At 39.7% G+C, this 71848-nt stretch overlaps 7 protein-coding genes across 8 annotated transcripts; 2 read left to right on the forward strand and 5 right to left on the reverse strand.

Annotated features, from left to right (window-relative positions):
* Positions 1 to 18488: 18488 nt before the first annotated feature.
* LOC147492127 (small ribosomal subunit protein uS9) lies at positions 18489 to 19168 on the reverse strand. The gene has a single exon (XM_086566065.1). It carries the CDS (start codon positions 19118 to 19120, stop codon positions 18671 to 18673), a length of 450 nt encoding a protein of 149 aa, XP_086422191.1. The 5' UTR covers positions 19121 to 19168; the 3' UTR covers positions 18489 to 18670.
* Positions 19169 to 21320: 2152 nt separating this feature from the next.
* LOC147492128 (uncharacterized) lies at positions 21321 to 22343 on the reverse strand. Its single transcript, XM_086568913.1, has 2 exons — positions 21543 to 22343; positions 21321 to 21455 (listed from the first exon to the last, which is right to left on the reverse strand). The coding sequence occupies exons 1-2, from the start codon at positions 22326 to 22328 to the stop codon at positions 21321 to 21323; spliced, it is 921 nt and encodes a 306-aa protein (XP_086425039.1). The 5' UTR covers positions 22329 to 22343.
* Positions 22344 to 28955: 6612 nt separating this feature from the next.
* LOC147492129 (uncharacterized) lies at positions 28956 to 29621 on the forward strand. The gene has a single exon (XM_086567413.1). The coding sequence runs from the start codon at positions 28956 to 28958 to the stop codon at positions 29619 to 29621; it is 666 nt and encodes a 221-aa protein (XP_086423539.1).
* A 4354-nt stretch (positions 29622 to 33975) lies between these two features.
* Positions 33976 to 34482, forward strand: LOC147492130 (uncharacterized). The gene has a single exon (XM_086567414.1). The coding sequence runs from the start codon at positions 33976 to 33978 to the stop codon at positions 34480 to 34482; it is 507 nt and encodes a 168-aa protein (XP_086423540.1).
* Positions 34483 to 52528: 18046 nt separating this feature from the next.
* LOC147492131 (uncharacterized) lies at positions 52529 to 53523 on the reverse strand. The gene is made up of 2 exons (XM_086567415.1): positions 52994 to 53523; positions 52529 to 52889 (listed from the first exon to the last, which is right to left on the reverse strand). The coding sequence occupies exons 1-2, from the start codon at positions 53521 to 53523 to the stop codon at positions 52529 to 52531; spliced, it is 891 nt and encodes a 296-aa protein (XP_086423541.1).
* Positions 53524 to 53676: 153 nt separating this feature from the next.
* On the reverse strand, positions 53677 to 54662 carry LOC147492132 (uncharacterized). The gene is made up of 2 exons (XM_086567416.1): positions 54567 to 54662; positions 53677 to 54486 (listed from the first exon to the last, which is right to left on the reverse strand). Exons 1-2 carry the CDS (start codon positions 54660 to 54662, stop codon positions 53677 to 53679), a joined length of 906 nt encoding a protein of 301 aa, XP_086423542.1.
* A 190-nt stretch (positions 54663 to 54852) lies between these two features.
* LOC147492133 (uncharacterized) lies at positions 54853 to 63970 on the reverse strand. 2 transcript variants are annotated; one of them, XM_086568797.1, is made up of 6 exons: positions 61233 to 63970; positions 61011 to 61139; positions 60734 to 60916; positions 60596 to 60633; positions 60349 to 60476; positions 54853 to 55096 (listed from the first exon to the last, which is right to left on the reverse strand). In XM_086568797.1, exons 1-6 carry the CDS (start codon positions 63594 to 63596, stop codon positions 55035 to 55037), a joined length of 2904 nt encoding a protein of 967 aa, XP_086424923.1. In that variant the 5' UTR covers positions 63597 to 63970; the 3' UTR covers positions 54853 to 55034. The 2 variants fall into 2 exon arrangements, with proteins under 2 accessions (XP_086424923.1, XP_086424922.1); XM_086568796.1 differs by lacking the exon at positions 54853 to 55096 and adding an exon at positions 59179 to 59523 and having other exon boundaries at positions 61233 to 63873.
* Between the last annotated feature and the right edge of the window lie 7878 nt (positions 63971 to 71848).

Genomic DNA, 71848 nt, shown 5'->3' on the forward strand with positions numbered 1-71848 from the left:
CTAAAGTTATCTAAATAATGCAAATAGCTATCCTACAGAGTACGTGAAAAACTCACTAAATCCTAAAAGCATAGCATGACATTTTTTTTTATTAGTTGATGGTAAATCTGTTAGACAATTTTTGGTAAATGTTCCAAAAAAATAATTATTTAAATTTTATTTTGTATAGATGTGGCAAATGGTATAATTGTGAGGCTAGAAAGCCAATATGAGAACAATATTGTACTTGGAGCAGCTTATACATGTCGAACTAAGCAATTTATTGTGTTCTTTATATAAGTGTAAGAGTTGTAACATGTTGTGAGCATTATTACCCATAACATATAGTGAGAAAAACCACTGACCAGTACATGATTAGCAAATATATATTGAGATTAACAACCCAAATATGTAGTCTATGAAGTACCAATAAGCTTGAACCAGTACCAATATATATATTTTTAAGGAGGCATGCAACACTTGCCTTTCATTTAAAAAAAGGAACGATAGATACAAAGCTAGAAGAGTCTTGGGGAGGGTATTCTCCATGGATGAAGCTGTTTAATAGATGTTCCCGTTTTGTCTCTTCCTCTCAAGTGCGTTCTTTCTATTCTTTTTTTCAAGTTGGTTCTCATTTTTGACATCATGCAAATGTGTGGTACTAAACTAAAAAGACAAAAGGCACAAGAAAGCCTGTTGAACAAACATGCCCACATATGCATGATCAAAGCCCTGGCCCCTGTTACAGGTCAATCATATATATTTAGTTCACAAAATTCATGTTTTAAGGCTTTCAACTTTGACTTTGGTCTTCTTATCTTGGTTAGTTTAACACGTCTTAAATTAGGTATTTTTTATAGGACTATTTAATGAGTTCATTCTTTTTCTTTATTCTAATGCATATAATGACATATGATCTTTTTTGATTAATATCGGTTTGAGATCATTCTACAAGTGTTGCTAACAAGCAATTAGATGCTTCAATTCATTGTGGACGCTCGATCTCATTCCCTAAGTTCATGTTCATACTCATTGATCTTATGTTTGTATCCTTTCAAATTGAATGTTGTGTATCATATAGCATTCAATTAATAGGTTTACATCACTTTTCTATCCTTTGTTGTTTTTTACATTATATTTGAGTTATATATATTACCCAAAAAAAACCAAGTTATTTATATAGTGCCTTTGAGATGGTTTTTTTCCTTTGGGTAAACAAATTATTCAACATTTCAACATAAAAGGGAAGACTGTAGTTCAACTATTCAAAGCCTTAAAGGTATCAAGGTAATGGGCCTGAGCTTGCAATGCACGTACTATCTCAAGTTAATTCATATTATACATTGAAGATATGGTCGAATGAATTGTGGGATTATAAGATGAGATTTCCATCGATGAGCATGGTTAGAGAAGTTCACTATAGGTTGGGCAATGGAGCTATATACGTATATTGACAAAGGCCACACTAATAAAGCAAGTTTTCTTTTTCTTTTTCATTTTTCATTTATTTTATGAAAGATGACTAAATTTTTAATGGCGAAAGCACATTTATCAAATTTGTTTAGAAAGTTGCGTGTAAAATCAAACATTTATTGTAGCGAAAAAAAAGAGTAAAATTAGACATTTATGTACATTATGCATGTAGTCAAAATTAATTGCATTAGGCATTTGTGTTGTGTTTTTTTGATAATGTTCAAATTAATACATGAAGATCAATGGGAATAAGTCATTTGACAAGTCTTCCCGCCCTCTTAATGCCTGAAGATCAGTGGGAATAAATATTCTTCCCTCTTCATCAATGCAGTATCACTTCTGCACAATTTATACTTAAGCACAATGACAAATAAATTTAGTTTTTGTTTTGACCCCCACTTACGTGGTGAACGTCCATTAGTAGGGGTCTCCATTTTTATTCGTTTAATCGATAGGGCTAAAACCCAATTTGCAATATCATGGATCAATGTACAAGTTCATTAACTCATGTGTCTAAGGCTGAACCCTAGCCACATGGCTTGCCATTTACATACATTAATTTATGTCCAGATTCGTTTCTTATCAAGGAGATAATTATCAGTTGAGAGTTATATTCAATTACAATTACTTAAGCTACAAGAAGTCTCTACTCTACACATATAAATACCAAACTATTTTTCATAAAGAATTACGTTCTTGAGACTTGATCCCATCGATAATTTGGGTACGTAGGCAACCAAAAGGTACAGTCTCATCATTCACTCAATCACCATCACATTTCTCACTACTTTTCTACGTTATTCATCTCTTTCATCACTACTTAGTGTTTTGATCATATTTGGTCGAAACATAATTCGCACCGTCTACGATTCTTATTCACAACTCTCGATCACGTTCTACAACAGTTCAAGATACACTTACTGACGAACATTCCAAACATGATATTCAATGTAAACTTGGCGACAACGGAAAAAAAAAAAAAAAAAATAAAAAAATAAAAATAAAATCCCTCTTACTCCTCTTCAGTGCCAGACTCCACGCAACACTACTACTGTTCCACACTTCCACCAATGCGAGAAATTGTTCAGCACAATGATATTGCCTCTACAAATTTTCCACAATCTGATATTGATAATATTAGTCCAATGTCTCAAAAATGAAACATTTCTTCGATAGTTCAAGTGTGTACGGAAACAAAATAATTACTACAAGCATCGTCTGCAATAAATCATTCCTCTTGAAGATGATGTTAAATCTATCGCACCACAACATAACACACACCAATCACATTGTAGCATGTGGGATCATTTACGTGGTGAGAATGAAATTCCTGTTGTTCACAATGTACGGTCATCCATGAGTTCTTGAAAATGGTGTTGTATCTATCACACTACAATGTAATACACGCCAACAACATAGTTGCATGTGGGATCATTTACGTGGTGGTGATTAGATTCTTGTTGATCGCAATGGTTACCCATGACTTCAAGATGATACATACGGACTTCGCAATGGTTACTTTTCACAAATCTCAGCGAAACATATCCAATTCATATTTGTCCATTGTTGTTTCATAGTGCCGATAGTCGTCTCATATTCTTTATTAGCAAGACTCTTATATCAGCTGAATCGAGGCATTCTTGCATTGAAAAAATTGCATTGGCCTTATTTCATGCTGCCAGACGTCTTAAACTTATTTCCAGGAAGGAATAGTCGAAGTTTATACTCAATATCCGTTGCGCAAGTTTTTTCGTAATGTCTACAAATCGAGTCGCAGAATGGAAAAGTTACCTTAGCGCTTACAACATTATTTTTTACACTCATACAGTTAAAAAGAGACAAACTTTGGTTTCGCTAATGACTGATTTTCTTATTGATGATATTTCTATGTCGAACACATTACTCGATGAGGAAAACGTCGATACCTAATTGTCATTATCTCCTGAGGGTGATGATGACTGGCAATACATATTGGATATATCAACTGATTGTTGGATTTACACTGAAGGTTCGCATAATAAGTCTGGCTCCGATCTTGATTTTGTCATCTTGAAGCTAAATGAAGACATAATTGAGAGGTCTCTACATTTGGGTTTTCATGCTTCAAATAATGTGGTCGAGTACGAAACTGTCATTTGTGGTATACACACAACTCTTCAACTGGGGCCGACTAAATTACGATTGATTATTCTAAGTTAGTCGCTACCCACTTTGAATGATCTTATGCGGCTCGCGATGATAGAATGGACGTTAATTTAGACTTAATTCAACGAATTGAATGAACTTTTACATCTATCAGTATTGTGCAGTATCCGCGTTATGATGTAAGGCATCCTGATTTTGTCACTTACTTATCTGTGGAAATGATAATGTCTCGGTATCTACCTTGGCTACCGACGACGATCATGCAACTAACAATGCTCCAGAATTCCTGATGACCAAAAACACTATCACAAAAGCACAAGTCTCAATCATATTCTTCGTTGTTTGGGAAGAATGAACGATTTACTAGGCCTTGAAGAAATTCATTCAGGACTATGTGAGCACCACTCCCGGGGGTGAAGTCTCGCTCACAGAACAATAACCTAATGGTATTAGTCTGCAACAAGATATTAAGCATTTATCCGAGAAGTGTGTGCCTTGTCAAAAACATGATATATGATATGGGTAAAACTTCCCGCGATGAAGCGTCATCCACTCTATAAACCTTGGTTATTTGTGAAATGTGGCATTGACATTGTTGGTTTATTTTCGACAGACCCTGGCAGTGTTCGTTTCTTGCTCGTCACAACAAATTATTTTACTAAGTGAGCGGAAGCCCTGATCCATGCTTTAGACGTTAAAATTTTTTTATGGCGTGACATTATTTGTTGTTTTGGTATTCCATCATCGTTGACTTCTTACAATGGCAAATAATACATTGTCGAAGAAATTTAACAATTTTGTTTTTGACTTTACGATTAATCACAATTTCTCATCACCATACCATCCTTTATTCAATAGACAAGCTGAAAGACAAAACGGACAATACTTCGTTAGTTCCAATAGTATAATTATGTTTCCATCACAACCTTATTATATATACGACAAAATCTGACAAAGTTACGACGTTTAGCTTCATCAGTCTAAGTTTGAACACTTTTACGCTTCCTTAGTCCGTTACTATCACTACGACAAAATCTGACGAAATTACCACGTTTAGCTTCGTCAGTCTAAGTTTGAACGCTTTTATGCTCGCTTAGTCCGTTACTATATCTACGACAAAATCTAACGAAGTTACCACGTTTAGCTTCGTCATTCTAAGTTTGAACGCTTTTATGCTTGCTTAGTCCGTTACTATATATATGACAAAATCTGACGAAGTTACCACGTTTAGCTTCGTTAGTCTAAGTTTGAACGCTTTTACGCTCGCTTAATTCGTTATTATCGCTATGACAAAATCTGATGAAGTTACTACGTTTAGTTTCGTCAGTCTAAATTTGAACGTTTTTACACTCGCTTAGTCCGTTACTATCGCTACGACACAATCTGACAGAGTTACTACGTTTAGCTTCATCAGTTTAAGTTTGAACGCTTGTACGCTCACTTAGTTCATTACTATCGCTACGACACAATCTGATGAAGTTACCACGTCTAATTTCGTTAGTCTAAGTTTGAACACTTTTACGCTCGCTTAGTTCATTATTATCGCTACGACAAATTCTGACGAAGTTACAATGTTTAGTTTCGTCAGTCTGAGTTTGAACGTTTTTACGCTCACTTAGTCTAATTTTGCCAAGTTCAATTTGCTTTGGGGGCGTTTCATTCTATTTCGTTTCATCTATATAACTCAACAACATTGTCAATTGTCCACAGGTATGTTATCTGACATCACAATGATATTCAATTATCAACACATACTTTATTTTTATTTTCATCAAAAGAATTTTTAGTTCTATGATATTACATTTACATAATCACATAATAATTGGTTTGGGAAAATCCAATGGTTCTTTACCAGTTTTTTGCTTATACAACTCGTACAAATCTTTGTAATTTATTTTTCACGTTCTAGTTCATCTCCCATTTCTGTTAAAGTCTCTGTCAATTGTCTTACGGTCGCTCAATTAAATCTTCATTTTCTTCTTCAAAATCTGCATTCGCTTCGTTTAGCGCTTTCAGTTAAATATCTTTCGAATTTATTATTTTCTATGTATTGAGCTGATCTTTTATGAGCGAAACTTTCCGACAACTTCATTATTTTTTCTAAGGCATTTTATTGATCTTTCAAAGAGAAATTTTCCGAGCGAAGATTTTCGCCTACTTAATTATTTTTGTCTAAGGCATTATGCCGATCTTTCTTCGAGAAATTTTCCAAGTGAAAATTTTTGACAGCTTCATTATTTTTTCTAAGCCATTATACCGATCTTTCTAAGAGAAATTTCTGAGCGAAAATTTTCGACAGTTTCGTTATTTTTTCTAAGGCATTATGCCGATCTTTCTTCGAGAAATTTTTCTAGCGAAAATTTTTGACCGCTTCACTATTTTTTCTAAGACATGATGCCGATCTTTCTATGAGAAATTTTCTGAGTGAAACTTTCCGTCATCTTCATTATTTTTTCTACGTCATTAGGCTAATATTTTTGAGTGACACTTTTCATTGGTTTTTCTAAGTGAAAGTTTTCATTGGCTTCTTTTTTCTTCTTAGGCGCATTACGTCAAATTTCAAATTTCTATGCGAAAATTTTCTCCAGGGTCTTTCCGTTCGAAACTTTTTTCGCAGACTTTTCGTCGATATCTTTTGCTCATCATACCGCCATTTCAAGCTGAGACAAAAATACACTTCATACTTTCCTTTAGCATAAAAAATATTAGCTTCCCCAAGTTTTGTATTGACTTCAGAGCTAAGCTTGTTTTTAGACCCCTTGCATTTGCCTCTTTTCTTAGGCTTCCTTGACTTTTTTCGTCTTATTCAGCAGCCCAAATTCATACCTTCCATAATTTCATCAATGCTTTTAAGAACAGATTCGTCCAGTCTAGACTTTGCTCAAATCTTCATCAGAATCGATTAATCATTGCATCAAATCCTCCGTCTTCTTGCCAGCAATTCTTCCTTTGGGAGCAGCTGATAACTGCACTACCACTTCAACCCCAATTTCATCTAGCACCTCATTGGTCAAATCATCAATTTCCTCTTCAGCTTCGTCATCGTCTACAACATCATGGGTCAAGCAGATTTCCTTCGAGAACAAACAAACAATGAAAATTTTCTTCAAACCCACAAACAAACAAACAAACAATGAGAATTTTCTTCAAATCCACAAACAAGTTGGAAAGTATGTTCCTTTAAACAAGGTATGCTCGAGAATTCCCTCAACTTCCCCGAGTGCTTGGATGATGTCAGTTATCCCAAGAATCCTCAAGATCCTCAATAGTTAAGCTTCTGTTCTGGGATTGTGCCTCCTGCCTCTTCAATGCATATTCTGCCCAGACACGTTGAGATTATAGAAATTCACAATGAGAAACCAAATCCTCCGCATGTTTGGCTTTTGGTTTTGGTATAACTTCTATTTTTCAGTTTTAGCTTTTGTCGAAGCAGTGTTTTTCGGTTTTAACTTCTGTGTAAGGTGGGAGACTCACTGGTTTATTTCGATATATCATATCAGGAGAAAGTCATGTTCGTAGGTGACTTTTATCTACTTCCAATTTCTCTCTCTTCAAGTCCTACTTGAATCACGTCCATGTGCAAGTCCAATTTATATTGGACACGAGCTCTATCTCTTATCCAATCCGGATTTAAATTTAGAGTCCTAATTTTTCTATGGTATTTGATCCCATCACATGCAATAATTTATTTGTTGCATGCATGTACTTCTCACTTCCTGCCTTTGTCTTTATCTCCTTGCCTCCTTGGTTCTGAAACTCATGCTTTATTCTCCTCCCTTTGTCTTTATCTCCTTGCCTTATGTCTTTATCTCCTTGCCTTTTTGGTTCCAGAAATTCACAATTTGTGTTTCAACAGTAGTTTTGACTGGGACATGGAGACTTATCACTTGGCATTTATCTAGTTAAGTACATATATTTCGGTACACTTTTTTTATTCTTTATGAAATACTAATTATGTCCAATTAAGAATTATCCAAGTCCACTACTTACTCCAATTCATTCTGAAGTTCTTTTCCTCCTATTATTACTAAACTACCCTTATATTTAATTTTAACTGTCTAATCCTAATATAAATCTTCCACTGGTATGAGTCGTCAAAATCAATTTTATTATTATTACGTAATTATTTCGGTACAGTTTTTGCCATCAATTTCTTTTGCAATTTTTTCTGTGCCATCCATTTCAATTCTCACTTCAGCCATCATTCATTTAACTACATTGCATCCCGTGTAAGTTAGTTTGACATTATTTTATTCACAATAATGCACGAATTTTTTTCACACGACACTTTGTTCTACATTCCGCTAACTCTTTTCTTATTTTATTTTTTTTTCTTGATTTTTCTTCTCTTTTTTGCCATATGAACTTTGTTCGCATGCCAAAAAGGGGGCGGTGTTTCAACCCCACCTATGTGGCAAACGTCCATTAGTAGGGGTATCCATTTTTATTCGTTTAATCAACAGGGACTAAAACCCAATTTGCAATATTATGGATCAATGTATAAACCAATTAACTCATGTGTCTAAGGCTGAACCCTAGCCACATGACTTGCCATTTACGTATATTAATTTATGTCCATATTCGTTTCTTATCAAAGAGATAATTATCAGTTGAGAGTTATATTCAATTACAATTACTTAAGCTACAAGAAGTCTCTACTCTACACATATAAATATCAAACTATTTTTCATAAAGAACTACGCTCTTGAGACTTGATCCCATCGATAATTTGGGTACATAGGCAACCGAAAGGTACAGTCTCATCATTCACTCAATCTTCATCACTTTTCTACGTTATTTATCTCTTTCTTCACCACTTAGTGTTTTGATCATATTTGGTAGAAACAGTTTCATTCTATCATATTAGGCAAAGAAATGGTCGACGGTTTTTTTGTCAAAGTGTTTCAACCTATCTTCACCAGCACATCTTCTTTGATGAGTGTAGGTTGATTTCAATGTGAAAAGCAAGTCACCTAAGTTGTCAATGGGCGAGTATAGTCGTCCAGTAATGTTGCCTATAAAGAACTAAATGATCTCAGGCATTACATCAACACTTCAATAAATAATTCCAGTATTATCCATTAGCTTAATGGTAATGATAGAATTGCACCAACGGTAAACATGGTATACATTAGCTTATGCAATTTCAGTTTGAAGCTTGGTTAAGGTATATTTGATTTTCCTTTCAAAAACAAAATTGTTTATAATTAAGGTATATATGTTTTCCTTTTGACTGAATTTGCCTAATTAGATCATGGATTTCGACTCACATTTTCTCCATCACTGGTGTTCAACGTCCAAAGTACATATCAAAGAATCATGGATTTATGGTATTTCTATTGTTGCTCCTAGAAGCATGCTCATATATAAGGAATCATGTAACTTGCATATTCTCTATTAAGTGGTTTCTCAATGCCAAGGCATGAACGTCAATATCAAAACACATTGAAATAGTACCACAATTGAACTTATTAGAAGATCAATGTTTTCAAAGTGGCATCCACGCTATGAAAAAGGTTGAGAATTCCCCATTAAACTATTAATCTCTATGAAAATTTATTTTATCCGAGTGATCATTGGTTTCTCAATACCATGACATGAACATCAATATCAAAAGAGCAAAAAGCACATTGAAACTAATTAGGAGCACCACAAATATAATTTAATAGTATTATTTTTAAGTGACATGTGTTTGCTAAAGTAATTAATTAGACATGATATCAATAATAGCATGAGTGAACGAGTCTACGTACACTCCGCTTCTGGATGAACAAATTGTTCTTAATACATATACTTGGCCAGGATGATTTTCTAAGGCATATTCAGTTAAGGGTATCACAATGGCACTAACAAATTCAATTTAAATGTCAAAGAAAAAAAAAGGGTAATTCTGTTGTAAAAGTTAAATTTACATGTATTCATTTAATTATGACTCGAGTGGCGTAGCCACGGGTTAAATTCTAGTTTCTTAATAAAATTGAAATTTGGGGAGGCCATAGTAAATTAAAAATAAAAGAGGGAGAATTAAACAAATGTGGGGAGGTGTTTCTAATTATATAGCCTTCCTTTTTTTTAGGAGCCAATAATATTGTTCGGATTGAAAAATAGAGCGATATGGTGAGGAGAGAGAATATGCACGAGCTTTTATATATATATATATATATATATATAGACAAAAAGCCTTGTGGATCCGTTCAACCCATATTAGGCCCATACTGTTATTATTATTGCATTCATGGGTCTAACTGACAGCCTCAATTTAGCCGAAGTCATCCACCAAACAAAAAGGCAATGCCAAAATTTAGTACTCAGCTCATTTGAGATTGATCTCAACCTTTTATGAGCGTCCTTAAAGATTGGTTCCTTACAAAGCTAAGTGATGTTTTGCTCCAACGATATTCCCTCCAAGGGCACCAAGCCAATCAAGAAGCAACACCTCACAATCATCTAACAAAAGAGTATTTCCAATCAAGAAGCAACACCTCATATAACCGTCACTGAAGCATAATCTTTTCCAAGCCATACACCACTACCACATAAAAAGACTACATTGCCCTTCCATGGTTGGTTTTCTCCTAGCATACATATAGCTTTTAACAACTGTGAGGGCAATTATGTATTTTGTAATGTTAAGGGTATGGATGTCATTTGATAAGGATTGGTGGTAGCCGTCGGATAGAGTTCACAAGATCATGACATATGTCCTAGATGATTTGAATTCCAATTTTGTCTTTGCCAAAATCACAGAGTATTTATATAATTATACCTAGAAAAGGGCAATATAGTCTTTTCATTTATCTTGACAAAAACCATCACAGTCAAACTTAGTTGATTTGGATATGTTGTGGTCTTGGGGGGGAGGGGGGTAAACCTCTACATGAAAGAACTAGGGGGGTGGGGGGTGTAAAGCTAATTGGCCTAAGTTTTGAGGGGGTAAGCCTCTAGATGAGATAACTTGGGGGTTAAAACTTAAAAACTGTTAAAAAGCGCAATGAAGTCTTTTTACATGTATTGACCAAAAAGATAATAGTCAAGCATGGTTGACTTGGATGTGGTGTGGTCTTGGGGGGTAAACCTCTAGATGAAAGAACTTACGGGGGGGAGCTAAAAAACTGTTAAAAAGGCAAAAGGCAATGAAGTCTTTTTACATATATTGACCAAAAGGATAACAGTCAAATATGGTTGACTTAGATGTTGGGGGTTAAAGCTAATTGGCCTAAGTTCTGGGGGTAAAGCTAAAAAAATGTTAAAAGGGCAATGAAGTCTTTTTACATGTATTGACCAAAAAGATAACAGCCAAATATGGTTGACTTGGAAAGGGGGGGGGGTAAACCTCTAGATGAAAGAACTGCGGGGGTAAAGCTAGAAAATTGTAAAGTTTTTTTGTTTGCACTTTTATTTGTTAGTCTCTCTCTTTGGATCTCACCTATTTTTATAAATTGTTTATTGTTGTTTTTATTTAGTGAGTTCATAAAGTACCATGTCAAATAACACAACACCACCTGCGTGTATGTCAATGCCAATCGACACTCATGGAAGAGCAAATATATATGTTTTTGTAGCATACAACTCAATGTCAAACAACCAGTGGAAGCCACAAATAAATCAGCAGGGATGGAAGATGCTCAACAGGATTGGCATCAGTAGGATCTTTATCATTAAACTCATTGTGTGTTATTCCTATGTGTTGTGACAGACACACATCAAAAACAAGTATTCAATAACAAGATCAACCATAAAGGTGTGACCTTTAATCAAGACAAGTGTTCTAACAATACTCAAGCACAAACCCAATATCTCTTTCAACTAGCAAGGCTTATACAAGCAAAGAGATGGAATAAAAAACACACACCACAAGACAAGGATTTAAGGTTGTTCATCAATATGCCTACAACCACACGACGAGATCGATGATTTCACTAGATGAACAAAAAGATTACAAGAGGAGCTCTCAATCACTCTCAAAGAATGAATCACACAATCACTCACTTAACAAGTGCTCTCACTTTTATTTTATTTTTTTTCTTGAAGTTGTTGTAATTTTAGTTGTATCTGCAAAAACCACCATGCCACCCTTTAAGTTTAACCGGGAGTGACTCACACTCGAGAAAGAGTGGGTCACTCCTTGAAAGTTCCTATTTTTTCAACACTATGCGTAAGTGCCATACTGTACAAATGGAGGAGAAAAAGTGGGTTCCTAAGCCTATGCTTGATCCTAAACATATGGAAGAAACAAAGTGTGTTGCAGAGAATAAGTTTTGTTCAAGTCGCAATGAACACCAAGAATGTATCTCAATACAGTGCCCATCCTAGACTCCTCTTAGAAACAAGCGGATTACATTCCCAAGCACATTCCTCATACATGACACATTGAGATTACAGAGCAGGTGCATCTATTGGGAACCCAGGCAATGGTGGAGCAGGGGTAATATTTAGAGACTCAAATGCAGCACTTTTAGGGGTTCTTGGTGTTGAGGTTAATACCGATACCAATCGATCCCCACTACACAGATAACTTGTAATATTAATTCAACTACTTCTCCAGACAAATTCTAAATATCAACTACAACCTAGCTAACATGTTCAACTCTCTAAACAACTATTAACAACAGATAATAATGTAAAGAAGTAAAAGCATACCACAACACAAAGATACATCGTGGTTCGGCCAATGGTGTCTACTTCCACAATAACTAATCATTTATAAAGTGGGAAGGAAGATTACAATCGCTCCTTTCAGTCTCTCACCTTACTAGATCACTCCTCTCTCTTTACATGCTTTTCTCTCTATAAAGGTTATCTCTCAATTTTGATAGCTCTCAAAATTGGGTTTCTTTTCTCTATGTTAGGTTTTCCAAAACCTTACTTCTGGTTTTTATAGTAACCCTCAATTTTGCGATAACTGTAGCAAAACAAAAAACTACGAAAATAGACATGGGCGCAGACACGCTCTCGGCAAGGCCAATGTCGAGCGCGTGCGCCCTCAATGTACTGTAAGTTGTTCACGGCATGTACAGATGCGTAAGCACCATACTGTACAGATGGAGGAGAAAAAGTGGGTTCCTAAGCCTATGCTTGATCCTAAACATATGGAAGAAACAAAGTGTGTTGCAGAGAATAAGTTTGTTCAAGTCGCAATGAACACCAAGAATGTATCTCAATACAGTGCCCGTCCTAGACTCCTCTTAGAAACAAACGGATTACGTTCCCAAGCACATTCCTCATACATGACACATTGAGATTACAGAGCAGGTGCATCTATTGGGAACCCAAGCAATGGTGGAACAGGGGTAATATTTTGAGACTCAAATGCAGCACTTCTAGGGGTTCTTGGTCCAGGTTTTGGGGTCACAAACTTTGTTGCGGACAATGTGCGTGGTTGCTGAAGGTCCTTGTTCAAGGTGGTAATGTTTTGGTTATGTTAGTATGGTAGTTATGTTTAGGTTTTTGTTTTCAGTATTGAATCAAATAATGTACTAATTGATGATCAATGTGGTATGATTGAAGGTTCGAGGTGGTAATGTTTTGGTTATATTAGTATGGACGAATGGTAGTTATGTTTATGTTTTCATTTTCACTTCTCAGTATTGAACCTAAGAATGGACTAGTTGTATTTGCTTATGAACTGCTTTATCAAAGAACTGACTTGTTTCATTTCAATGGCGTCCGTTAATTTTACTTTATGGATTTTGGAATGATGGTGATGATGGTTGAAACTTGGAAATGGTAGCACCCTAGCGCGCAGGTGGTGTAATTTTATTGGTTTGATGACGTGTAAACTGTAAAGTAGGATTCTCTGTAACCTGCAAATAAAACAGCACACACACAGTCCGCACCTCTTTTCTTGCTGCCCAAGGTGCCAAGGAAACTGGCACTACACTGGTTCTGGCACTATATTCTGTGGTCCATGGTTTCTAACGATCACTATATAGTAAGTCTACTGCCCCTCTTTGATCAACTGATCATATCATGGAGACGTGGACAGGTGAACTCGTGGAGTGTATGTGTATTAGTAGACTAGTAGTGCAGTTTCGCTACTGGGGTTATAGATTTCTAACTATTGTTGAGTTTAGCTTACCTTGTTCTCTTGTTGTTTTTGGTAAGTTTAAGTTTTGTAGTTAAAACGGAGGATTAGTAATGAAGTTTTTATTTCATAGATTTCATGATCTATGGGATGAAAGAATTTGAATAACAAGGCTCACAAAAACATGTGAAAGAAACTATGAGCTAAGCTTTTACACCAATGGCTGGTTATTCCCCAAAATGCCTAGAGGGGAAGTTATAAGCACTTGCTAAATGGACCTACTAATGCGCAATCAAACTTTGAGCAAAATATTCAGATGGAACCACATCCGATGGTATTATTAGTGACACTCACACCACGTACATATATGAAAATAGAGGAGATGGTTGACGTATAAGGTTAGGATGGAAAATGATGCCTGGTTCACTGGTTTGGTTCAGAACAATGCTAAACAGGAGTATAGGTCGGGCTGGTTGAACTTTAGAACTCTCAATTTTAACAACTGTGTTCAGACTTGAGACTTGAGATTGCACCCCAAGGCACCATGGGTGGCCCGGCTGAGAATTTTGATGACAAGAGCACTCTAAGCAAAATTCTCTGACATCAGCTTGAAGAGTCCAACTCTCTCAAATCTGTAACTCTTTCTTTATTAACTTTTGGGTGCAAAATCCTTATGCATTGGGTAAATGAAGGATGAAATTGAAAATTTGAAACTAGGTTGCATTGGTTGAGCGCAATGCTAACACAATTTGGGCTGAAAGGCACGCTCAAGATTGGATTGTAGCTTGGGCCTTAAAATTAATCCAAGCCCAAGCCCAAGCCCAAGCCCAAGCCCAGAATAGGAATTGAATTAGTTATATATTTGGCCTGGCCAGAGTGCCAGGCGTGGGTACCAAATTACCAAGAACGGCAATGAGCCTATTCCAGTACCCAAGTTCATATCCCCCGTAAGGATTACAAGATAAGAAGTCGTGTTGCCTACCCAAAATAGACCCCAAAGCAATAGGCAAATGGCAATATAGTAGAATCAGCCCGATTTTAAAACGTTTAGAGTAATTCTGAAAGTGCAGAGATGGCTGATATGCCCAGCGCCCTGTAGTTTTTCTACTCCATACTGGCAAGGCCTCCCAAGCTGACCTTTACTTCGTTTTGCTGATTGCAATTGTAGCAGTCAATGCAACATTGTTATCAGTTATTAATCCAATTGTAAGATGGCTTTGCTATTCTAAACTATGGTGCTTTTCATATAATTGCTGAAAAACATCTAATTGACAACAAAGTTGGGCAACGTTATGTCGCTATAAGGAGGCCCCATACTAGTGTTGGCATGACAGACCAAAATTGATCAGATCTTTCGCCATGGATCTAGGATGACCTAAATATCATTTGCCTAAACGCTAAAGATTCTTAAGAACCAACAAAAGAGTTGTCACCAAACCATATCTAATAACTATTTGGGCTACAGATCACAAGGATTACTATTTAACAACACAAATTCACAAGGGCAACAATATGCTGTGCTTGCAAACATAGCTCTTAGCACTACAAAAAACAAACAAGAAAAAACTAATACTGGGAAAATTTGAAAATAATGGTTCTACCCTACCCTACCGGCTCTAAAAAAGTAGTAACTGACATGTTTCAATTTTGTTTAACCACAAAATCTGTCAGCCCCAGAAGACCTGCTCAAAACCCAAAATCAACACAATGAGGTTCCAATTCGTCAAAACATCCCAAAGCAGCATATTACCAACAGCCACTCAGAATTGTGTCCCGAAAGCCAAAAAACGAAATGAAACTTATATGCGTAAAATTAGTCCATAGGCCTACCCCATTTATTAAGCCAAGGCACAAAATTGGGGCTATTAACAGATTCCCTAACAAAAAACAGCAATAAAAGAGAACCCAAACAAATCAAGGAACAAAACCTCTGGTTACTTACATACCTACATAAAACTAGATTAATGACAAAATCAGTCTTCAGAATCCCCACATGCTGAATGGAGCCAAGAAAGAATTAACGAAGAATGGTTATGTCCATCCCCGATCAAAAGTAGATGCATGTGCATGCGTTACATGATGCACAAACGGAAGGACTATGCACCCTTGGTGCCAGGAAGAAACAACTATTCAATCATCCAATCAATGTTGCTTGTGGGAAATATCACTGACATGACAACAATTTGAGATGGGTCAATTTAAGTTGAAAAATTTAGAACACACAACACCCAAACTACCTAAACTCCTTGAGAGTTATAACCCAATCAAGAAATGAGTAGCGCATCCAGAGACCTTCGAGCCTCGAGACCTTGCTGATGCATCAAACTGGCCCTTACTCTATCGGTACAAAATATCTACACAATGTAACTACTTACTTGTGAGAAGACTGATTCAATCTTGTAATCCCAAAAGGTCAAAGGAAAGTGTCCCTAGTCCAGTATCTACGAAGGCATTCCTGGTTTATCGAAAGAAATTGGTGTTTGTGTTCATCTACAGCTATTTGGCATAGCAACTGGCTGATGCAAGAGCATCCACTAGCAAAGGCTCGCCAGATAGTGTTTGACACTTACAAATACAGTTTACTTTAGAATGAATGACCTACGATATGAAAATCCAACCAGTGAGACTCCAATTTGGTCAAGGGTCACTCCAAAACTCAGTTTTGCTAATTAACTGTGGTCTACCAAATCGTAGACCCATATGTGAAAAAAAAAACAAATATGAGAACTAGAAGACGACAACTACTGATGCACCTACATACTGGACAGTTAAATCGATTAGTGCTCCCTACTCGCTACTTAGCCAACCCGAGTAACAATTTAATCGCCGATCACAATCAAGCTCAAAAACTCCCCGAGTACTCGGCCGATTAGTCCCGATTAGCCAATTATTAACCAATTAGCAGAGTAATTGTGTTCACTATTTCATTGTTAAACATTAAACTCGACATTTTACCGATTCGATCAACCCTCGATTCTTTAAAGTTCTACACTTCAATCATATTTGTTTTAGTTTAATCATATTTATTTTAGTTGATTAAGTGTTTTGATTGTTTATTGATTGATTGGGTTCTTAATTGGCTCCATTATGTTGGTATTTCAATATTAAATATATTTAACAAGTATTTCCAAGGAAATATAGTGTTCTAAAAAATCACCCAATTAATGTCGATTAATCCCCAACCTAGTAGACCTCTACTCACTCTTCGACCGAGTAGTGATTTAACTGCACAACCTACATATTGTAGAACGATACTATAAATGAATAAGCCAAGAACTTAACAGTACAGACCATAACTAATATAAATAGAAACAACTGGCTACACCCATTCCCTCCTGGGCATAACCCAGAACTACCCAATAGAATGAAAACTAAAGCAGAGTCCGTGAACTTGCTGAATTTCAACAGAAGAAATTGCTGTTGTGGGATTTAGACCAATCTGTGAAATTCTCAAACTCCCAACTCACCAGTCTCTTTGCTTTTAGGGTTTCTGAAATTGAAGTGCTAAGTTTCTCTCAATGCAGTCAAAAGCAAAGCGGAAAAACAAGTAAAAAGAAGGCATTTGTGGCATGCCACTGCCTTTATCAATTACCCAGTGCCATATCTTCAATTTTGTTTCTATACTCACTTTTCATTCAGCACAAGTCGGGGGTAATTTACTAGAGAAAATATGGACTCTACTAACACCAACAACCTAAATCTTAATATTAAGATTCTTCAATTTGATTCACCGATTGTGATCATATCAGCTGGGCACCGACGCATTATCAATCCTCAATACCAACACACAAGGAGATCCGATTAAACTTCAAATCTAAAAGCTACAAGATTGTGATAGTTAAACAAGACATGCCCATTCTAGAACTGACCCATACAGAGATGCTAATTACCTTTCCTTTAATAGATGTATGGACCTAACCAACTAAATGACATAGTTTTTGTGGATTCCCAAGACAAACATGATTGAAGATGTCATGTTTTAACAAACTTTGTCTCACAAGACAAAATGTATGACATTTCAAATCATGTTTATATTAAAAATCCACAAAAACCACATCTCATAGAGGGGCAGGTTCATTCTTTTTCATAAAGAAATATGTTCTTAGCATTTCTCTTAAAAATAAGTATGAAGTGACCCATGCCCAAAACAAGTGTGAAATGTACATCATTAGTAGTCGACGACACAAGACAGATGTGATCAATGTATCACTTAATGATTCTTTAATTCCATAAGACAACGACAAATGAGGAGCTAATTGTGTAGGCAATTCTGCCAAGATCACTCATCTGTCAATGCCACGTACGGAATTAATATTCATTACCAATGAGATCATTAATCACACAATGTCAAGCACCAAAGACTAACAACGGAATAGTTACATTTTGTTGTTCCGGGATTGAGTCACCTCACTCATACTTGAAGTAGATGTCTACGAAATGAAACAATCTTGTGATCTGATACTGAAACTCCCATATGGATCACTTTTGCAAATAATAATGGGAAATTGCCACTGGCATGCATCAAGCACCAACAGTATAGTAGCTTGATGTGGGACTTGACACATTATCCATGTAAAACGCCTAATTGTGAGAAAAATGTGGAACTAATCTAAATCGCAACTAAATTGGTCTCAACCATAAAGTGTCTGCTACAGTTATCAAGGTACAGTTCATATTAGATTTAAGTTTGGTCAACAGTCCATACTAATGCCAAAGTGGCCACGACATCAACCCTATGTCTTTGAACTACAATTATGCTAAATTTATAACTCAAACTGGACACCCAATCAAAAAATCACTGCACTAACGGTAATGGGCAGATTAAGGCATTCCAAATGACAACTTTACACAATACCATGCAAACATATTATCTCGCAAACTAATAATATAAGCTAAATAGAACACCATAAATAAAAATAGTTCACCAATGCAGCATAAAATACTAAAAAAGTCATCTGGCTCAACCACCACAAAAACAGTTGTCATCATAACGAAAAGTCTAATTCCCAAAAACACAAATAAAAAGTAAAACAAACCCCATCTTTCTTTTCAACGATAAGACTTCTGGAAACGAGCACGTGCACCACGGCCACCAAACTTCTTAGGCTCACATCTCCTAGGATCAGCAACAAGTAAAGTCCTGTCATACCTAATCAAAATGTCCTTGATCTCTTTTTTCTGCTGCTCATCAACATACTTTTGATAAAAGGCTACCAAAGCTTTAGCTATACTTTGCCTTATAGCATATATTTGACTAGTATGCCCTCCGCCACGTACTCTAATTCTCATATCCACACCTGCAAAACGGTGTCGACCCAAAAGTAAAATTGGTTCGATCGCTTTGATGCGGAGGATTTCTGGTTCGACTAGTTCGATTGGTGAACCGTTTATTTTTATTAGTCCACGGCCCTTTTTGCAGTGGGTTACTGCCACTGCTGTTTTTTTCCGACCGAAACATTGGACTGACTCTGTTGCTGTTTTTGTTGCTGGTGTCGCCATTTTTTTTTCTTTAGGGTTTGTGTTTCTGTGGTGATAGAAAATGATATTTAGGGTTTTGTGATCTGAGCTTTTATAGCGGTGTTTAGTTGATGAAATTATTATTTTGCCCCTGTGATTGGTATTTTTGGTTGATACGCGATATATGTCGGAATGTTTCGTTGATTTTTAAGCTGACCATTTCATTTGTATAGGACCAAATCTTTTAACCTCATCCCCTATCCAGTTTGCAGTGGCACTCAAAAACTAGTACTGCAAATTCAACAGGAATTCAAACTGCCTGGAATTTACTAACGGGTAATCAATCTAGGTAATTAATAAGGAAGCTGAGACCAGAAGAATCATTCTATAACACTTTAGGGACTTCTTAATAGTGAGTTGATACATCTGCTGGAAGGCAAATGAGCCCTTCCTCAAGCACCATTGTAGAAAGTAGAACTAACAGGTCTTTGTTACTGCACAACTAAACCTTACTAAAGATGTGACACTAATATACTGTCATTTAATTTGTGTGACAATTATTACACGTCAAAGCTCTGTACGTCAAGAAATTAAATCCATCTGATGAGAAACTCTCAAGTGTACTGTCCTCAGTCAGAGTTACTATCACCTGCGTGTTTGTATCTGGTCTTTAAGGCAATTCTTTTATTGGATCACTATAGTCGCGCATCTTCACTTCCACAAACCTTAGATGCATGCTCGGGTTCAGAAGACTTCTGCGTGATCTATGATGGAAACCCATTGCTTCATGATCAGATACTTAATAAAACATCCGTTATTTGACAACTCTTACAACCTTTATAGGTAAACCGTACAACCACATGACTAAGCTAATATTGAAGTACAGTAGGACATATGAGTCTAAGGCTCTAAGAAACCATAAATTAAAAAATCCTGAAGTCGATAGAAGAAATATATCCCATGCTATAGTATTGGGATATGTATCAAGCAGATAATATTAGTCCTCGTGTAAAAGTTCACTATTTTAGTCTTCAATTCTTGTAAAATATAGAACGGAACTTGTTATATGGAAAACTGAAATTTATATAAAAACCCAGTAAAACACACTATTCTGAACTGCGATCTATACATAAACAAGAAGAAGAAGTTATGTTCGTTTGGAATATATATGAAGCATAAGGAGGCGCAGCAGGGCTGGGATTGAAAAGAGTTGGCTAAGATCATGTTTCGCAGCAGCCTTTAGTCCATAGAAAGCTCATCACTCTGACAAGGATTTAGGTATGTCATTGATTATACATATGGTTTCAACCAAATAAACTGTCAAAATTTAGTATATATGTCATGCCAAATGAATGATCTTTCTGTACTACGAAATCTTATAGGGAAAATCCATTCAACTAAACCATCTAGATATATGTTGCTTGAAAAGTAAACATTAGCATTAAATAATTATAGAAGTGCTGATTACAATATAAAGTCACAAGTCACAACAATAGGATTGCGCATTTGCACCCAAACATGCTATGTTAATATTAGTATCTTACAGTTGGCAACGAAAGTGAATGGCTTAAAATTGATATTAAAATGTTGAAGAAGGAATAATATCAGTGGGAAGGACTGTAACCTCTTTCATGTCCTGTTGAATTGGCTTGTTCCGTTTTTCTAAGTCCTCGCCTGTGGATGCACCTACGCTCTCAACATCTTGATGACCATCAGGAGTGCAACTGGAGAGAAATGATATTTTCAGAATAACGTCATATCACAAAATATTGAGATACAAGACCTTAAGTATTAAAAACAGTGCATGTAAAGCCCAGGGAAGATACATACGCTTGTTCTGGAGTTCCTTGTTGGAGCAATTGCTCATTGCCCTCAGAAATCTACAGAATTCAGAAAAACAATAAAGCCAAATCACGCAAGAGTCTGTAGTATAAGATTTACAATTGACAACATAAAGTAAAAAATTTGAGACCTTTATCTCAGCAATTGGGTGTTTCTGATTACTTTTCTGCAACTTCTTCTCCTGTTTCGATTGTTTGCCACCCTTATTGAGACTCTTTTGGTCCTTACTCATAACTTCAGCTAATAATGTGTCTTTCACTGCATCAGATTTGTCCTCTGCATCTTTGTACACAAGCTTCTCCAACTGTGCCTGTATAGAAATGCGCCGAGAAAATGTATTAAAATCATCATAATACTAAGAACTATGGTAAGAAACCACTACATAAAACCAGTAGGTACCTCATACCTGAATATATGACTTCACCAGGGGCAACAAGACTGCCCTGTAATCATTAGTAGCAAAAGGGACGATCTTCTCCGCCACTTGACATATATCTACAACAGTCGGCATGATCCATACATCATATTTTATGAGCTGCAGAACAAGAGCACATGGCATCAGAACAAAATTGCATGCACCATTACATGAGTTTTGTCTTACAGAAAGAAGGAAATAACACACCTCAAATTCTGTACTTATTCTCACTCTCTCAATTTCTTCTAATACACAAATGTCATCTTGATCTAGATAATTCTGCAAAGTAATATCAACATCTTCTAAAGTGTTCAAATCACACACACTCGATATGATACTGGAAATCCTGGTTTGCTCCTGAGTGACATTTTCTTGTTGTGCTTCAAGCAGAGATGATATAGCATCCAACTCAGACTTATATTTCCCAGAATCATAATTTTTCTGTACGACAAGCTCTTGTTGCCGCTTCCAAAGGACTTCCTTAAGACTTTGAGGGACGTATTCAGCACCACAGTTCCTTTTGTTCACTTCTTCCAGGCAGAGACCCCAAATAGCCTTCAAAGCTTCCTTGTAGCTCAGCTTCTCGTGTTTTGCTACACATATTTTCCCTAAGTTTTGATATGTCTTCTGAAGCGTCTGAACAAGTTTGTTTCCACAACATCTTTTATCTTCTTCGATCTGAACCCATGATTCCAGTTCTTCCTCAATGGATAGACCTGAAAAAATCCATGATAACAAAGCATCGCTACTGGGTAATCCCCTATCTCTCCGATCACTATCAAGAAAAAATGTTACCGAATTGCTTTTGCTTTGAAGTGATTGTTCATCCAAAAGGAGACATAGTGAGTCACCATCAAGGACCATCCTCTCTTTGATTTGATTCACGGGTCTAGGTATGACTATTTCAGGAATGACACTACTATCTGTCTTAGACAATTCACGTAGCTCCCCAAAAAATGTACAGATTCTCTCAAGTTCAGATTCCCCCAACATGCAGATGCAGAAATGTGTTTCGTTCAAGCCAACTTCATAAATCCTTAAACCAGGATGATTACGTTGTAGCTTTTTCATCGTGAATTTTATCACCAAACTCAAATGTTCTTTGGCAAAACGTATATTTTTCAGAAGCACTTGAATGCGTTCCAAGGACTGTACTCGGTCAGAATCATCTGATAGTGGCCACATCTGTGAACGTGCCCAATGCCTGGATTCATTTTCGCTTAATTTCAAGTTAGAGACTTCTTCCCAGCGATTTTTAAGTATAGTCTCCGCTTCAGACATATTTATCGGTTTCCAAGTTCCACTCTTAATCATGGAAATCCAATCTTGGTCATTTTCGTAAGGCAACACTGAGTTCTGTTGTGTCGGTAGTCCTTGCACATGTTTGTCCACAACATGTTGTAAATGCAATCCAGAATCAGAAAATGCCTCGTCACATTCGCAGCATATCTCAAATATCCAGTTCTTATGATCCTTAGCAAAAGAGACAGCTTGTGAAAGAACCTGGTGTGCCAACTTTTCCTTTGGTGTATTGTAATAAGCCAAAAGACCCTTAACATTCAAAGTAAGGAAATTTTGCTTATCATCTTCACTCATATTTGAGTTCCAGTAAGCTGTTAACCTTTCCTTCTTTTTCTGCAAAGAAAGAAGCTTCTCCATGTTCTTCTTCCTCCAGTGCTCAACCATTCGAGAGGACGATTGGGGGTTCTCAAGATTCTCTTCTGGGGACTCAGATTTCTGTGGGGGTGTCTGAGATTGCAGATATCGCGAAAGCTGCGCAGCAAGGACACGTGCTCCTATCTCCTTCCCTCGCATTTCTGTTTCCGCCTTAGTTGCTTTCTTGATATTACCTTCTGATGGCTCGTCTGAAATCTTCTGCAACTTCTCCCCCTCTTCGTTATCACCCCCCTCGCCAACAATGGAACTCATAATTTTTTTCAAAGAAGTAAGTTCTTTCCTGACATGAGCAATTCTTTCTGTAGGAGAAGAAATTAAGTTTCCTCTCTCATCTACATAGGACAAAATATGCCCTGCACTACCGCTTTGATAAATTTTGTCAACTGGATCAAGTGAGTGCTGTTCAATTGCGAGTCCTCGCTTACATTCATCAAGAATCTTCTTATTCTCATCAATACTAGTACGATCACAAGTGCGAAGAAGTAGATACACGTAGAACAAACAGATATGAACGGAATTCGGCGACAAAGAAACTGCCATTCTTGCTGAATCAACAGCTTTGTTGTGGTATTCAGATTGCAACTCGGAATCTTCCAAAGAAGTAACAAGATAATCATAAATAGCAGCTTGAACTCCATAAAGATAGCCAGAATTAGGGTAGCGCTGGCAAGATTTTTTTATCATAGAAAGTGCTCTGGCTTGATTTCCAGGTACAAGTGCCCTGAGTGCTTTTCTTGCTTCTTTCTTGATTTCTGAACTATCATATTGAATGGTGGTTAGTGATGGAGCTAGTTTCTTTCCTTTCTTTTTTCCCATTGATACCAAAGTTTGAGTGAATGTTCTTGATGATGATGGACTGATGAATAAGAAGAAGAGCAAAAGAGAAAGAGGTTTGTTTGGGAAATTGCGTTGAAAGTGAAAATTGGCTCGCGTCTTGTTGAGTATGTTCTGTTTTTCTTGTTATAGGCGGTTACTTGTTCAGGAAATAACCGCTCAAACTAACAACAGTTGAAATGATGACCCCACCCAAGTCACGTTTATTCAGTTATGTACTGAAATATCTTCCCAAGCGTATATATTTCGGCAAATAGTGAAAGTTTTAATTTTAGGCGACTCCCCAAAGTTTTTTGAAATCCAATAATACAGAGAGCTCAAGAGAAATGACAACTAGAAGTCTAGAAGGTTCGAAATCTCTTGTTCATTATGTGAAGTACAAGGATTTTGTCAAAATAGAGCTATCTGTATTGACTTCATAAAAAACTGGCTACAATCCCTGAGTTCCCTTAAAAGGGAAATCACATGAACAGAAATCCATTCTGTTACTTCTTAAGAGTTAAGACTGCATGTTAAATTTGAAATAGACGTACGTAAGAGACGCTTTAAGCTCTTAAGCAGAAACATGCTGCTCGACGATTTCGGTTGAGTTTGAAATCTGAGTAAATATTGGAATTTGTTTGAAAAATAAGTTTCACCTGATTTTTTTGTACTTCTTTTTACAAAAAATGTCATATACTAACTCATATAGTGTAGAACTTAAAGTAGTACATAGCTCTCTACCATGTTCAACTTTACTGGTAGAAACAAAAACTTGATTGTAAATAACCTTCTAACTCCTCCAGTCGATTTTTCCTAATCTCGACAAAGTACTAGGACATGCATAAAAGGCTGGGCGGAATAAATAAAGCTTTGAACAATCTAGGAATTCCAGCTACCTTTACAATCAAGCCTTTTCTTTTTCGTTCTTGGACTATACAAAGCAAGACAATCACAATCCATGCATTTTTTCTTTTAAATCGCAATTGCTCATCATTCCCAAAAATTTAAACCTTCTATCGAACATTGTAGCGTTGAAACCATTGGTCCTGCAACCCATTTTTTTCTGTATATGAAGCAAATCTTCAGAAATGCGAGTCAAAAAATCGTAGCTTAAGAACAACCATCTGGTCCAAACAAAAAAGGTTATCCTTCCTGTGAATTAACCAATGGAAACTCCATTCAGGAATACCGACTTTATAAGAGCACATTCCGGAAAAGGTGCTACTACTGATACATGGAAGATCAAGTGTTCGATATGAATGCTCATAAGGACCTCTCAGTCCCCATAACAAGGCTGTCGGAGTTGTATGTGCCACCATATCTGCACCCTTATAAACAACCATCATTGGGTATCATTATAGTGCCACTCACTACTAGGCACGATGCCCAAGATTATGGCATGCCAGCGCCGCCCAAAATTATGGCGTGCCAACCCTGCCCAAAATTATGGCGTGCGTGCTTGCCCTGCCCAAAATTATGGCGTGCCTGCCCTGCCCAAAATTATGACGCTATAAACTAGATATAGCAGGTTTAGATTTAGAAAACATATTTGTCAAGATATGCTTCCATATTAAGACTTTACATAATTACATAAAATTTTCTAGCAATTAAGGAAATGATATTTCTCATTATTATCCTATAAATACCCCATTCCTTTAAAGCAAAAAACTACGTTCATTTGAGAGACTTGATTCCAGAGAACGATTTGGATACGTAGGCAACCATTGAAGGTATAGTCTCAACAATTCATTACAACAACCTCCCTTACGAAACCATTGGTGTGTTTGGGCGAGTTCTTACCCAAACATAATTGGCGCCGTCTGTGGGTCTTACCAACGAACCTTCGTCCACGTTCTTTCTTCCAAGATTCGGTAATGGCAAAAACAACAAGTGAGCAAGTGAGCAAGAACGCAAATTTACAACAAGAAGCAGAAAACAACTTATCCAATCCCGAAGTTCCGACTAGTCAGACTTTGATGAATCAACCAGTCGCTCCAGATCTACAAGCTCAGCCTTCAAACCTCCAGGTGCCATGACAACGCAGATCTAGAGGTACACGACTTCAGGCTCCAATAACTCATTCTTAAGATCTAGAGAAACAAAGCGGATTCAGAGAATATGGAGATAGGAGATGAAGATGTGCCTTTAGAAGTGTTGCGTCAGAGATTCAGAAAAGAGAAAGAACATAACAACTACTTACAGAAGCAACTAGATAAAGGGAAGCAAGTACAAAGGGATGACGCCGATGCTGCATCTTCCACACTGGCAAGAGCCCCCTAGATCTAGTGAAAATCGGAATGTATTCAACCGACTACAATTTAATTACGGTACATCCCATCCATTGGAGCCTGTCCCTGAGCATCATCAGAATCACTCAAGGTCAAGCAGACATACATCCCATTCAAGAAGGCGATTCAAATCTCGAAATACCAACAACACTAGGCGTAGCAGTGGTCATAACATGACAAGATCATTGAAGGTTGATCATAGCGTATCAGAAATGTGGACAACATCCACCATAAGGCGCAATGTTGGATGCCAAGATCAGGACCTCAGAGACGAATTGCAACATGACCTTAGACATGGCTTGAATGTAGCAAATCGATACAGACAGGTTAACAAAGGTCAGCCTAGAGTACGACGACACCAAAGAAGCGCCTCCCCAGTTCGACAGCTTAGCCCTTTTTATCGGCATAGGTCTCGCAGCCCAAGGAACCAGCCAAATATTGAAGCAAGCAATAGTTGGGGGTGACAACACCGTGAGATGCAACGTGGTGAAATTACTCCTCAATCGGAAATCTAGAAGTCACAGGTGCACCATTCACGGAACAACAAATCAAAGACATTGTCAAGAAAACAATAACCAACGTGGGTGTCGCTGATGCACGATGGAAATACCTTGCAGTGAACGAAGATGTCGTCGGGAGATTTTTCCTAAAGATACAAAATGCAAAGTGTATGTGCCGCCATATCTGTACCCCCATAAACAATCAGCGTGGGTTGGGTACTGTTATAGCACCACCCACTACTATGTGCGCTGCCCAAAATCATGGCATGCCAGCGCCGCCCAATATTATGGCGTGCCGCACGCCTAATTTTATGGCGTGCTGCCGCCCTAATTTTATGGCTGGCTGCCTGCAATCGCCCAATTTTATGGCGTGCCGACCGCCTAATTTTATGCGTGCACTGCCGCCCAATATTATAAATTGCCTGCCTAATTTTATATGCGTGCTGTCGCCCCAATTTTATGGCATCATAAGCTAGATATAGCGGTTCGGACTTAGAAAATATATTTGGCAAGATACGCTTCCATATTAAGACTTTACATAATTCTGAGAATATTATGTAGCAATAAAGGAAATAATATTTATCATTATTATCCTATAAATACCCCATTCCTCAAAACAAAGAAGGGCGTTCATTTGAGAGACTTGATTCGAGAACGATTTGGATCGAGGGCATGCCATTGAAGGTCAGATCTCAACAGTTCATTGCAACAACCTCCCTTACGAAACCATTGGTGTGTCAATCGAAGTTTTACCCAAACATAATTGGCGCCGTCTGTGGGGATTACCAACGAACCTTCGTCCACGTTCTTTTTTCCAAGATCCGGTAATGGCAAAAACAACAAGATCTCAAGTGAGCAAGAACGCAAGATTACAACAAGAAGAAGAAAACAACTTACCCAATCCCGAAGTTCTGACTAATCAGACCTTGATGAATCAATCAGTTGCTCCAGATCTACGAGCTCGGCCTTCAAACCTCCCCGGTGCCACGACAGATTGAGATCTAGGCATTACTCCGACTTCGGGCTCCAATAACTCATTCTCAAGATCTAGAGGCAAGCAAAGCGGATTCGGAGAATATGGGGATAGGAGATGAAGATGTGCCTTTAGAAGTGTTGCGTCAGAGGTTCAGAAGAGAGAAAGAACATAGCAACTACTTGCAGAAGCAACTGGACAAAGGGAAGCAAGTACAAAGGGATGACACCGATGCTGCATCTTCCACACCGGCAAGAGCCCCCAGATCTGGTGAACAACGGAGTGTATTCAACCGACTACAATTTAAGTATGGTACATCCCATCCATTGGGGCCTGTCCTTGAGCATCATCAGAATCACTCAAGGTCAAGCAGACATTCATCCCATTCAAGAAGGCGATCCAGATCTCGAAATACCAACAACACTAGGCGTAGCAGTGGTCATAGCATGACAAGATCATTGAAGGTTGATCATAGCGTATCAGAAAGGTAGATAACATCCACCATAAGACGCAATGCTGGACGCCAAGATCAGGACCTCAGAGACGAATTGCAACATGACCTTAGACATGGCTTGAATGCAGCAAACCGATACAGATAGGTTAACGAAGGTCAGCCCAGAGTACGATGACACCAAAGAAGCAACTCCCCAGTTCGACAGCCTAGCCCTTTTTATCGGCATAGGTCTCGCAGCCCAAGGAACCAACCAAGTATAGAAACAATCAATAGTTAGGGGCGACAACACCGTGAGATGCAACGTAGTGAAAGTACTCCTCAAATCGAAAATCTAGAAGTCATAGGAGCACCATTCACGGAACAACAAGTCAAAGACATTGTCAAGAAAGACCTTGCAGTGAACGAAGATGTCATCGGGAGATTTTCTCTAAAGATACAAAATGCAAAGCATCAGGAAGGATTCAAACAACCAGACCTTCCTATGTTCAAAGAAGCAGGAGGTGACCCGAACGATCATGTTATGGAATTTAAAAGTAGGCTAATTCTCTGGCGCAGAGATGACCCCCTCTTATGCAAACTTTTTCCGCCTACATTAAAAGGAGAAGCTCTACGTTGGCTTTCCAGCTTTTAGCTCAATCTATGAAGCGTCATTTCAGGAATTAGCAAACCAGTTCACAGATTGGTTTAAGCATAATTGGACACGTCCTAAGGATGTCAACATCTTGCTCAACACCAAGCAGCAAAAAGATGAAGCATTGGCAAAGTTCGTAATTCGTTTCCACCAAGTGCAAGCAGAGGTCACCGATGTCCCTGACGTAATGATCATTCATGCATTCAAGGAAGGAGTCCATTTCGATAAAAATACAGAGGCTAGTCGACAAGGGACAATTAGACGAGTTTGTGCTTTCAAAAATGGTGAAGCAAAATGTAGCAATGACTAGCCATAATATCATACTAGCTGGTCATGCCAAAATCAATGATGTTTCACGAACAAGGCAAAAGTGTGAACAACGAGCAAAGTTTGGTTTCTTGTTGGAATTTTATCACGTCAATAACATTGATTTTTTTGGAGGAATTCATTCAGAAACCACAGAGCCTGGTCCCCTATGTTTTAGTGATAGAGATGTAATTGGCGTCCATCATCCTCATTATGATGTTGTCGTCATCTCAACTTCGTTGGATTATGGCGAAGTTCGGTATCATCATGATAGATATTGGAAGTTCTCGGCCGTCATCATTTTGCGAGGTTGCTACAAGAACATGCAGCTGTCAGAAAATTTAATTATTGCAGAAAGTACTCCAATCATTGGGTTTGGCGGAACCACAACAACCCCAGTAGGAAGAGTCTCTCTACCAGTCACGCTCATGGACAAGTCCATTGACATTGAATTCCTCCTGATGAATTGCAAGTCCCCTTACAATGCAATCCTAGGAAGAGACTGGCTCCACAACATGGGCGCAGTAGTCTCTACCTTTCACCAGGCAGTAAAATTCCCATCTCTTGACAAAATTTGTAAGGTCTTGGCGACGGATGGCTTCCACAGGCGTCGCGAAAAAGTCTTGGAGGAATATTGTTAGTCGGATATGCGGGGAAATACAATTCTCAGTAATTCGTAAGCAGTGTCTAAATCAGAATCAGTCACGCACAGTATTTATACTGCTAGTTCACAAAATGAAGGACCGCCGACTATCGACCGGCTCTTAGAAGTTCAAATTAGGAATTCAGGCGGACAAACAACTTTCATATCTGCAGAACTGACGGAAAATGAACAAAAAGAAATGGTAGCACTCCTCAGAAAGAACAAAAAGATCTTTGCTTGGTTAGTCGAGCAGATGCCAGGAATCAGCCCAGAAGTTGCATGCCACACACTTGACATGGATCCTACCATCAAGCCAGTTCGGCAGAAGCCTAGGCGCATGGCCACGGATAGAAAACTCAAAGTCAGAGAGGAAATTGCTCTAGCGTTGGTTCATGCTGCCAGACACCTCAAGCCGTATTTCCAAGGAAGACTGGTCAAAGTATACACGGAATATCCTCTACGCAAAGTTTTCCGAAGTGCCTAGGAATCAAGTAGACTCGCGGAATGGGACATCTACTTAAGTGCTTATAGCATCAATTTTGAACCTCGCGTTTCAGAAAAGGGTCATGCATTTGCATCCCTAATGGCAGATTTCCCTATCGACGATTTAGTCCCCAAAGTCAACCAAGACAACAGTATCTATAGTGAAACGGCTATAGTTGGGGGCGAGGAAGCCCCGCCAAAGCATACTGACCCATCATCCGATTCATGGATTATTTACACGGATGGCTCACACAACAAATAAATCTGGCTCTGGATTAGGATGTGTTTTTATCAAGCCAGATAAATCAACCATTGAGCGCTCAGTTCGTTTTGGGTTCAAGGCCTCCAATAATGTAGTAGAATATGAAGCTGTCATGTACGCAATGCGCACAACTTTGGACTTAGGAGTTCAAAAAATACAAATTTTCACTGACTCACGGTTGGTGGCAGGGCAATTCTCCGGCTCTTTTGAAGCCCGAGACGACAAAATGGCAGCATACCTAGATCTAATTCATAGACTTGCTCACCAGTTTGAAACCATCCAGATTATACAAAGGCCTCGGAATGATGTTCGACATGCAGACGCCTTAGCATATCTATCCGTAGCAGCAGACATTGATGGACCAAGACAAGTTAACGTTGATTTCCAGCAAGACCCGAGCATTGACTTGTCCTTAGAACAACTCGCAGACATTAATATTGTCAATACGTGGAAAAGGAAGTATGATATTCCCCTACAAGACAAGCCCAGCGAAGACGCTTCCCAGAAAGATAGAAACATGATTCTTCAAAAAAATGATGCAGACTCCTGCCTTATACCTAAAAGTAACAATCAAGGTGACGACGAAATTGCAGAAGAGCCCAACAACTTCACTTACCCAAATATCGTGGCAGACATCAACAATTGGCGCACACCGGTCATTGCATTTCTACTCAATGGCATAGTCCCTTTAGAGCCCAAGATCGCGGATAGCGTCAAAAGAGACGCATGGAAGTTTATACTCGTGTCTTCATCCACAGGAACTCTGCAATTGTACATGAAAGGTAATTCATTGTCTCCTATGCTGAGGTGTCTCACAACACAGGAAGGAGCAGCCGTGCTACAAGAAATCCATGCAGGGATATGCGGAAATCACTCGGGTGGTCGAAGTTTGGCTCATAAGGCAATGACGCAAGGATATTGGTGGCCTCATATGCAATTGGATGCGAAAAACATTTCCCAGACATGTATTCCTTGTCAGAAACATTATCATTTGGGTACTCTTCTTCCAGCCCACCGAAATTTGCGACCCGATTTTCTCACCATGGCCATTTGCAAAATGGGGTTTAGACATCATTGGGCCCCTACCTAGAGCTCCAGGGAATGTGCGTTTTCTGCTCATAGCTACAGATTACTTTACTAAGTGGGCAGAAGTACAACCTTTGGTGCACATACAAGCTTCGGACGTCAAACGGTTCCTAAGGTGGATAACCTACACAAATTCAAAGTCGTGGAGTTTAGGTTTGCGAAACCTTACTCCACGCATCAAAAAGTCGTGTAGTTTGCGTTTGCAAAACCTTACTCCACGCATAAAAAAATCGTGGAGTTTGCGTTTGCAAAACCTTACTTCACGCATCAAAAAGTCATGGAGTTTGCGTTTTCAACACCTCTCTCCATGCACCAAAAAGTCATGGAGTTTGCGTTTTCAACACCTCTCTCCATGCACCAAAAAGTCGTGGAGTTTGCGTTTTCAACACCTCTCTCCATGCACCAAAAAGTCGTGGAGTTTGTGTTTTCAACACCTCTCTCCATGCACCAAAAAGTCATGGAGTTTGCGTTTGCAACACCTTACTCCGTGCATCACCAAGCCATGGAGTTTGCATTTTTAACATCTTTCTCCATGCACCAAAAAGTTCGTGCATCACAAAGTCGTGGAGTTTGCATTTGCAATCCATGCACCACAAAGCTCAAGTTTTACAACAAAGCTCAAGTTTCACCAATATTTTATACACAACTTAAAACTGAGGGTAAGCATTGGTTGACATTGAATAGTTGGAATATCTATCCAACTGCCGTAGAACATGGTTGTTTCTCTAGTGAAATGCCAACAATTGGGGGCGACTGCAATACGTTTAATGCCCAAAATTTTATCCATCTCATTAGTATTGAGTGTTTTCATACCATTGGTGTTGCCTGAACTAAGCAGTGAACAAAAACAACGATCAATTTCATGGCCGTACAAACAGCCTTAGGCATTCATGCCAAGCAAACAACCTTTGGTTGCTTTCCTTTCACAATCTTCACCTCTGTCTATAACTTCCACTGTCGTATCCTTTTCAAACTAGTTTTTTTTTTTATTATTCTTCACCACAAGGAACTAGTTCCATCCGGCAAAGAGGGGGTGTATGCCGCCATATCACGTACCCCATAAACAATCGGCGTGGGTTGCATCTTGTTATAGCACCACCCACTACTACTAATGGCCGCCCAAAATCATGGCATGCGGCCGGCTCAATATTATGGCGTGCTGCGCCTAATTTTATGGCGTGCTGCTTGCCCAATTTTATTATGGCCTGCTGTCGCCCATTTTATGGCGTGCCCCGCCTAATTTTTATGGCGTGCTGCCGCCCAATAATATTATGGCGTGCGCCCTAATTTTTATGGTGTGCTGTCGCGCCCAATTTTATGGCATCATAAGCTAGATATAGCAGTTTCAGACTTAGAAAATATATTTGGCAAGATACGCTTCCATATTAAGACTTTACATAATTACAGAATATTATGTAGCAATAAAGGAAATAATATTTATCATTATTATCCTATAAATACCCCATTCCTCTGAAACAAAGAAGGACGTTCATTTGAGAGACTTGATTCCAGAGAACGATTTGGATACGTAGGCAGCCATTGAAGGTACAGTCTCAACAGTTCATTGCAACAACCTCCCTTACGAAACCATTGGTGTGTTTGGGCGAGTTTTTACCCAAACACAAAGCATCAGGAAGGATTCAAACAACCAAAACTTTCTACATTTAAAGAAGCAGGAGGTGACCTGAACGATCATATTATGGAGTTTAAAAGTAAGCTAATTCTCTGGCACAGAGATGACCCCCTCTTATGCAAACTTTTTCCGTCTACGTTAAAAAGAGAAGCTCTACGTTGGCTTTCCAGCTTGCCAGCTCAATCTATCGCGTCATTCCAGAAATTAGCAAACCAGTTCACAAATCGGTTTAAGCATAATTGGACACGTCCTAAGGATGTCAACATCTTGCTTAACACCAAGCAGCAAAAGGATGAAGCACTGGTAAATTTCGTAATTCGTTTCCACCAAGTACAAGCAGAGGTCACCGATGTCCCTGACGTAATGATCATTCATGCATTCAAGGAAGGAGTTCATTTTGATAAAAACAGAATCTACAACTCCCTTGTACGGGACCCCCCCACAATCAAAGTCCGATTTGTTTGCACGAACACAACAGTTCATTAATGTGGAGGAAGATGTTAGATCAAAAACTTCTAGAGATAAAGACTTTCGGAGTAAAGACTCAAACGAAGATAAAGGAAAACATAAGCAAAACATATCGGAAGGGCAACAACAGAAATCTGAAAATGTTAACACAGTTCGTGAGGAAATGAAGTTCACTCCATTAAATGCCAAGTATGATGCGATATATGAGAAGATCAAGGGATGCAACTTACTTTTTCCTCCGATGCCCTTACCTGAACACACTAAGTCTAAACGTGACAAAAATCTTTGGTGTCACTTCCACAATGATTTCGGCCATGAAACAAAGAGTGCAGATCCCTTAAGGAAAAAATACAGAGACTAGTCGACAAGGGACAATTAGACGAGTTTTTGCTTTCAAAAACTATGAAGCAAAATTTAGCAATGACTAGCCACAATGTCATACAAGCTGGTCATGCCAAAATCAATGACATTTCACGAGCAAGGCAAAAGTGTGAACAACGAGCTAAGTTCGGTTTCTTGCGTAAATTTTATCACGTCAATAATATTGATTTTGTTGAAGGAATTCGTTCAGAAACTATAGAGCCTGGTCCCCTACGTTTTAGTGATAGAGATCTAATTGGCATCCATCATCCTCATTATGATGTTGTCGTCATCTCAGCTTTCATTGGATTATGGCGAGTTCAGCGCATCATGATAGATATTGGAAGTTCTGTCAACGTCGTTTTTGTAGGTTGCTACAAGAACATGCAGCTGTCAAAAAATTTAATTATTGCAGAAAATAATCCAATCATTGGGTTTGACGGAACATCAACAACCCCAGTAGGAAGAGTCTCTTTACCAATCACGCTAATGGACAAGTCAATCGATATTGAATTCCTTCTGATGAATTGCAAATCCCCTTATAATGTAATCCTAGGAAGGGACTAACTCCACAGCATGGGCGCAGTAGTCTCTACATTTCACCAGGCTATAAAGTTCCCATCTCTTAACAAAATTTGTAAGGTGCACGGCGACCAGATGGCTTTCCACAGCTGTCACGAAAAGGTCTTAGAGGAATATCGTTAGTCAGATATGCGGGGAAATACAATTCTCAGTAATTCGCAACAAGTATCTAAATCAGAATCAGTCCCACACAATATTTACACTGCTAGTTCAAGAAATGAAGGACCGCCGACCATAGACCGCCTCTTAGAAGTTCAGATTGGAAATTTAGGCGGAGAAACAACTTTCATATCGGCAGAACTGATGGAAAATGAACAAAAGGAAATGGTAGCACTTCTCAGAAAGAACAAAAAGATTTTTGCTTGGTCAGTTGAGCAGATGCCAGGAATTAGCTCAGAAGTTGCATGCCACACACTTGACATTGATCCTACCATCAAGCCAGTTCGGCAGAAGCCTAGGCTCATGGCCCCAGAAAGAAAACTCAAAGTCAGAGAGGAAATTGATCGTTTACTCTCAACTAAGTTTATACGGCCAATTTCATATCCGCAGTGGTTGTCTAATGTGGTTGCAGTACCCAAGAAAGAGGGTAAAATGAGAGTGTGCATTGATTTCACGAACCTTAACAAAGCTTGCCCGATTCATCCGTACCCTCTCCCACGAATATCGGAATTGGTGGATGCTACATCTAGCTACCCACGATTATCATTTATGGATGTGTATTCGGGTTACCACCAGATCCCACTAGCTGTGAAGGACCAAGAAGTAACTGCATTCATAACTGACCAAGGATTTTTTGTTACCAAGTTATGCATTTCGGTTTAAAAAACGTAGGGGCTACGTACTAGAGGATGATCGACACCATATTCAAAGATATGTTAGGCAAGACAATGGAGGCTTATATTGATGACATGGTTGTAAAATCCAAACACAGTGGAGATCACATCTCTGACTTACAATCAGTTTTTGACAGAATTGATGAATTCAACATGCGGCTAAATCCTTTGAAATGTGCTTTCGGACTGATATCAAGGAAATTTCTAGGGTATTTGATAACTCGTCGAGGCATCGAAGCTAACCGAGAACAGATCCGATCCATTCAAGCCATGCCCTCTCCAAAAACAAAAAAAGAGATTCAATACTCATAGAGCTTTTTAGCAAAGACTAAATCGTTTCATCTATAAGTACTTTCGGACCGGTGTTGTCCTTTCTTCGGGGCGTTAAAAGACTTCGGCAAAGGTAGAATGATGATTGTGAAAATGTCTTTCAATCAATCAAGAACTACCGGTCTCGCCACCAATCTTGGCGCCCCCTTTCTGGAATGACTGTTGGAGCTTACTTGGCATTCTGAGATACTACGATAGAAGTGCGGTCATGTTCATCGATGGAGAAAGCGATCGTCCGATCTTCTTCATTAGTAAAACAAAAAAGGAAAGCAGATATTCGAGAATTGAAAAAATTGTTCTAGCGTTGGTTCATGCAGCCAGACGCCTCAAGCCGTATTTCCAAGGGAGACTGGTCAAAGTATACACGGAATATCCTCTACACAAAGTTTTCCGAAGTGCCTAGGAATCAAGTAGACTCGCGGAATGGGACATCTACTTAAGTGCTTATAGCATCAATTTTGAACCTCGCATTTCAGAAAAGGGTCATGCACTTGCATCCCAAATGGCAGATTTCCCTATCGACGATTTCATCCCTGAAGTTAACCAAGACGAAGGTATCTCTAGTGAAGCGCCAACAGTTGGGGGCGAGGAAGGCCCAACAAATCTTACGGCCCCATCACCCGATTCATAGATGGTTTACACGGACAGCTCACACAACAAATCCGGCTCTGGATTAGGATGTGTTTTTATCAAGCTAGACAATTAGTAGTTTGGGTCGACAGTTCCTTATAACTGGTCCTTGAAGTAATCTTCTTTTATTTTTCAGATTATCAATTATCAATAAAATGCATTATTTCATAGTTCTTTATTTTCATTCAGTTAGTTAGTCAAAAATAATATATATATATCAATTACTCAGTTACCATTTTTAAAGACAAATAGTTGATATGAAGGCTCAACTATACAAAACATATACAAATTCAAAAGTCATGGAGTTTGCGTTTGCACCACCTCTCTCCATGCATCAAAAAGTCATAGAGTTTGCATTTTCAATACCTCTCTCCATGCACTAAAAAGTCATGGAGTTTGCGTTTTCAACACCTCTCTCCATGCACCAAAAAGTCATGGAGTTTGCGTTTTCAACACCTCTCTCCATGCACCAAAAAGTCATGGAGTTTGCGTTTTCAACACCTCTTTCCATGCACTAAAAGTCATGGAGTTTGCGTTTGCAACACCTTACTCCATACATCACCAAGCCATGGAGTTTGCATTTTCAACATCTCTCTTCATGCACCAAAAAGTTCATGCATCACCAAGTCATGGAGTTTGCGTTTACACACCTCTTTCAATGTACAAAAAAGTAATGGAGTTTGCATTTGTAATACCTCTCTCCATGCACTACAAAGTCGTGGAGTTTGCATTTGCAATCCATGCACCACAAAAGCTCAAATTTTACAACAAAGCTCAAGTTTCACCAATATTTTATACACAACTTAAAACTGGGGGTAAGCATTGGTTGACATTGAATAGTTGGAATATCTATCCAACTGTCGTAGAATATGGTTGTTCTCCAGTGAAATGCCAACAATTGGGGGGGCGACTGCGATACGTTTAACGCCCAAAAAATTTCTCCATCTCATTAGTATTGAGTGTTTTCATACTACTGGTGTTGCTTGAACTAAGCAGTGAACAAAAACAACAATCAATTTCATGGTCGTACAAATAGCCTTAGGCATTCATGCCAAGCAAACAACTTTTGGTTGCTTTCTTTTCACAATCTTCACCTTTGTTTATAACTTCCACTGTCGCATACTTTTTAACCAGTTTTTGTTGTTATTCTTCACCACAAGGAACTAGTTCCATCCGGCAAAGAGGGGGCGGTGTATGTGTCACCATATCTGCACCCTTATAAACAACCATCGTTGGGTACCATTATAGTGCCACTCACTACTAGGCACGATGCCCAAGATTATGGCATGCCAGCATCGCCCAAAATTATGGCGTACCTGTCCTGCCCAAAATTATAGCGTGTCTGCCATACCTAGGGCTGTCAATGGATCGGTTTGGGTCGGGTTATGAAAAATCCGAACCCGAACCAATAAGAAAGTTAGGAATCCAAACCCGAACCGAACCAATAAGAAAATTGAGAATCCGAAACCGAACCGAACCGATAAGAAATATTGCAAACCGAACCCGAACCGATCCGAACCGAAAACTACAAAATCAATTAAATCTTAAATTAAATCAATTAATTTCAATCACATAATTGATAAACATATACAAAATTAATCATAAATATTACTAAAATGCCATCTTATCGGTTCGGGTTCATATCGGTTCGGTGGAGGGCAAACCCAAAACCAAACCAATATCTTATCGGTTCGGTTCGGTTCGGTTTCGGTAGAAAATAAATCAAATTATTCCAACCCAAACCGTTTTTTATCGGTTTGGTTCGGATCGGTTATCGGGTTATCGAAACCCATTGACAGCCCTAGCCATACCCAAAATTATGGCTTGCCTGCGCTGCCCAAAATTGTGGCGCCATAAGCTAGATATAGCAGGTTTAGATTTAGAAAACATATTTGTCAAGATATGCTTCCATATTAAGACTTTACATAATTACATAAAATTTTCTAGCAATTAAGAAAATGATATTTCTCATTATTATCCTATAAATACCCTATTCCTTTTAAACAAAGAACTACATTCATTTGAGAGATTTGATTCCAGAGAACGATTTGGATACGTAGGCAACCATTGAAGGTACAGTCTCAACAATTCATTACAACAACCTCCCTTACGAAACCATTGGTGTGTTTGGGCGAGTTCTTACCCAAACAGGAGTGAAAGAAGTATGGACTACAAAGCATCCGCTCCTCGCTTAGGAAGCCAATTTGCCTCAACTCTCAGCTCTTCAAATCATAAAACCACAGCTGACCTTTACAATGCAAGAGAATTTTCACCAACTACTCAGCTGAGTGTATAGCAGCTGTTGAGGGAATGGAACTGGCAATCTCTAAAGGGTCGAGACAAATGTGGGTGGAATCTGATTCCTCTGCTGCTGTTGCTGCTTTTAACTCCTTGACCATACCTTGGGAGCTTCTCAGCAGATGGAAATGGTGCTGCTTAAAGGATTGTCAGACAGTGGTACTAACTCACTGCACATTTGGAGGGAAGCGAATCTGGCGGCTGATGCAGTGGCCAAGAAAGCTTCTAAGTTTTAATAGACTTGGCAACAACGAGATTATTTCTTGTACTGGTAGAGCCCCGTGGCTTAGGAAATGGGTGGAACCATAAGGCATATATTTTAGAGGTTCACGAGTATCCTAGGAAGTGCTATGATGCCCTGAAGAACTTGTAATTCTTTTTTATTTTTTCTCTTTTAATATATTCTTAACTTACCAAGCACAAAAAAAAAGTGAATTTTCACAACATTGCGTAAGTTCCTGCTATTGACACGTCTCAGGGAAGTAAGGCAAATGTCCTCGGAGAAAAACCCATTAGGCAAAAAAGGAAGTTCCCTCGGGGATTGGCTAGTTATTGTATGAGCACGAGATTTGGTCCAGATTCCTTTGGGTCTGTCCTCCAAGACAAACATATCCAGTTGACAAGGAGAAACAATTACGAGACACAGTAATCCTTTCACCTCTGGTAAGAGGTGGAGTCCATTGACGAACTTGAACTTATCGACTTTGCGTGGTTTCACTACGTTTAGTGGAACTTTTATATTTGTGCGTCTGAATCTCCGCAACTGTACTTGACATGATATGAGTATATGCAAGATTGGACTGGGCACCGTCATCACCTGATATTTCATCCAGTGTCAGCCAGTGCAGCTCCTGTTGGACTTAAATGATATGCTATAAATATATAGTTACTTGGAAGATATGGCCGGATCAAGGCGGAATGTTTTCCAAGAATCAGAAGTTTTCTCTCCGACAGTAAGGACAAAGATATAAGCTGGACCGGGAACACCTTGAATTTAATAATACTTGTATCATGAAGCAAGCCCAATGATAAGCTGAATCACCAGGTAGGTGTTCAAAACAGGGGATAAAGCATCTCTAATGGTGAAGGCATTGGCAGCCAGTTTCTATCTCCAGCAATGGTGGTAGTAGCCTAGCAAGACTAGCCACTGCATAGTCGGCCTCACGATAGATCCATTTAGTTCTGAAATTTCTAAGCTTGGAGAGAAGTTCTTGAATGCCTTGTAAAATGATGGTAATAGATACACGCAATCCTAAAAAACTTGTGTCATTGTCTTCATTAAGAAATCTGAATTTGTCTCAATCATTATGTCAAGAAGTCCCAAATCAGAACAAAAGTAATACATGATGTAGCTTATAAGTTAGGTGTGGATAATCTAGCATGAAAGTGTTGATGGCTATTACATTTTCTACTGGCTGCAAATATGTTTTCAAAATTAAAAAGAACACTGTCAATAAACAACAAAAATGTTAATAAATCCTAACAAAACGTGGTCAGGCAATATGCCTTAATCCATCACCATATCACTCACAAAGAATCCCGAATCCCAATATGGAACTCAGAAAAATCTCACAAATCTCATGTTCAACTCATACATAAAATCCTGGCTCACAAAAAAAATAAAGTAATGGGGTATCTATAGACCCCATGTACAATTTAACGAGGTAGGGGTGAAGGGATTGGTTTCAACTTCCACTTCCTTTTTTTTTTGCTTGGTAAGTTTAAGTTCTATTAAAATGCGAAAAGAGAAAACGTACAAAAAGGTTAGAGGATGCAACAACCTGCTCCCTTAGCTTCTAAGGTTCAAGCTAAATACACACTATCTACTCCCATTAATACAGATGGGGTAGCGACAATCACTCAAACCTAAAGAACCTCTGGAAAGGCGCTTCGTATCTGTGTAACCAAGAAGGTTTTCCCTCGGTGATGATTACTACATTTTCTGGAAGAGCAGCTCCAATGTTAGCTAGCATATCTGCAGTTCCATTGCCCTCTTGCCAAATCGTTGGATCTTCCAGTCTTGCAACTTGTTCAAACAGTCATGCCATCATGCTTGTAACTGCCAAGAGAGTCGGTTACTACTAAAAGCAGTAGCTGCAGCTTCAGAATCAATCTCCACCCACAAGTTCAACCAACCCTTCTCCACCGCTCTCTCTATGCCTTCAAGTATAGCCCAACATTCTGCTCTGAAGTTAGTTCCCACACCAATGTTTTGGGCCATAGTCATTTCAAATTCCCCCATGTGTCCTCGATATGTAACTCCAATACCAAATTCACCCATCTGTCCTCGATATGTAACTTCCACTTCCAAAATTGTGTAAATAAGCTAAAACCAATTTAGGCATTGAAAAGATCCAAATTGAATACCAATGCCCACATGCATATTTCTCACACCAACTCCTCCAGTGCATTTTCTTCTCGACAAAGTACTAGGACTTACAAGGCTGGGCAGAAAAAAGAATGTTTCGAAGGATCTTGGAATCCCCATCACCTTTGCAAGGAAGCCCTTCTTCTTTGTTGGACTGAAAAAGGCAAGACGCTGACAATTCCAACCCTCTTTATCAGTTGTATGTACTGAAAATAGAAGATCGCCAGTGCTCATCATACCCAAAACAGCAAACCCTCTTGTTCTAAATTTTGTAGCTATTAGAGATGCATCAACAACGTTTTCATAGATCTTGCTACCACCATTCGTTCTGCAAACTACTATTTGCCACATATGAAGCAAATCATCAGAAGCTTGTCTGCATTTTACTAACAGAAGGGACTCGCCAAATTCCATTAAATTTAAGCGTCGTGGTAGCTGAAGAGAAGGTGGAAACTTGATGGTTTGAAACTTTTCGTCCACAATGTAAATTACAAGGATTTAGTCCAAACAATAATGATTTTCTTTCCTGTCAATCACCCAATGGAAGGCTCCATTCGAAAACACTGTCTTCAAAAGAGGATATCTTATAAGTTTAAATGGAAAATCAATAGTTCTCCATGAACTTTCACCTAAAGTTATGATTTCACCCTTTGTAAGGTCTCCACCCTATGGCTTATAAGATTCTATTCTGTACACACGGACGACTTTATATTTGTTGTTAATAGAATCAAAGCCAAACCCAATACTATGTGCTTGTTTACCATAGAACTTTGATTTCGGCAATGTCAAGTAATCATTTGTAATTGGATTGCAAATCATAGTATGGCTGCCTTCTATTATTCCTTGCTTCCAGACCCGCATGCAAAGCAAACCATTGCAAGTGCAGTAAACTATCATTCTTATTGTATCGAAGCTTCTTATTTCTAAACTTCTCCATTTTCTATTAACAAAATACAAACTGTCTCCTGGGTAACATTTCTGAAGGAGTATACGGCGATGTAGATGTTGTTGACTTAATGCTTTGTTCAAATGCAGATCACTGAAGTGAGGCTCTTTCGTTATTCTGTACCAACTCTTACAAACAACCCTATGAGATCTTCTACAGGAAGTCTAGACAGTATATCAGAGATAATATCGGCTGGAAATTCGTGGCAAGTACCTTTGCTTTGAGATGGGATATTCCTACAAACATCCGTCCATGTTCTTTCATCCAACCATGTCCTCGTATCTTTTCTTCTCACCATTATCACTTCCTAGCATACATGAAGTAAAATAGTCATTAATAAATAAAGAGTTTCCTAAGAATGTACAAGAGAAAGGTTTTATCTATATAAAGATCAGAGGACAAGTATTGCACAAAAACAAGTCATGCACGGTAGAGTCTATACAGAAAGAGGCCGGGTGCACCTTGATCAAGAGTACACCAATTCATAGGTTGAAAGTTCCAACCTTCTATACTATGTTTCAATAAAAATCAATAGAATAAATTGAAGAAATATAGTAATCAAACTAAAAATAATAATAATAAGAAATATGTGTATCGAAATTCTGCTTGAAATTAATAGAAAACATTGCAGACGAGACGCAAGTAGAATTTACTTACCAATTTCACTCTTGAGTTCAAAGGCTAGGTATAATCTATTAGAAAGTGTCAAAGACTTAAGAATATTGTGAGTCGGTATTCTCCTTGAGATACCTATGTCCCTTTTATAGAATAGCAAATGATATTTACAATATATTACAATATATCTTCTAGGATATTTACAAGATATTCTCTAGGTTATTTTGGAATGGAATACAAACAAATCTAGAGAATCTAGGGATATGCTGGCTGGTGTGCTATATTAAGAAGAACCCTCTTTGATACCCTCCCTCAAATTGATGTTGGTGAGTCAACAAGCATCAATTTGCTAACAAGGAACTGATGTCGTTGTCTTGTCATTGCCTTAGTAAAAAGATTAGCGACCTGATGTTCGGTAGGAATGTGAGGCAGAGTAATAACCTTTGCTTCATAGGCATCTCGGATATAATGACAATCAACCTCTATATGTTTTGTTCTCTCATGAAACACTAGATTTGCAGCAATTTGTATATCACTAGTATTATCGCCATGGATGGGAGTTGGGTTGGTTTGAGGAAAACCTAACTCAGAGAGAATCCCACGAAGCTAGACCACTTCTGAGCAGAGGACTGACATGGCCCGATATTCAGCTTCAGTAGATGATTTTGACACACAATCTTGCTTCTTACATTTCCATGAAATAAGCGAATCACCAAAAAAAATGCACCATCCAGTTGTAGATCGCCGAGAAATCGGACATCGCCAATCAAGCATCACCGTGATGATACTAGATTGAGTGCTTTGCCATGTGGAAAAATAATCCCTAATGGGGAGTCCCCAAAAGATACCGCATAATCGACGGAACGCTACCATGTGAAGATGTCGTGGTGAAGCCATAAACACGCTAACGTAGTATGAACCGCATAAGAAATGTCGTCTAGTAATAGTGAGATAAATTAGACTCCCTACTAATTGTCGATATAAGGTAGGATCATCAAGAAGGTCACCCTCATCCTTTCTTAATTTTACATTCACTTCAAGAGAAGTATCAACTGAAGTGGTGTCTTCCAGCCGTGCAAGGTGGACCAGATCTTGTGTATACTTGTGTTGATTAAGAAACAACCCGTGTGGTTGAGAGCGAATCTCTAAACCAAGAAAATAAGTGAATGCCCCAAGATCTTTCATCTGAAATACTGTATGTAAATGTTGTTGCAGCTTCGTAATAAGTGTCACATCTGAACTCGAGATGATAATATCATCCACATACACCAGTAGAAAGACCATACCATCTTTACTCTTGTGAAAAAATAAGGATGTATCATATTGACTTTGGGTAAATGAAAACCCAAGTAGTGTGCTACGAAACTTTTCAAACCATGCCCTGGGAGCCTGCTTAAGACCATACAAAGAACGTTTCAACTTACAAACGGAGTTAGGGGTAGGAAGTGTCATACCAGAAGGAAGTTTCATGTAAATCTCTTCCTTAAGATCCCCATGCAAGAAAGCATTCTTAACATCCATTTGGTGTAACTGCCAAGAATGTGAGGTAGCCAAGGCAAGAAGAAGCCGAATTGTAGTCATCTTGGCAACAGGGGCAAATGTCTCATCATAATCTATGCCATACTCTTGTCGGTTGCCCAGGGCTACTAATCAAGCTTTGTAACGTTCCAAAGAGCCATCAGAGCGAAGCTTAACAGAAAACACCCACTTACTACCAATAGGATTCACCAAGGAAGGACAAGGTACTACATCCCACGTTTGATTTTGCTCATGCGCATCGAGTTCGCCTGCATGGCCTGTTGCCAACATTCATGTGCCACAGCCTGTTTATAAGAATTAGGAATATAAATAGAGGAGAGAGTAGTAGTCATGGAAATATGTGAGGAAAAACCATACCAATCAAGAGGATGAGAAACTCGGGTAGATCGTCTAGGAACAACTGCCAGAGAGGGTGCCCGATCAATCGTCACAGGAGAATCAGGAGGGTCTAGAGAAGGAGTAACCAAGGGGCGAGAGCGTCTAGTATAAACTAGACCTGGCTGAAATCGATTTGTAGGAATAGTAGGGGTGGAAAAATCAGGAAGAATAGAATATATAGAAGGCGCAGGATCCACATGAGAGAGAAAAAACTTTTGATTTTCAAAGAAAACAACATGTCGTGAAATGCGTAAACAATGAGCGTCAGGATCATAACCTAAAAAACCTTTCTGATGAGAACTATAACCAAGAAATGCACATTTCACAGATTGAGCAGAAAGCTTAGTTCTTTCATGCGGGGGAAGATGAACAAAACAAACACAACCAAATGTATGCAGATTAGAATAACGAGGATGATTCCCAAATAAACGAAAATATGGTGAAACATTATCAAGCAGAGGAGTAGGCAGTCTATTTATGAGATAAACGGTAGTAGATAAAGTTTCACACCAAAAACGAGGAGGAACAGAGGATTCTAGAAGTAAAACCCGAACCATGTCAAGAAGATGTCTGTTCTTACGTTCAGCCACTCCATTTTGTTGTGGGGTAGCTGGACAAGATCGTTGAGAAAGAATGCCTCGTTCTTGAAGAAAGTGTTGAAACTCATTTGACAGATATTCGCCTCCTAAATCAAATCAAAGACTCTTGATAGAGGAATTGAATTGATTGTTAATGAGTGCAAGATAATTTTTAAAGATTGAGAAAACCTCGCTTTTAGCACGCAAGAAATAAATCCAAGTAAACCTACTATAGTCATCAATGAAGGTTACAAAATATTTGTATTGTGCATAAGAGATGACAGGAGGAATTCCCCATACATCACTATGCACAATATCAAAAGGCTGAGAAGCATGTGAACCCAGATTGAGAAAAGGTAGACTTTTGCTCTTAGCTAGCTTACAAGAAGAACAATCAAAAGACAACGAATCAAGGGAAACAGAGTTTTTATTGTATAGAAAACCAGATTGAAACAATGTATGAAGTACCCGAGGATTAGGATGGCCTAGGCGCCGATGCCAATCCTCAGGACGCAAATTAGAACTAGTACAAAAAGAATACCATGCAGAAATGAAAGGACTAGATTGGGGATGTATGACCAATGGAAACAGTCGCCCCTCCTTAGGACCCTTCACAATTGTCTTCTGTGACATTTGATCCTGCACCATACAACCAGACGAAGAAAAAATCACATTACAATTATTATCAACAAGCTAACCAACAGAAATCAGATTCGTAGATAATTGGGGAGAAACCAAGACATTTTTTATAATGGGAGAAATGTCACCCACGGCAGTAATAGGTAGAGAGCTACCATTTGTAGTGTGAATTTTAAGAGGACCAACATAGGATTTGAGATTCTGAAGAGAAGTTGAATTATTTGTCATATGATTGGAAGCCCCCGAGTCGAGATACCAAGGTTGAGAGGATGATTTTTTGTTACCTGAGAAGCCTAAAGCCGAGAGTGCATAAACAATTTGGTGTAACATATCCTGAGAGAGAGGTGAGGATGTGGTAGCATGAGCATGAACAATAGGAGCAGGGGAACCAGAATCAGCAACCGCAGAATAAGCAGTACCCTTCCTTCTTGGTGGCCGGATCCGACACTCACTGATGATGTGACCAGACTCCTTACAATAGTTGCAAAACTTCTTAGTGCAATTTTTGGCTATGTGACCAAAATCCTTACAGCTGAAGCATTGAGTAGTGACTAGATCCCATCTCTTGGATCGATGTTGAGCACTATAGGCGACCTGAGGAGTGACAGCAGCCTGATATTCCATAGAGGCCCGAGTGAGTAGTCTCTGTTCTTCACGAAATAAATCCCCCAAACACACAACCAAAGGAGCGGGATCTCTGTTCATTAACTGAGACCTCACAGGTTCAAATTATGACCTAAGTTTCATAAGAAACTGATCCCTTTTGCTAACCTCATGTACTTGTTAAACAATATCCAACCCATTAGTAGGAAGAGTTGCAGAAATAATATCTGAATATTCTGCCCACAAATTGGAAAAACCAGAATACAATTCTTCAATGGACAACACACCTTAAGAGTAGTTACCCATTTCAAATTCAAAATTTTGAAAACCGCGAAAGCAAAGATAGGATCGATGGTAGATGGTCTTCAAGTAAGTCCACATTGCATGAGCTGTCTTGTAGGGGCGTAGGTTCAGGAGAATCTGGGGTTCCACAGATCCAAGGATCCAAGACATAATTTTGGCATCCTTGGTATCCCAAGAAGTGAATTTGGCCGGTTCTTTCACAGCATCAGGGGCTGTAGTAGTGCCATCCAGATGGCCAAGAAGCTCCTTTCCCTTTACAAATAACGGGAACTAAAAGGCCCAGGCAGAATAGTTCTTCCCAGTGAGCCGAATGCAAATAAAATCACTTTTCTCACAAGACATATCGAGAAAATACAATAACGCCAAGAAAACGAAACCCCTAGACTGTCGTGAAAGGCTCAACCACAATGCCAAGAAAACAAAACCACGCAACGCTAAGAAAATGAAAACAATAAAAAAATGCCTTTTTTTTAAAAAACAAGGGCTCTGATACCATGTAAAAGACTCAAGAATATTGTGAATCGGTATTCTCCATGAGATACCTATGTCCCTTTTATAGAATAGCAAATGATATTTACAAGATATTACAATATATCTTCTAGGATATTTACAAGATATTCTCTAGGTTATTTTGGAATGGAATACAAACAAATCTAGAGAATCTAGGATATGCTGGCTGGTGTGCTATATTAAGAAGAACCCCCCTTTTGATAGAAATAAGAGGGTAGGGAAATGAGGAGACCACTTGATATAGTTTCCTGATTTTATTTGATTTTTTCGGTGCAGATTAGTTTCCTTATTTTTCTGCATGACCGTTACCATATTTTACTGGATCAGAAAATGACGATTTTAACCTCCATTAGTGTAATATAGTTTCAGATGCTAAGAAGGGTATATACGTCAGGAGAAAACGATGGCAAAAATAAGGCTGCAGGTTTAACAATTTCCTTTCAAGTTAGCAGTAAGAGAAGAAAACAACATAAATTTGCAAACAAATATATCTTCTCCAAAATAATATATATCTTGATATCCATCATGTGGATCCTTAATTTTCTAATTATAAAACTCGCAAGATGAAAAATTAGTATTACCATTACTTACCAAGATAAACACGTTCACCATTCAATATTGGCCGCCGATTGTGTGATTGTGTGTCCAATGATAATGTACATTGAAACAGCTTCCAAGCAAGGAATTATTAGACTGCATCTGGTATCACAAGCAATTTTAAGGTGAGCATATATTTAAAAACACCTTTTTTCTGATACTTTTATGTCTGTGAAGTTTAAATTTTATTTTCTAGTAGACTAGTAGAGTACATGTAATATACCGAAACAGGAAGATTGGATATGAAAAATTAATGTGAAGAAACATGTACTGCAAAAGAGCCAATTCGTCACAAACAGAGAACTTTGCAATGGTAGAACTGTTGAAATTAGTACATACATCCAGACAACCCTTTTTTTAGGAACCTTGTTTTCAACCAATACGGGCAGAACATTAGAGCCCAGGGAATCATCTCTTCCAGAGCTCATCTCATGTAACTTGATCTGATTCAGTTTGTAGTGGCCTTTGGCACTAAAAGCTAGTACAAATTCGACAAATGTTAGGTTTAATTTCCAGTGAACATCAACTACTAAAAGCACCTTCCCTTCTAGAACCTCCTTCAAAACAAAATGGTAACTAACTAAGAAAAAAGTTGAGACCAGCATAATCCTTTTATAACATTTTAGGTATTTGTATAAACCTAAATTACAACCTTCAGCCTCCGTCCCCTTTTTTCCTCTCTCTCCTTCTTCTCTTCTCCTCTTTCTCTTCAACACTATTCTTTTTATACTCCTCCCCCCCTCATCGCAGCCGTCCACCTCTCTTCCCATATCTCGTCTCTCGCTCTTCCACGTGTAGGGTTTTTACTATTCCCCTGTGCTCCGCGGTGCGATCCCATGCATGCTCTCGAGTCTGACTCCGCTTATCTAGCGTTGGACCCATTCGTCCCCCAACTATCCTCTACTTCCCGATGCTGGCCACTTTGGCTTGCTTCAGCCCCTTGACCTTTGACCCCAATAGTCGTGGACCATACCGCTAAAGATGCCCCTTCTCGACACCGCGACTTTCGGTGACAGGCCCGGGGTCGAGAACCTTCTCCCCTTTTTCTTTCACTGGGCCTTTTTGGTCTTGCGTTGGGGTTCGTGTGCGCCGTGGGCTACTCATTGTGCACACCATTTCTGCCCCTCCTCGGGTTCCACACTTCCACGTGTCGATCTCCTGCCGGTTCCTCTGTCGTCCCTTTGATTTCCGCACCTATGTAATTACTACTTTACCCCCAGCACTATTTAAACTCCCGCTCCCACTCTCTCCCTCACTTTCTTCTTCCAGTTTCTCTTCATCTGCCTCTCTCTCCATCGCCCAACCTTGTTGGCTCTCCCTTCCCCTAAATTCTTCCCTATCAGCGCTTGCTCCGGTCGGATTTCGTCATCGTTGGTCTCCGGTGCAGGTTCATTTCTCTTGATTCCTGTTTTTCTTATCTTATTGTTAGCATTATCATTCTTTCTCTCCCTCTATCTTGCGTCTGTTAACATCTCTTCCTCCCTTCAAGTATGTTCATCTTTTTCTCGATGTCGACAACGACCTCCGAGAACCCTTCCCCCTCTCACTCCGATGGTTCTTCATCTTCTAGGTCTACCGAGGTGGCCTCTCCACCTCATGTGGCCGCCATGGCAGCCCCATCCACTTCTGGTCGTTTTCTTACCCCCTTATCGCCACCGTCCAGATATCGTAGACCTAATTTAGGTACAATTAGGGCTGCCTACGGAATCCCAGCATACATTCTGATAGAGCACGTGCCTTCGGTCACCCATTATCCCCACTTAGTACCTCCGCGGCCGGGTGTTTAATCGCGACAGTAGGCCAGATTGTTGCCGGGTTGCGGCTCCCTCTCACCTTATTGGATGTGGAGGTGTGTAACCATTTCAACATTCCCCCTTGCCAAGGCATCGGCAATTTCTAGAGAGTCATATATTCCGCGAACTATTACAACAGGACCGGCGATCCCCAGATAATGAGCCGCGATATTATCTCCCAGTATTTCCTAAAGAAAAGTACCAAGGATGTTGGTGTGGGATACCAATCCTTCTGTGTCCGTCCCCAAAAGAAAACTTTCTTACTCCGCATCACGTCATCGGATAAACAGTGGCACCATTACCCGCTGTACATTTCCGGCAACTTCCTGCCCGCGGACCTCCCTGCCAGGATGACGCTCAATCACCTCATTTTTCAGTCTAGCGGTGAGTTTCGTTGTTGTTTCCCTCTTTTTGTTTTCCTTTTTGCGAGACTAATACTCTCTTGTTGGTATTCCCTTGCAGGTTGGCGACCCGATTCTAAATCAAGGACATATGTCGGCTACATCTGTCCAATCTTTGATAGACTCCATGATCTGGGTACTGCCCAAGCTGACCGTTTAAACATCCACCCCTCCACGTACTGGTACCCCTCTACTCGAGGCTCTGCGGCTTCGTGACTTTTAGGATTTTCTGCACCCTTTTACCGTCCACCCCCTCCCAAAGAACGTAGGCCACGAGCCTCTCCTCCTCCTCAGAACCGTTCCCGTTCTTGCTCACACCGCCGCCAACCAACCAAAGGTTCCTACCCTTCTTCCATAGTTCCTCCACCCGGTGTTCCCTGTCGTCCCTTGGCTCCTGCACCTTTGCCTTCCTACAGAACCATCTCTGCCTGGGAAGATCAATACACTCCTCCACCCTCTCCCTCCGCGAACATGAATCTTTCTTAAATGAAGTTGTTCGATAGTGACGATGAAGTAACGGAAATCTCGCCTTTCGCAGTGGCTATTTCCGCCGATGGGCCACCGAAAAAACGTCAGAAGACCGTAGTGTCCGAAGACCCGACTCCCGTCATCCGGACATCTGAAGAAGAAACTCCTTCTGTCCCCGCCCGCCGGCTAGGCAAGGAGGCCGCTGTCTCTACTGACCCCTGCATCACCCCTGCTGATTTTGCCCCATTCTTCAAGGTGCGCCACCGCCGGGTCAATATCGCTGACTCATCCCTCGAAAACCCAGTCATGGCCTCCTCCATCTTTTATGGCTCTCATTTACCGAAGGACATGGCTTACGTAGAAACCGGCACCTTCAAACATCATCGCACCTCCTTGTACACCAACTGGGAGAAGGTACTTACCCTCCTTTCTACTCTGGCTCCATTTTCTTTCATTTCTGATTTACTTGCTCCTTTCGTGCTTAGGTGAGCCTGGACATATCATACCTGATCCGCGGCCTATTTAGTGCTCGGTCCAAGGTGGATTCACTGGACAAAGAAGTTAGCGGTCCAGACGGCTTGCGAGCTACTTGTGTCAGACTCCAGCAAGAGTTAGAAGCCACTGACCTAGCTAAAACCCGAGCCCAAGATGAACTACGGGTCGCGGAAAAGAATCATCAGGTGTATATGGATTCTGTTAATGACCGTTTAAGTCAATAGCGCGCCTCTCTCCTCCAGTAACACCAACAAGATACCGCGATACTTCTTGCTCTACATAAGACAGACATGGCGACCCTTCAAACCCATTACCGATCCCTGGCTGACAAGAGGGTGGCCAGGAAGATCCAGGAGGAGCATGTGCAACTTCTCAAAGAGGGCCGCCTCCTCCCTGAGGTGCCGCCGACCACTGCCACTGCTGACGAGGAAATGCACACCGATGACCCGTCCAACCCTAAAGAGGTGGTTGAAGCTTGGGAGACTGTTGAAGAAACTGCGGAGGAGGCCCGTGTTGAGGCCGCTACCCCTTCCGCTGAAGAAGTCAACACCGAGGACCCCGTCGATATCATTCCAGAGATCCGTTTAGCTTCCCCTTGAATCTGTATTTTCGTTGACTTGGTATTTTGACTATGTGTATTGGTTTTGGTTAAACATTATTTTATACTTTCCTGCTGGCGTGTTATGACATTACCCTCGAGGTGTGCCTTCTATGTGAAATGCTATCTTTTATCATGTTAACTTCAACTAAGAATTTCACCATCTCCAGTTCTGTGCTTATTCTTTGATCTCCTGATCATTGGTGGATGATTCGGCCGGGGCACCGCCTTGCCCCCACCATTTGATTCGGACGTACCGTCCGCGAAGAGCTCTACCCCAGCTCTCCCTCTACGGCCTCTAGGGCATTGCCTCGCCCGAAGTTTGATAAGCCTGATGGGGCGCTGCCTTGCCCCCAAGTTTGATTCGGACATGACGTCCGCGAAGGCTCTCCCCCCCCCCCCCGCTTCCTCTTCATGACTGATAAGTCCGATGGGGCACTGCCTTGCTCCTAAGTTTGATTCGGACATGATGTCCGCGAAGGGCTCTTCCCCTGCTCTCTCTTCATGGCTAATAAGCCCGATGAGGCACTGCCTTGCCTCTAAGTTTGATTTGGACATAACATCCGCGAAGGGCTCTCCCCCTCCCCCCTGCTCCATCTGCGGTTGGTAAGCTTGATGGGGCACTGCCTTGCCCCTCAGTTTGATTCGGACTGGACGACCGCGAAGGGCTCTCCCCGCTATTTCTTTGACACAGATTGCCCAAATATAGCAATAGTGGCTGATTTTTCAAAAGTGTCGTTGTATTATATATGTGCAAACAGCCCAAGTCCCTTGCCCCGGTAGTACATTTAAACATAAACCTTTTTCAACATTCTTACATTCCAAGGTCTTTCTACCAACTTTCCTTCCACGGTTCGCAGTCTGTAGGTACTAGCTCCTCCGACCTCCACTACAGTGTAGGAACCTTCCCAGTTAGGCCCCAGCTTTCCTTTACTTGCCTTTTTAGTGCTTGGAGTCGCTCTTCTGAGAACCAAATCCCCCACTTGAAATTGATGGGGCTTTAATCGCTTGCCATATTGTCTTTGTAGGCGTCGGTGGTATTCTTCTAACATGATGCGCGCGGTATCTCGCTTCTCCTCTGCCAAGTTCATGTCTCTGGCCAGTATGCCCTAGTTCAGTCCGCTGTCAACCACCTTTGTGCATGTCGTAGCTGCCACCATCTCTGAAGGGATCACGACTTCTATACCATATGTCAGTGAGAAAGGGGTCTCTGTCGTGGAGGTCAGTGGTGTGGTGTACACCCACAATACATGACTCAGCTCCTCCACCCATGCTCCCTTCCGATCCTCCAATTTTCTCTTGAGATTGTTCATGATCATCTTGTTAGAGGATTCGGCCTGCCCATTACCTTCTGGGTTGTACGAAGCCGAGAATCCCTGTTTCACATTGTAGGCCTGCAAGAACTCTCTCACTTTTGACCCCGTGAACTGTGTCCCATTGTCCGCGATGATGGTATGCGGCAATCCAAACCTACAAATAATGTTCTCCCATAAAAACTTAATCACCTGCTCCTCTTTGACTTGCTATCCATTTAGTGAAATAATCAGTAGCGGCCAGCATGAACCTTCTCTTACCCTTTGCCATTGGTAATGGACCCACGATATCCATGGCCCACATGGCAAATGGCCACGGGCTGGACACATTGTGCAACGGTTCCGCTGGTGCAAATATCAGTTGAGCAAACCGCTGGCATTTCCCACATCTCTTGGCAAATTCCACCGCGTCCCTCTTCATGTGAGGCCAGAAATAACCTTGCGTTAACAATCGGTGTGCCGTTGTTACTCCCCGCCGAATGGCTCCCACAGTCTCCAGCGTGAAGTTCCGCTAACACTTCTTGTGCCAGGTCCGGCCCCAAGCACCTTAACAGCGGCCCATCAAAATTCTTTCGATACATCTCTCCTTCTACCAGAGTGTATCTTAGCGCCATTTGTTCCAGTCTTTTTCTCTCCTTCTCATTGGTCACCTCCCCTCCTAATAGGAAATGCTTGATAGGGCTCATCCACCCTGCTGCACCTTCCGCAGCCTGGCACACTTCGACCATGCCCTCAATACTTGACCTCTCTAGCTTTTTTACGCTTATGACTCTCTGTTCAGACCTCGGCATCGCGGCTGCGACGTATGCCAGAGTGTCCGCGTGCCGGTTCTCTCCCCAGGCCAAATGTATGAATCTGATTTTCTTGAACTTGGCTGCCCTGCGATGCATTACCTCTAAGTATTTGTCCATTCGGGCACACCTAGCAACGAATCCTCCGTTCACCTAACATTCCACTAAGTTGGAATCCGAATAAACCGTCAACTCCTCCACCCCCAAATCCTCTGCCATGCTCAACCCTGCTATCACGGCCTCATACTCCGACTCGTTGTTGGTAGCCGCGAACCCGAGCCTCATAGACAGCTCGACTCGGTCATTATCTGGAGTGACTAGTACTACGCCTATTCCACTGCCCACATCTATTGCTGACCCATCCGCGAACACTCTCCACTCATTCCTTTTATCCCAGGGATCTGACCCATCTGGTCCCCCATCCTGTTCAAGCTCCATGAGCATTTCTTCCCTCCAATTGGGATCCTCTGCTGGGAACTCTGCTAGAAACTCCGCTACGGCTTGAGCCTTTTCCGCGGTTCTTGCTTGATATTGTATTTCATAGGAGCTCAGCATCACCGCCCATTTGAGCATTCTTCCGGACTTCTCCGCTTTTAGCGCCTGCTTGAGGGGTAGATTTGTCACCACCACCACTGAATGTGCCTCAAAGTATGGTTTCAACTTCAATGCCGAGAATATCAGTGCCAAGGCATACTTCTCCACTTTGATGTACCGTGTTTCTGCGTCCAACAGTGTTTTGCTCTGGAAGTATACCGGCCTTTCAACCTTGTCTACCACCCGGACGAGAACCGAGCTTACCGCGTACTCGGTCACTCCCAAGTACAAGTACAATCTCTCCCCTTGTTCGGACGGCGATAGCAAAGGCGCCTGGCCCAAATACCTCTTCAATTCTTGAAAAGCCTCCTCGCATTCCGATGTCCACACAAAGTCCGGCGTCCTCCTCAACAGTCGATACAACGGCCACTACAAGAAAACAGGTTATTAGCCACGACCCTAAACCGTGGCAAAAGACTTTTACCCACGGTCAAAATCTGTCACACAACCGTGGGCTTTTTGTGCGTCGGTAAAAGTGTGCCCACAGTCATGACCGTGGCAAAAGCCAACCAATAGCCACGGTCATTGCGTCGGTCTAAGTCCATGGAAGTTGCGACGACACTAGTCCGTGGGAAATGTTGGTTTTTGCCTATGGTAGCACAATATTAGCCACTGCCTTGGACCGTGGGAAAATGCTTTTTTTTTATTAAAAAAAAAATAGGTCCAATGTCACATTTCAACCTGTTTCTACACATTTTTTTTCTAATTAAACGACCACCAATTGTCCACAAAACTTTCTACTGATTCTTCATTACACAATTATCAACAATTATTAAAAGATAGTTAATAAGGAGAAATACAAGTTGTTCAATTAAAAAAAAAGAAATTATAAATTACATTTTACTCTTAAAATAAGAACATGGACTTGAACACACCTATCTTCATCATCTGGCCTTCACGATACTGTTAAGACAAGTCTAACCCTTTATATTCTTCAGGCACTTCATGCTTCCCATCATCATCACTTCCATATGGGAAACTAACCATCACAGCATACAAAATATTCTTATTTTTAGTTGAATAAATTCCAAAATAGTTGTTGTAAAGATTGACTAGGAAAAGAAAAAAATAATTCGTCAATGTACATTCTCACAATCAAGTTGTTTTAAAGTAAGGTCCTTGTTTTTTTAAAGTAAATTCTCACAAGAGAAGCCATTTATTTAGGAAATTCAATGTATCAAAATAAACTAGCATGCATACCACAGAACATAAAAGTAAAATGCAATCAACCCACGTGTGAGTAGCAATTATAACCTAATGAACACAAAACAAACCAACCCCTATGCCAAGCATGTGACCACCAAACAACAACATGTCACCAATAACCAACTTTGAAACATGCACCTCATGTGGTCAGTAACACAAGGGCTAACTACAAGCCAAAGTAGCAATTCTTTACACAAATTTAATAAGCCGAAATTCTAACCTTGATGTATGAATACTATTCCATCTCTAGTAAAACAATAAGAAATCTGCACTTAAATACGGATAAGCCGGCTTACATTTGTCAGACGATTTAGATATGAAACGGTTTAATGCCGCGACCCGTCCTGCTAACCTTTGTACTTCTTTAACGTCCTAAGGCGACGGCATCTCCACTAGTGCTCTGATTTGCTCCGGATTGGCTTCTATTCCCCGGTGAGTCACTATGTAACCCAGAAATTTCCCTGTGGTCACTCCAAACGTACATTTCTCGGGGTTCAGTTTCAAATTATGCGCCCGCAATATGCTAAACGTTTCCTTCAGCCCTTCCAAATGTTCCTCTTCGGACATGCTTTTCTCCACCATATCATCGATGTATATCTCAATATACCCTTACGTATCTTGCTCGCGAACATCTTCTCCCCCAGTCGCTGGAAGGTGGCCCCTGCGTTCTTCAACCCAAACGACATCCTTGTGTAGCAATAAGTACCTCCCTCTACTATGAATGATGTCTCCTCCTGATCTGGTCCATGCATCGCGACCTCGTTATATCCCATAGAAGCGTCCATGAAAGAGAAATCTTGAACCCCGCTATCCGATCCACTAGTTCATCCACCCGCGGCATTGGGTAACTATCCTTAGGGCACTCGAAGTTGACGTCCGTGAAGTCCACACACATACGCACCTTTCCATTCTTCTTAGGTACCGCGACTATGTTGGACAATCAGTCGGTGAACTCCACTTCCCGAATTATGCCCGCTCCTTTTAACGTTGCAACCTCTTCGCGGATTCCCTCCGCATACTTCGGCCTGACACCGCGCATTTTCTATCTCACCGGTTTGGCATCTTCCCTCCTGTGTAACCTGTGACATGCGAACTCCTGGTCCAATCCCGTGACCTCCTCAATCGTCCAAGCAAAGACATCTTTATTCTCTGAAAGAAATTGTATCAATTCGTTCTTCCACTTTTCTGGCAAATTAGATCCCACCGATGTGAATTTCTCCTCTTCCCCCGTTCCCACGTTTATTGTTTCAATCTCGTCCAGCGTTTTTGGTATTGCCGGCGTCTCCGCCTCTTCTTCCGCGGAGGCGCACTGTAATTGCTACGCTTGTCTCTTCCTCGGTTTCGAGGTCTCTCCCTCGTCTCCTCAGATCAACCTCTTCACCGTTCCCTGATGGTTGTTCCTCGCTGTCACCTGATCTCCACGAACTTCATGCATCCCTGTGAGGGTGGGAAATTTGATCACCTGGTAATATGTGGATGGTACTGCCTTCATCTCATGGATCCATCGTCTCCCAAGGATGGCGTTGAACTGTGAATTCGCGTCTATCACCTTAAACTGAGAGAACACCGTCACTGGACCGGTGGTCACGGGTAGCAAGAGCTCCCCCAATGGTTCGGTCATACTCCCATTGAACCCGTACAAGTTGGTCTGCGAAGGCCTCAGCTGTCTCCTATCTATCCTCATTTCTTCCATCGTCCCCACGAACAACAAGTCCACTGCACTGCCGCAATTGACCAACACCCTTTTCACCATGTAATTTCCCATGGCCACAGTGATCACCAAAGCATCCTCATGTGGAGAGTCGATCGTCTTCAATTTCGCGTCTGTAAACACTATGCTTCCCTTTCCTACCGCGGGCCAAGGGGATGACCGCAAATAACCTACCTCCTCGTTAACTTGTTGTATGCTAGCTATCCGCCGTATCCTATCTTGGTGAGCGTTGTGACTCAAAATTTCTCCACTGAATATGACATTTATGATACCCAGTGTTCTCCCCTGGTTTGGCAGCAGCTCCTCCTTCCCTTTCTCTTTGGTAAACTCTTTCAGTAGCCCCCTCCCTATCATCCTTTGTACCAACCATTTGAGGGCGTATGTAGCATTCATTTGTTTCATGATTCTGTACCCGATGATAGGCACAGTATGGCTTACCCGGTATTTCGTCTGGCTTGCTTCGCGGACCCTCATAGCCCTGTAAACCCTAAATTAGCGGCAACAATTCGCTCAACGACCGATCTACTGGTATCGGCTCCATTTCTCGATAAGGCTTCCGTTCTCTATTTTCCCTTCGAGCTTCGACTCTTCCCCTTTCCGGCCACGAAGCTTCGCCATGGCGTCCACCACTTCCTCTGTCTGATGACTCGTATCTTCCGCGACCATCGTTTCGATCCAAAGCCAACACGGCCTTCCCGGCCTCCTTGTTTCTTTCTGCAACGTATCCTCATACCTTATATATTTCTCCACCCTCGGATACAAGTCCTGCAATGTCGTGATCTCATTCTTAGCCACGGATTCGTGTACTCTGGTTCCTAGTCGCAGCCCTCTCTCAAAGGCAATCACTGCAGTCCTTTCGTCCAGGTTCTCCACTTTTAGTGTTTCCACCTTGAATCTGCATAGGAATTCTCTGACTGACTCCATCATCCTCTGTCTTACATTGAATAGGGCCGCTATGTCCACCACTCGCCTTTTCTGATGTATGAAATGGTCCACGAAGGCTTGTTCTAGCTCAAGGAAGTTTATACTCTTCGAGGGTAGCCTATAATACCAATCCGAGGCTCCTCCCTTCAAACTCGCTGGAAACATCATACACCGCAGTCCATCGTACCTGGGTTCTTGCTACAGCGGCATCTGCTGCCAGAAATGGTGGATGTGGTCCGCCAGATCTCCCGTCCCATCATACCTCTCAAATCTAGGCTGGTTAAACCGCTTTGGGACCTCCGCCCTCCAAATTGCATCGGCCAATGGGTTGCGGTTCAATCCGACCACCACCTGGTTCGCCACCCCACCTGTGCCTTTCGCTTGGTCCAAGCTTGCTTTCAGATCAGTGGCGATCATCTCCTTCACCTGCTCCTTAGTGAGTCCTGGCGCCCCGTTCTCCCCCACATCGGGTCTCCTTTCCTCCTCTCTCATCGTCTCTGACATTTCCCTTTCCGATTCCTCTACGGTCTCCCTCTCCCTTATCAACTCCTCATTTTCTTCCCTCAACCTCGCCACTTCTTCCCTCAGCTGTCTCGTTTCCTCCTCCGACGATGCGGCTGTCTCTTCTGCTCCCTGTTCTCCCCTATCGTCCCCTACTGACTCCGCCTCCTCCTCTACGACCGGCAACTTCCTCGGACGTCCTACGCCTCTCTTTGCTTTCGTTGCCATACTTACTACTGTTCAAACCGTCCCCACAGACGGTGCCAAATGTATAAACCTAAATTACAACCTTCAGCCTCCGTCCCCTTTTTTCCTCTCTCTCCTTCTTCTCTTCTCCTCTTTCTCTTCAACACTATTCTTTTTATACTCCTCCCCCCCCTCATCGCAGCCGTCCACCTCTCTTCCCATCTCTCGTCTCTCGCTCTTCCACATGTAGGGTTTTTACTATTCCCCCCGGCGATCCCATGCTCTCGAGTCTGACTCCACTTATCTAGCGTTGGGCCCATTCGTCCCAACTATCCTCTACTTCCTGATGCTGGCCACTTCGGCTTGCTCCGCCCCTTGACCTTTGACCCCAATAGTCGTGGACCACACCGCTACAGTATTGACTTCTTAAAATTTTAAAACTGTCAGATGGATAATTTGAAATTGAGTTTGTACATCTTTAGGTATTCTACTGTAATGCAAATGAGCCCTTCCTCAAGTCCATTCTAGAAAGCTAAGTAGAACCGGTACATCTTTGTTACTGCAGAACTAACCATACCACAATCAATAAATGCAGCATCAGTACTAGCATTTGCATTACATGTTATTACAGATAGAAGCACTGTCAAGAAGTCCATCTGATGAGAAACTCCAAACTCCCCTCATTAAGATTTCCTATATATATTCTGAGTACATAACTGGTCTTTCAGACAGTTCGATTGATGGATCATTGTACTCGTTAATGGCAGAAACCCAGCGGTCAGTTAAAAACTTAGCAGCTTCAATTAACCATGGACGCATGTTCTTGTTCAAACGATTGATGCTATCAGCTTCTGTGTGATCTATGGTAGAGACATTCTCTGCAGAAGATTGCTTCATGATCAGATCCTTAATCCAATTCAACATCAGTATTATTTGACGACTCTTACAGTCTTAATACAAGCTTTACAGGTACAACCACATGATTGCGTCAATTTAGTGACCAGCTACGTACTGAAGTAAGACAAATAGATCTAAGCAGAGTAGCAGACATAAAACCTCTCGAGTAGATACAAGGAAAAATGAGAAAAAATTCCTATCAAGTAAAAAAGAAGTGAGATCTCATGGTTTAAGGATCTCTATGAAGCAGATAGTAGTCTTCTTGTAGAAGTTCAATAGTTAGTCAACTTTACTGATTGAGTTCCACACCACCATAAAATGGCCCAGCTTATCTTGGAACTGAAAAGGTATACTAAAGTCTAAATCACAAAAAATTCTAAGTTGCATCTATACAGAAACAGGATGAAGCAAAATAGGTATATTTACGTACAACCATATGCAGGCACAGCAGGGGTGGACTTAAGAAGTCATCTAAGACCATGTTTCACAGTATAATCTAAACAACAAATAATCTAACAGAGCACTTTCGTAATCAAAACCACAAAGATTCAATTGAAGAACAGAATCAAAATTAAATGACTTCGTTAACGTGTTCTTAACTAACCAGTCAACTAAACTATTTGGATATGTTCCGAGCACAAAAAGGAACTTAAGCATTAACTATGTTGTACCAGTACTAGTTAGGATACAAGGTCACGGCCATAGGGGTGCACCTAAGCATGCATGTTATATCTGTATCTGACAAATAGCAACGAAAGTAAATGGCTTGGAATTGAGAATAAGATGTTGGAGCAGAAAAATCTTACCAGTGGGAAGTACTGCTAACTCTTCCATTTGCAGTTGGAACCGCTCTTCCTGGTTTCCGAAACCCTCCCCAGTTAATGCAGCTACGCTCTCAAAATCTTGATGACCGACAGAAGCATCAGGATCGCAACTGCAGAGAAACAAAATTTTAAGGATTACGTCATTTAACATAATAATGAGACACAATACTTCATCAATTCAAGTATTAAAAATAGCGCATCCATGTAAGAACCTTAAGAAGATACATACACTTGTTCTGCAGACAATTGGTCAATGCCAACAGAATTCTACAGAACAAAGAAAAAACATTAGCACCAAATAACGTAAGAATCTGAAAGAAGAATGGGACCATCAAAATAAGGAATAAGAACTTAAAAATTGTAAAACCTTTAGCTCCACTGTTCTGCGTTTTTTGTTATTTTTCTTCGACTTCTTCTTCATCTGTTTTGATTGTTTACCACCGTTACTGACACTCTTTTGGTCCTCGATCTTAACTTCATCTAATAACGCGTCCTTTGCAGCATCAGATTTATCCTTTGCATCTTTGACAGCAAGCTTCTCCAAATGCGCCTAGATATAAATAATGAGCCAAGATATATAATGTAACACCATTTTAGAAAAGTAAGAACTATAAGAAGAAACTATTAGATAAAATAGAAATTACCTGAATATATGACTTCACTAGAGGCAACAAGATTGCCCTGTAATCGTTTGCAGCAAATTGGGTGATCTTTTTTGCCATTTCACATGTATATATACAATCTGGTATGATCAATGCATCACTTTTTATGAGCTGCAGATCAAGACCACAACGATATTAGAATATAAGTGCATGTACCATTGCATGGCTTTTGTCATACACATCAAATTACGCTAATACACACACCTCAAATTCTGTACTTCTTCTCGCTCTCTCAATTGTTTCTTTTAGGCGAATGTCATCTGGATTTAGATAATTTTGCAAGGTAACATCAATATCTTCGAAATTTTTTGTATCACACATACTCGTTATGACACTAATAGTCCAAGTTTGCTCCTGAGAGACATCTTCGCGTTGTGCTTCTTCAAGAACAGATGATATAGCGTCCAACTCAGACCTATTTTTCCTGGAATCATAATTTTTCCAAATGACAAGCTCTGCTTGCCGCTTCGAAAGGACTTTCACTAAACTTAGAGGGACATATTCGGTACCACACCTCCTTTTATTCAGTTCTTCCAGACAGAGACCCCCAATAGCCTTTAAAGCTTCCTTATAGCACAGCTTGTCAGCTTTTCCTGCACATATATTTTCTAAAATGTGATATGTCATCAGAAGTATCTGAAGAAGTTTGTTCCCACAATCTATTTTATATTCTCTGATCTGTGTCCATGACTGCAGTTGTTCCTCACTGGACAGATCTGCAAAAATCCATGCTAATAGCATATCGCTATTGGGACGTCCACTATCTCTCTGATCACTATCAAGAACAAAAGTTGCAGAAGAACTTTCATCAATATAATTACTCTCGACATTGTATGTTCCCAAACTACTATCGCCTTGAAGTAACTGTTCATCAAAAAGGATACATAATGAATCACCATCAAGGACTATCCTCTCTTTGACTAGACCGACCTGTCTAGGTTCGATCATTTTTGGAAAGGAACTATATCTCTTACACAATTTTTGTAGCTCCTGTAAAAAAGTACAGATTTTATCAAGCTCAGACGCTCCCAACATACAGATGCACAAATGCATTTTGTCAAAACCAAGTTCACAAAGCCTTAAACCAGGATGACAATCTTGCAGTTTTCTTATCGTGTATTGTATCACCAAACTCGCATGTTCTGTTGCATAAAGTATACATTTGAGAAGCACTTGAATGTCTTTAAGGGACTGCGCTCGCTCACAATCATCAGATCGTGGCCAAACCTGTGACATTGCCCATTGCTTGGAGTCAATTTCACTTAGTTCTAATTTAGAGACTTGCCGCCACCGGGCTTCAAGTATAGGCACTGCAGCAGACATATCTATCGGTGTCCATTCTCCATTCGTAATCATTATATTCCAGTCGTCCTCCAGTGCTGAAGGCAAGAGTTCTGGAAGATGTTCTAACGATAATCCTTCCAGGTGATTTGTTATCACATGATCACAATGCAATTCAGAATCTGAAAATGCCTCATTACAGGAACAGCATTCCCAGAATCCCCAATTCTTATGATCCTCAGCAAAAGAAACAGCTTCTAAAATAACCTTATATGCCACTTGATCCTTTTGTGTGTTATAATATGCCAAAAGATCCTTAACATTCACAATAAACAAATTCTGCTTCTCATCTCGACTCATTTTAGAATTCCAGTAAGGTCTTACCATTTCCTTCTTTTTCTGCAAACAAAAAGACTTGTCTGCGTTCTTCTTCCTGTTATGTTTAACCATTCGACAAGACAATTGCGGGTCCTCAAGGTTCTCTTCTGGGTACTCAGATTTCTGTGGGTCTGTCTTAGATTGCCGTATTTGCAAAAACCGCTGAGTAACAACACGCCTTGCTATCTCCTTCCTCCTCTCTTGTTCCGTCTTAGTCGCTTTCTTGGTGTTACTTTCCAATGGGTAATCTGGAATCTTCTGCTTCATTGAAACGGTTTCCAGCTGCGACGTCTCCCCTTTGTTTTCGTTTCCATTCCCCTTCTGATGTCCGTCAACAATGGAACTCGCAATTGCTTTCAAAGAAGCAAGTAGTTTTCTCATTTGAGCAATTCTTTCTTTAGGAGAAGAAAGCTCCTTTCCACTCTCATCTTGAAAGGCGTATAACCTCTTTCCACTCCCACATCTAAAAATGTCATCATCTGGATCAAGTGGGTGCTCCATTGCAAGTCCTCGGTTACACTCATCCACAATCTTTATAATCTCATCAGGACTACTACGATCCAAAGTTAAGTACAGTAAATTCGCGTAGGACAGACAGAAGTCAATCGAGTTTGGCGACAAAAAAGCAGCCATTCTTGCTGGTTCTACAGCATTCTTGAGGTACTTCATTCTCAACTTGGTATCGTCCACAGAAGCAGCAAGATGCTCACAAATGGCTACTTGAACTCGAAGAAGCTCGCCTGACATAGTGTAATGATTGCAAGATTCTTTAATCAGAGAAAGTGCTCTGTTGTGATTTCCACATTGAAGTGCCTTGAGTGCCTTTTTGGCTTCTTTCTTGATTTCTGAACGATCAAACTGAATGGGTGGTGGTGGTATTGGAGCTTTCTTCCCTTTCTTGTTCGTCATCGGTACCCAAGTTTGAATGAATGTTTTATTTGGAGTTAACAGAGAAGATGAAGAAGAAGAAGAAGAGACAAAAAGGGAGCAGGGGTTTGTTTGGGAATTTGTTTTTGAATGTGAATATTGGTTCACTTCAAAAGTAAGACCATGTTCTGTTATTCTTGTTATTGGACGCTATGAGTTGTTTCAGGTTATTGGGAAATAACTGTTACGTTTATCATGCTTAAATTTTCTTATACAACTGTTTTCATTTCTGTCATCAAGTACAATTAGGAAATAGGGAGAATGAAACACACTGTAATGAGATTGTGGTTGGAATCCTTGTTCTTAAAATTCCATCTGTTGAATTTGGTCCTATTATTACCAGATACACCATAGTTTAAAACAAGAAAAACTATAGTTCCTAAACATTTCATAAAGTCTGACATGATTCGTGAAAGCAAATTAACCAATGAAACTTTGAGCTTCAACAGGTAGTACAACTAAATTATAAGATAGATATGGTTTCTTTACACCAAAAACAGAGAAAATTAAAGGATGAACATCTAACCAAAATTGTGCTCTTTCCCAACAAACTGGTATTTACTAGTACGTGCTAATATTATAACAAGGATTTCTATCCATCATTCTATGAAATTGAGAGTTTGTTGCAAAATTGAGAGTTTCGCAACAAACTCTCAATTTCATGTATCGCTAGTGACTCAACTTCACTCTTTGTTTTAGGATCGTCACTGTTTTCAGCCAAGTAAACCAACGCATCTTTTATTTTCGGAGCTTGATGTCTAACTGCACGAACACTGTCTACGCGACTCTCCCAGCGTGTTGCTGACAACGACTTTAGCGAGAGACCTGACTTGGGCTTCACATCTTTCACATGATCTTTAAACACTTTCCACCTCTTTGTGGAAGACGAAAATAATGAATAGATTCGCTGAACCATTCCAAAAAAAGATATAGCTCTTGAACAAGAGCTAGCCATATCACAAAGAGCAAGATTCAGACTATGACAGCCACATGGGGTGTATAAGGCTCTAAGGTTTATTTCAAGTAGTCTACTTTGAACTCCTTTGTGTTTTCCTTTCATATTAGATCTATTGTCATAACTCTGCCCTCTTATATCACCAATATCAAGGTCAAGAGCGTTCAAAACATTTTTGAGTGTATCAAAAAGGCCCAATCCTTATGTGTCATCCACCTTCAAAAATCCTAAAAAGAACTCTTCAACCTTTGGGTAACTTGATGTAACATCTACAAATCGAATCACAAGTGACATTTGCTCTTCATGACTAATATCCGGTGTACAATCAAGTATTACTGAAAAGTACCTGGCTTCCTTGATTTTCTGGACAATGGCTTTCTTCACCTCACTTGCTAACAACTCTATCAACTCATTTTGAATCTTGTGGCTAAGATAATGATAATGGATTTCTTTACTTTGAATGCGCTGAATGTGCTCTTTTAGTACTGGATCAAATTCAGCAATCATTTCGATTAAACTTAAAAAAATCCCATTATTCTCATCATAAATCTTCTCATTCTTCCCACGAAAAGCCAAATTACCTTTAGCAAGTTCTTTTACTAAAGCAAGTATTCGTAGTAACACTTGTCGCCAATGTTCCCTCTCTTTGCTGATTTCTTCTTGTATTTTTTTGTCAATTGTTTTATTCTTGTCAAATCTCTTCTTTAGTTCATACCAACTATTCCAATAAAGAAGATGCTCTAGAGATGATTGATGCTCTGAAAGCCTTCTACTTAGGTTATGCCAGTCACAATACCTTTCACTGTCCAATTGAGAACTGTTCGTGTGTCGCTTGAACAACTTACAACAAAAACAAAAGACCCTGTCCAAAGAAACAGAATATACGAGCCAAGTTCTATCTTTTTTAAATCCATTTGACATTATTCGAGTGTAATGCTTTGAAGAGAAATGTCTGCCAATGTGATTTCTAGGAAAATCAACATCAGTAATTCTTATAGGACCCTTTTCAACAAGCAAATTTCTAAGATTTTGATCAATATTGTCCCAATTTGTTGGATCAAAATAGTGGACAGGTACATGTTCTGTATTCTCATTTGTATCTTGATCGAGATCGTCATTCACTAAAGGCTCGTCATTATCATTCACCAAAGGTTCAACATCTTCATTCACTAAAGCTTCAACAACTTCATTCACCAAAGTTTCAACATCTTCGTTCAGTTCATGCTCTCCATTATCATTGCCATTCCTTTGTTCGACGTCAACCACTACTGTTTCACTTGAACTTTCTACTTGTCCTTTGTTACCAAAAAAATTAGTATATCTCCACTTTGGGATTGAGCGGCATTATCTAATCTTTACTTCTTTTTCCTTTTCTCAGAGCCAGAAGGATACTTTATAGTCAGAGGTTTCGGAGGCATGATGACAGACTGACAATTAAAATTCACAAACAATCAAACAATGATATGATTAATTAAAAATCACCACAACCTCAGCTTAGTGGCTTACACACAAAGTACATACAAAATAGTAGCTATTAATGTCTAGTAATCTCAAACTAAAAGAAAAGGGAATTAAATAGAACCATAGAATAGTTTAAAAAAAATACTTACTTTGCAAATAACTGAAATAAGTATGATTAAAGTTTTAAGGAATTAATATGTATCAATTAATTAAAGTAGTAAATAAGAAACTACTGCTTACTTGGGATTTGCAGCCTTGCAGGTATACTGTTAAAAGAGAGAGGAGTGGAGACCGTGCAAGTTAGAGAACTCAGCCTTAGGGTGTGTTTGTTAACTGGCAAATGAGGGTGGCTAATTGTATTTTTCCACTAGAAGTACCATTTACCAGTGTTTGGGTGTATTTAAGGGGCCTTAGCAACACTATTTAGAATTAATCGGCAAATCAAATTATCCCACTAGAAGTGGGAAAATAGAAAACACCTCCCCCCAAAGTTGAATTAGTCACCCGGTATTTTCCCACTATGGTAGGAAAATAGAAACAACTCTCCATCTCGATCTCTCTTCTCTCTTTCTCACTGCCAATAGAAACAACTTTCCTACTCGATTTTTCTTCTCTCTTTCTCACTGCCGCCTCTCATCAGCTCTCTCTCTTTTCAGGTATACTCTCTCGCTCTCATCTCTTATCTTTCTTCTCTCTTCTCTCAATCTCTTTTTTCACTATTAATTGATTAGTGGGTGTTGTTTTTTGTTATTGTTTGATTTTTGGATTTTTTTTTATCAGTGATTTTTGGGACTTCGTTTAGTCATTTCTTCAATGTATATGGAGTCGAGTCATTTCGTTTAGTCATTTTGCACTTTGGTCTGAGAGAGCAGACTCCTTTTTCACGAACTAGAGCCGCTTTAAAGATTGATGCAAGTAGAACAATCTCCAGGAGAACCATGACATATCACCGAATGAGAAGTGATAGTCCTGTCTTCAACCTTCTTCAACATATCACCGAATGAGAAGTGATAGTCCTGTCTTCAACCTTCTTCAACTTCTTTTTCTTTCTCTTATCTGTTTGTTTCGCAACAAACTTTTCCCCTGCTGAAGAAAATAGAAAGCTTTGTGATATACAAGTCCAGGAGTTGATAATATTTCTTCTCTTTACTGGTTCCTAACATGATAGCAACTGTAATAACAATTTGTAACAAATACTACAAGAACAAATTATATATCCTAAGACAGCATTCATTTGCACCCTCAAAACTTTGATGATTCCCAATCAAGATTTAGCACCATGATTTACAAACTCCCCCTTGTTGGAATCATGCATTTGTTATTTATATACATACGGCGCTAGGAAAGGACTTGGACCTTCGACCTTAGTGAAATCATGCATGTAATAACTGCATATGGTGCATGTCCAAATTGTGTTCCAATGGTGAAAACAACTTTCACATGGACAGTTGGACACGAATGTCAGTCCCCCTGACTTCATTGCTATTTCCGACCATGTCACAGCCACCACTATCACCATAGATTGGTATTGCAGCAGCAGCAAATTATAAGTGTCCACCCCGGCTAACAATAGTGCTACTATTTGTTTAGTTGATTTGGCCTCAGCTAGATTTGGTTCGTAATGAACAATAATACCACAAAGGATATCAACTAATCTTAATCTAATATAAATATCTTCAAGTTTCCATCTAAATTCAAAACCAGAAAAACTAGACCTTTTGGATCATTTAGTGGGTGTAGAGTGATTAAAGAAATCGGTAATAGTTTATAGAATTATAGAAAGTCAGAAACCACAACTATAGCATATACTCAGTAGAAGTTCACCATACATGTATGCTTATATGTTTTTACTGGCGTACTTATCTGCACCTTCAGTACCATACAGTCTGATAGACAGATTGGTAAATTTCGTGTTGCACACTTGCACAGAAAAAGAATAATTTGTTCTAGTGGAATTACATTTGAGACTCAGAATTGGTTCAATTTGTTTTATGAGTAATAACCTCGTTAGTTCTCCTTTATGATTCAGTAGATTACTATTACCTGCATTCGTCCCCTATAATATTTCCTCTACATTGTTCATGCATGTATGTTTGTATCAATTTGTTTGTTTCGTTAATTGAGTACATGAAGCGGAGTCGTCAGTAACTCAGTTGTGGAGAACAAGACTCTCAAGTTTAGTATCGATGGGGTTTTGTTGTTGGGCCATGTTTAATGATTTATGTTGGGCCGACTCTCTAAAATATTGGCCACAACTGCTTTCAGCCCACAACTGTGGTTTAATGATTTATGTTGGGCCAAATATGGTATAATGGACCACAACTGCTTTCAGCCATGGGGGCCCTAATATTGGGCCAATTTTTGGGGCCCCAGCCAGCTGCCTGTGTGGACTGTCCTCAGGGCCGGCCCTGCTATCCATCATTCTATAAAGGCATCAATAGCATGTCCAAGCTCGATTTATCTCTATTAGAGCATTCCCAATGCAAGTCACTATGAGGGGAAATAGGGACTTGTCACCTTTATGGAGCTAAAAACCCTTGCCCAATGCAAGGGTGACAATGAGGGTAGGTTGTAACTCAGTGACAATGAGGAGAAATCTTGCTACCGAGATTGTTGCTGAGTTGTGAGCTTTGGACATAACATTTTATTCCGTCTCGTGTGTGTGTGTGTGTGTGTTTTTTTAAAGTGGAAATTTTATTGATATTGATAACGAATTTTACAAATAATTAAGACAAGCGTGCAACAAGCTGCACCGCAAAGTCCTTTATGAATAACAAATTCTATCCTTCTAAAAACAAACTCGTTAGAACCAGCTATCATAACGTTACTGTCAGGGGCGGCACTAAGTTTTGGGGGGCCCTAGGCGAGATCCTAAAGTGTGGCCTCTGCCGATAAATGATGGAAAATACATAAGCCATTTTTTTTTTCTTATTTGATAAAAAATTAAGTCCAAATTCCTTCGTACTCTTACAAAATCAAATGTGTGCTTAACATCAACAAATTCACACCAAAATTCAATTACAAAAACTAAGCACTACTGAAAAGCTAGTCTTCTTACATTTCTAGCTGCGAAATCACTAATTAAGTCTTCATAATCAAGTTTTTCTACTAAAGACTTTTCAATAGATAACATAGCTAATCCATTTAATCTTTCTTGAGACATGCTCGATCAAAGGTAAGATTTGATCAACTTCAGCTTTGAAAAACTTCTTTCTGCAGATGCGACAATAACTGGTATAGTCAACAAAATTCTGTATGCAACCCAAGCATTTGGAAAACAGTATCCCGTGACTTCAAATGATTTAGCACGTCCATTGCTTTCTTTGTGTTATCTGGTAAAAGTTCTCTCATGATTCTTAACTCTGAAAAAAAAATCTATCCCGTCAATATCAGAAACACCATCATGTTTCGAAAACTCTTCAAAATTAATGCAAGAAGTCTTTAAGCTATTTATATCTGCAACCTTTAACATCTCTAAATCAAGAACCCAAAAAATTTCTCTTACGCTTCGAACTACTCAAATCTACTCTTGAATGAAGAAAAAGCTTGGTCTACTATGAATAAGAAGTAGTTAACTCGAAATGATTCTTCAGCTGATTGTGTCACTTCTTCACTAACGTTCTCGTCAAACTGTTTTTTTCTACGAATGATCTGTCTTTCACGAAAAATTGGTTGAATTTCCATCATAGTTGCAATATCCTTAGCTTCTGTTATGGCTTCTTCGAATCCGGTTTCTCTATACTTTTCAAAAATAGAAATAAGTTTTTTCATTTCATGTATGGCCACATCAATCTACATGTCTTCAGTTTGAAAGTTTTTGCTAACAGAGTTAACATCAAAAAGTAAATAATGCCAAATTACCATGGCAAGCAAAAACTCAAAACTCTCAATTTCATGTATCGCTAGTGACTCAGCTTCACTCTTTGTTTTAGGATCGTCACTGTTTTCAGCCAAGTAAACCAACACATCTCTTATTTTCGGAGCTTGATGTCTAACTACACGAACACTGTCTACGCGACTCTCCTAGCGTGTTGCTGACAAGGACTTTAGCGAGAGACCTGACTTGGGCTTCACATCTTTCACATGATCTTTAAACACTTTCCACCTCTTTGTGGAAGACGAAAATAATGAATAGATTCGCTGAACCACTCCAAAAAAATATATAGCTCTTGAACAAGAGCTAGCCATATCACAAAGAGAAAGCTTCAGACTATGATAGCCACATGGGGTGTATAAAGCTCTAGGGTTTATTTCAATTAGTCTACTTTGAACTCCTTTGTGTTTTCCTTTCATATTAGATATATTGTCATAACTCTGCCCTCTTATATCACCAATATCAAGGTCAAAAGCATTCAAAACATTTTTGAGTGTATCAAAGAGGCCCAATCCTAATGTGTCATCCACCTTCAAAAATCCTAAAAAGAACTCTTCAACCTTTGGATAACTTGATGTAACATCTACAAATCGAATCACAAGCTAGTGACATTTGCTCTTCATGACTAATATCCGGTGTACAATCAATTATTACTGAAAAGTACCTGGCTTCCTTGATTTTCTGGACAATGGCTTTCTTCACCTCACTTGCTAACAACTCTATCAACTCATTTTGAATCTTGTGGCTAAGATAATGATAATGGATTTCTTTACTTTGAATGCGCCGAATGTGCTCTTTCAGTACTGGATCAAATTCAGCAATCATTTCGATTAAACTTAAAAAAATCTCATTATTCTCATCATAAATCTTCTCATTCTTCCCACGAAAAGCCAAATTACCTTTAGCAAATGCTTTCACTAAAGCAAGTATTCGTAGTAACACGTGTCGCCAATGTTCCCTCTCTTTGCTGATTTCTTCTTGCATTTTTTTGTCAATTGTTTCATTATTATCAAATCTCTTCTTTAGTTCATACCAACTATTCCAATAAAGAAGATGCTCTAGAGATGATTGATGCTCTGAAAGCCTTCTACTTAGGTTATGCCAATCACAATACCCTTCACTGTCCAATTGAGAAGTGTTCGTGTGTCGCTTGAACAACTTACAACAAAAACAAAAGACCCTGTCCAAATAAACATAATATACGAGCCAAGTTCTATCTTTTTTAAATCCATTTGGCATTATTCGAGTGTAATGCTTCGAAGAGAAATGTCTGCCAAGGTGATTTCTTGGAAAATCAACATCAGTAATTCTTATGGGACCCTTTTCAACAAGTAAATCTCTAAGATTTTGATCAATATTGTCCCAATTTGCTAGATCAAAGTAGTGGACAGGTACATGTTCTATATTCTCATTTGTATCTTGATCGAGATCGTCATTCACTAAAGGCTCGTCATTATCATTCACCAAAGGTTTAACATCTTCATTCACTAAAGCTTCAACATCTTCATTCACTAAAGCTTCAACATCTTCATTCACCAAAGCTTCAACATCTTCGTTCAGTTCATGCTCTCCATTATCATCGTCATTCCTTTGTTCGACGTCAACCACTACTGTTTCACTTGAACTTTCTATTTATCCTTTGTTACGGAAAAGTTTTAGTATATCTCCGCTTTGGGATTGAGCGACATTATCTAATCTTTGCTTCTTTTTCCTTTTCTCCGAACCAGAAGGATACTTTCTAGTCGGAGGTTTCGGAGGCATGATGACAGACTAACAATTAAAATTCATAAACAATCAAACAATGATATGATTAATTAAAAAATCACCACAACCCCAGCTTAGTGGCTTACACACAAAATACATACAAAATAGTAGCTATTAATGTCTAGTAATCTCAAACTAAAAGAGAAGGGAATTAAATAGAACCATAGAATAGTTTTAAAA

The sequence above is a fragment of the Coptis chinensis genome, chromosome 6 (assembly GCF_015680905.1).
Source record: "Coptis chinensis isolate HL-2020 chromosome 6, ASM1568090v1, whole genome shotgun sequence".
Lineage (NCBI taxonomy): Eukaryota > Viridiplantae > Streptophyta > Magnoliopsida > Ranunculales > Ranunculaceae > Coptis > Coptis chinensis.

Excerpts from the sequence above, each read along its gene's own strand:
- LOC147492127 (XM_086566065.1), bottom strand. The coding sequence starts at position 19,120 with ATGGCGACACCAGCAACAAAAACAGCAACAGAGTCAGTCCAATGTTTC.
- LOC147492128 (XM_086568913.1), bottom strand. The coding sequence starts at position 22,328 with ATGTTGGGGGAATCTGAACTTGAGAGAATCTGTACATTTTTTGGGGAG. Across the intron at positions 21,456-21,542 it reads GAATAAGTACAGAATTTGAG|CTCATAAAATATGATGTATG; the intron begins GTGTGTTATTTC and ends CTTGTTCTGCAG.
- LOC147492129 (XM_086567413.1), top strand. The coding sequence starts at position 28,956 with ATGGTGAAGCAAAATGTAGCAATGACTAGCCATAATATCATACTAGCT.
- LOC147492130 (XM_086567414.1), top strand. The coding sequence starts at position 33,976 with ATGACTAGCCACAATGTCATACAAGCTGGTCATGCCAAAATCAATGAC.
- LOC147492131 (XM_086567415.1), bottom strand. The coding sequence starts at position 53,523 with ATGCCGAGGTCTGAACAGAGAGTCATAAGCGTAAAAAAGCTAGAGAGG. Across the intron at positions 52,890-52,993 it reads TCCATTACCAATGGCAAAGG|GTTTGGATTGCCGCATACCA; the intron begins GTAAGAGAAGGT and ends CATTATTTGTAG.
- LOC147492132 (XM_086567416.1), bottom strand. The coding sequence starts at position 54,662 with ATGGACTTAGACCGACGCAATGACCGTGGCTATTGGTTGGCTTTTGCC. Across the intron at positions 54,487-54,566 it reads CGACGCACAAAAAGCCCACG|TGGCCGTTGTATCGACTGTT; the intron begins GTTGTGTGACAG and ends GTTTTCTTGTAG.
- LOC147492133 (XM_086568796.1), bottom strand. The coding sequence starts at position 63,596 with ATGACGAACAAGAAAGGGAAGAAAGCTCCAATACCACCACCACCCATT. Across the intron at positions 60,917-61,010 it reads TAGTGAAGTCATATATTCAG|GCGCATTTGGAGAAGCTTGC; the intron begins GTAATTTCTATT and ends ATTTATATCTAG. Across the intron at positions 60,477-60,595 it reads CAATTGTCTGCAGAACAAGT|TTGCGATCCTGATGCTTCTG; the intron begins GTATGTATCTTC and ends GTTTCTCTGCAG.